Raw genomic sequence first — 72089 nt, forward strand, 5'->3', positions numbered from 1 at the left:
TACTCACCTGGCTTGCTTGGTGTGCCAGCTGGTTGTAAAGTGTAGGAGTTGTGTGGGGAGGCAGGTGTCGTTGCTCTGGATTAGAGTCCAGTATATCCATTGCCGGGATTAGAGTCCATACAGGAACGTGCTTGGACAGGGAGGTGGTAGGTGCTGCTTATGTAGAGGGCTGATTTTAGAACCAATATTATATTTAATGACCATGACCTGTGAGCATTTCCTCATGTGTGGAGACATCATGGCAGTGATAACTGCAGACAAAACCATGTGAAAAAACACAGACAAAGAAGCCCCTTTGTGTCATAGTACACAACCAGGATAAAATGTATTACACATCAGATGAGTGTTGTGAGGTTTAACTGATATTATTAAAACACTTTGAATTCCTTGAATTAAAACTATCAGGGGGTAGCCATGTTAGTCTGGATCTGTAAAAAGCGACAAAGAGTCCTGTGGCACCGTATAGACTAACAAAAGTATTGGAGCATAAGCTTTCGTGGGTGAATACCCATTTCATCAGATGCATGTCGTGGAAATTTCCAGAGGCAGGTATAAATATGCAAGCAAGAATCAGTCTAGCGATAATGAGGTTAGTTCAATCAGGGAGGATGAGGCCCTCTTCTGGCAGTTGAGGTGTGAACACCAAGGGAGGAGAAACTGCTTTTGTAGTTGGCTAGCCATTCACAGTCTTTGTTTAATCCTGAGCAGATGGTGTCAAATTTGCAGATGAACTGAAGTTCAGCAGTTTCTCTTTGGAGTCTGGTCCTGAAGTTTTTTTGCTGCAGGATGGCTACCTTTAAATCTGCTACCTTTAAATTGTGTGTCCAGGGAGGTTGAAGTGTTCTCCTACAGGTTTTTGTATATTGCCATTCCTAATATCTGACTTGTGTCCATTTATCCTTTTACGTAGGGATTGTCCTGTTTGGCCGATGTACATAGCAGAGGGGCATTGCTGGCACATGATGGCGTATATTACATTGGTGGACGTGCAAGTGAATGAACCGGTGATGTTGTGGCTGATCTGGTTAGGTCCTGTGATGGTGTCGTTGGTGTAAATATGTGGGCAGAGTTGGCATCGAGGTTTGTTGCATGGATTGAATGAAAACTGATATCAACAGCAGGGCAGATTTTGATCTCTGTTGCCTCAGTGTAAATACAGAATAACTCCACTGAAATCAATGATGCAGAAATTACTCTAGATTATGCCTGGAGTTATTGAAATCAGTATCTACACCAGTAAGTGCAAAGTACTATTATTAGAATCCCACCACATGCTACAATGTCTACATATTCTGGGCCACCCATTTCCATCCATGTAGTAATAGTATATCCTGATGCTCAAAGTCCCATTAAGTAGCACTTGACTTCATGCACAGTGCTATTGAAACAAATGTGAATAATTACAGATGAAGGTACTATCCCAAATGACTCCAGACCAGGGAGCCAGGAGAGGCCCCTGCCCACTCTCCTCCCGCCAGGGGTGAAGACATTGTAAAATGACTTTTTTTTCTTTAAGCTAGCCAATGTTCAAAGCACTTTAGCACTTGTCTTAGGGCTCATCCTCAACATCCCATCTGCCTGGGAATGTGCCAGGTAGGGAGCAAGGGGTTGGGAAATGTTGGGAGGTAGGGAATTGGTTGTTTGTAGATGTGTTAGTACTGATTAGTATCAGAGGGGTAGCCGTGTTAGTCTGGATTAGTTAATCCTAACCCTTTCCTTCCCCAGATCCTGTTTTTTCTGCTCAAAAAAGGTCCCCCTTTGTTTTATTGTTATTTTGGGGTGTGTCATTTCTTTGTTGAGGTTTGTGTTGATGTACTTTATTTGTTTCTTGTGTACTGGAATTTATACTTCCTGCCTGCAGTGGTAGCATTACTCAGTTTCCCAAGGGATAGCATCCCTAGTGGTTAGTAGCGATTGAAGGTCTAACAGTGAATGCCAGGGAAAACAAGGTAGGATCAGAAGAGGCTAGAATAGGGAAAGAACAAGTTAAAATTACTTAGACAAGTTAGATGTCTTCAAGTCACCCGGCCTGTTGAAATGCATCCTAGAATACTCAAGCAGCGGACTGAGGAGATATCTGAGCCATTAGCGATTATCTTTGAAAAGTCATGGATGATGTGAGAGATTCCAGAGGACTGGAAAAGGGCAAATATAGTGTCAATCTATAAAAAGGGAAATAAGGACAACCTGGGGAATTACAGACCAGTCAGCTTAACTTTTGTACTCAGAAAGATAATGGAGCAAATAATTAAGCAATCAATTTGCAAACACCTAGAAGATAATAAGGTGATAAGTAACAGTCAGCATGGATTTATCAAGAACAAGTTGTGTCAAACCATCCTAATAGCTTTCTTTGACAAGGTAACAAGCCTTGTGGATAGGGGGAAGTGGTATGTGGTATATCTTGACTTTAGCAAGGCTTTTGATACTGTCTCACATGACCTTCTCATAAACAAACTGGAGAAATACAAGCTAGACGGAGATACTATAAGATGAGCGCATGACTGGTTGGAAAACCATTCCCAGAGAACAGTTTTCAGTGGTTCATAGTCATGATTGAAGGCAGATCAAGTAGGGTGTCCAAGGGATCAGTTCTAGGTCCGGTTCTATTCAATATCTTCCTCAATTATTTAGATAATGGCATAGAGAGTACAGTTATAAAGTTTGCGGATGATACCAAACTGGGAGGATTGTAAGTGCTTTGGAGAATTCGATTAAAATTCCAAATGATCTGGACAAACTGGAGAAATGATCTGAAGTCAACAGGATGAAATTTAATTAGGACAAAAGCAGGCAATATCTCCACATAAGAAGGAACAATCAGTTGCACACATACAAAATGGGAAATTACTGCCTAGGAAGGAGCACTGCGGAAAGGGATCTGGGGGTCAGAGTGTATCACAAGCTAAATATGAGTCAACAGTGTAACAACTATTGCAAAAAAGTCAACCAGTATTCTGAGATATATTAACAGGATTGTTGTAAACAAGATACGAGAAGTAATTCTTTTCTGCTCTACTCCGTGTTCATTAGGCCTCAACTGGAGTATCATGTCGAGTTCTCAGCACCACATTTCAGGAAAGGTGTGGATGTATTAGAGAAAGTCCAGAGAAGAGCAACAAAAGTTATTAAAGTCTAGAAAACATGACCTATGAGGGCAGATTGAAAAAATTGGGTTTGTTTAATCTGGAGAAGAGAAGACTGAGAAGGGACATAATTACAGTTGTCAAGTACATAAAAGGTTGTTAGAAGGAGGTGGGAGAAGAATTGTTCTTCCTAACCTCAGAAGATAGGACAAGAAGCAATGGGCTTAAATGGTAGCAAGGGCAGTTTAAGTTGGACATTAGGGAAAATTTCGTAACTGTCAGAGTGGTTTAGGACTGGAGTATATTGCCTAGGAAGGTTGTGGAATCACACAAACACCTGTCAGCGATGGTCTAGATCTCGAAGTCTCTTCCAATTCTATGTCTCTTGCACAGTGAAGAGTCTCCTTGGGTGGAGCGACTAGGCATCATAAAAAAAAACGCAGCAACAATTCATGTGTGGAGAGGGGAGAATCCACTTCAAATAGCGAGCACCAGAGGGTAAACTTGAGGTGCGCATCAGGGAATGGGGTACAGTTCTTACAAAATATTGACCCTCTCTGAGTATTTCTGCTCTTTAAGGAATGTGTTTCCTTTGGAAATAAAAATAAGAATTCTCAAAATCAGGTAAGTATATCAATTCATTCTGGAACCAGAAATAGAAAAAACAGACAGTTTTTGTGCAATAACTGTACTTTGCACTTCTGTAGCTCCTTCCACTCACGAATCTTAAAGTGGTTTAACCAACCTGAATGAATTAAGGCTAAATTATAGTCAGATTTAATTTAGTCAGACTTAATTTACTGTTTATTAACAATTAATTATTTGGAGATGGAGTCACATTGAGGTTAGACTGCTGAAGTGGTTAGGAACAGATACAATTGTCCAGATCTTCTTTGTACAAGTATCTACTTAATCCAAAGAAAGTTTAATGAAAGGTTTTGTAGATGTAAGTCATCTCATGCATTGGAGAGTAGAAATTAACTCTAAGCTTTAAAGGTCTCAAGTGGTGCCCTCTAATGGACATGGATTAAAATTTGGTTTTGTGAAAAATGTTCATTTTCAAAATCTAAACAAACATGAGGTATTATCTGAATATAAATTAATGGCTGCATCCAAAACCCACTGAAGTTAATGGAAAGATTCCCGCTGACTTCAGTTGGATTTGGTTCAGATCCTAATTTCTGATGGGATGAATTGTCCTAGGGATGGTGGTTCCACGACCACCACTCCCAAAAGGAGGAGACGGGTTGGTGGTGGTCGGGGACTCCCTCCTAAGGGGGACGGAGTCATTCATCTGCTGTCCAGACTGGGAAACTCGAGATTTGTGCTGCTTTCCTGGAGCTAGAATTCAAGATGTGATGGAATGTCTGCCGAGACTGATTAAGCACTCGGACTGCTACCCCTTCCTACTTCTCCACGTGGGCACCAATGATAATACCAAGAATGATAGAGCGGTGGCCAGGCCAAACTGAAGCATCCCTGTGACCCTGTGTGCAGGATCACAACGACATTCACTCAAATTCAGCCCAGTCACCCCACCTCAGCATGACAAGCAGAAAAATCACAGTATCCATGAGATTTGCCACTACGACAAACCTGCTGACCTTCATGTAATGAATGAGCAACGTGTAAGCTCATCCTTTTTTAACCTTTCTTCTGCCTTTCTCAAGCCATTCTTTTGCAGTTTGACCGAACCCATTTTAAAAACGGTGTTTTTCCTCGCATGCCAGGTTTACTGATTTGATTGTGATGTGGTTGCTAAGGAAATGACAGTTGCTACAGTACCAATGTTATGGTTTTGAGAAACTTGCTCATTAGTTATAGCTGGTTCAATTTCTATCTTAAGAAACTTCATATGAGTGCATTTAATATTCAGCCTTTCGATTTTCTTTTTTCAGTTCATTAATTTGAACAGTAATCTCATCCATTTCAGCATCGAGCTGCTATCATGCACAGTCTGGGTAAAATATTCTACTGATAAATCCAATAAAGTCATTTTCCTTACTCTAGCTATTTCAGTTATGAAGTACACATTACCTTAACCTTCAGTGTGCTAAGATGTGGCTGCTGTGAGAGAAGCCAACAATTGACATGAATATGGACTTTCATTTTTGGACTTTCCCATGAAAATATTCAGTTCTGACCCTGAATTAATAATAAATGGACATATCCTATCTCCTAGAACGGACCTTGAAAGGTCATGGAGTCCAGCCCCCTGCCTTCACTATCAAGACCAAACACTGATTTTTGCCCCAGCTCCCTAAGTAGCCCCCTTGAGAATTGAACTCACAATCTCAGGTTTAGCAGGCTAATGCTGAAACCACTGAGCTATCCCTCCCCCATCATTACTGCTCATGCCAAACTCCCAGGAATAAGGACCTCAGATCTCAGGCTTTTATTTTAAAGAAGACTGATTGTCTTGTTTATTTATATGTTACATTGCTGAGCTTTCCTAGGGTTTTCAAAAGGAGATTTTCTCCCCTTGCCCCATCTTGGCTTCTTTTTTCTATTACATTTTTGGAAACATCTCCATTATTATGATTTGCCCAGAGAGTTTAAGGGAATTCAGTCCTATATATTAACATACACTGATAGCTAGAAAAAGAGATGGTGCTGTAGCTAAAACATGTAACTGGAGGATCTGGGGTTTATATCTTAGCTCTACCAAAAACTTCCTGTATAATCTAGGGCAAGTAGCTTAGAGTGAAAATCTTGACCCTACTGAAGTCAATGACAAAGCTCTCACTGACTGCTGGACACCAGGATTTCAGCCTTGATTTCTCTCTGTGCCATCCAATCCCACCCCCCATCTGTAAAATGGGTATAATAAAATTCCCATTCTTCACAGGAATCTTGTGAGGATACTTTTTCCCAGCACTGAAGGATTTGACCTTTCTAATGATATTACAGCATTATTGCATCTTCACTAGACAACACATGGACCATACTTTTCACTGACCCTAAATACGAACAGGGCGTTTTGTGTTTCAGTTGCTGAGTTTGTATTATCCCAATGATTCCCTTGTTTGGTGAGTCAAACTTGGTCTAGCAAAATAATAATTATAATTTTTAGCAATCAAAAAGGCCATAGGATTTGCGTAGTGCTTTAAGTGTTGAAATGTCTGTACAGCCAGTGACTCCTCACAGCACTCTTGTGAGAGAGAAACGTGTAAGAATGGTATCCTTTTTGGAGCTTCTCCAACCTTCCAGGGTTCGGCTCACAAAGGGTTTGGAAGAACTTTGGTTTGTGGGACTGGAACTGAACCAGCTTCTGCCGATTAGTTTGAGGGGGCTGAGTTAAAAAAATGAACATCAAGTGGAATCCCTCGTATCCTGCCTCAGCATATCTTCTCACACACCGCCTTCCCCCTACCCAAAGAAGACCATTTTTATGGCCTACTGAGCCCTGCAACCCAAGAAGCTCAAGGCTTTTGGGGGAACATCTAAGGGAGCCAAAAAGTCCAGTGAGATGTCAGATTCACTTCTCACATAGATCGGACAAGCCATCATTCCTGCTGTTCCCCACTGGAACATGTAGATCAGCTGATTTTCTCTAGCCCAGAAAAGGGCTTTACTCTCTCCTCAGCAGGAGGATGAACTCCTGCAGCTTTGGGACTGACCAGAAACTGATAAGTCCCTTCCCCTCAGTTACTCAAATCACACTGAGGATGGCGTTAGCGATGAGAGCCCTCTTGTGAAGCAGGAGAGGGACGCGGGTGGCTCTCTGGACCTGGAGGGAGAAGGAGAAGCTCTCAGAACATGGCCTAAATACACAGCCTCTCACTTGGAGAGGGGGAGCTCTGAGCAGGGAAGGGGCTGAGGAGAGAGGCCTCAGCCTAAGAGACTGAAGAATCCCTGATGGGTAGGACTTTGCTTTCAGTGTGTTTGTCTCAGAGGTGCATGGGCAACCACCGGGTGTCTGACCTAGAGCACCAGGGTCTGTTGTAAGTGACTGGCTATTATTGGAGCTGTTGTTATTTGTGTCTATATCCACCCATTACTTAGCTCTGTTTATTGCAAATTGGTTGAACTCACCCTCGTTATCTAAACCAGACCTGGAGCAAAGGCCCTTGTTTACTATGCGACCCCCGCATGTGAGTGCCATGAACCCACCGAAAGTCAGATCGACGTCCTTCTGGCTGTTAAGATTTGGAGTGCCTAGAGTGCTCTCCCTTCTGTGCTGTGGGTGTCACAGGCCTTGTCTACACTAACATTGTAAGTCAATCTAGTTTATGCTAGTTAAGTTATGTAACTTAAGTCAAAGTAACTAACATCGACTTAAAGCGTTGTCTACACTGTGCTATGTCAACGGGAGATGCTTTCCCATCGACACAGCTTCCGCCTCTCCTTGAGGTCGAGTACTGAAGTTGACAGGAGAGCGCTCTCCCACTGACTTAGCGGGGGCTGATGAAGACGCGCTAAATTGACGGCAACGGCACTGATTTAGTGTGATAGTGAAGACAAGCCCACAGCTTATGACCTTAGCTAGTTTGCATGTTCCACTGCTCACATGGGATCAGGATGAGGCCACTTGAGGACAAGAGGGTGTTAGTTACAATACCATCATGGTTTGGGATATCTGGGGGCTGGATGCTTTCAGCGGATAGAGTAGATGAACTGATAGGTCTTCCCTTCTAGGTCCTTCTCCAGATGACTTCTCGAGGTCCCTTCCAGTCCCACAATTCTATGATTCCCTATGCATAATTCCTAAAATGAAAGCTAACAGATGAATGCTTTTCACGTGTATGGCTGGGGCTCCCCTTCCTCAAAGAGCAGGATCTCACAAAGAGGGAGAAGCAGGCTCAGCAGCTAAATTTGCTGCTGCACTCTAGCTCCACATAACAGTCTCTATGTCAAACATGCTTTTCTTTGTCACGGGGAACAGAGCTGTGATTTGATACCCCTGCTTGGCATAGAGAGTGTGTGTTTCTCTCGAGTGGGTATACGGATGTAAGATGATGATGTAAATTGCTGCATGGTTTTACTCTGCCATTCCTGCTTTTTTGTGGTTTGCAGGGGGTTATTACTAGCCTTTAGCAACCTTCACTGTTTTTAACTGCTTTTTTTGTATACGTTGACCACACTTCATTATTTTTTTGTAAAGCTGGAGCCTCACAAAATGAAAGAAAGAAGACTGCAAAATGTTACATGCAGACATTCTTCTTTGCTACAGCGACTTCCATTTATGCACAAAACATCAGCTCTGAAAGTTTGTAAGTGCACTGCAGGCTATGTTACAAGCTGGCAGTAAGCCACTTACAACAACTTGTTCTGTGTCTCAAATGGGCATGCCCGCTAATATTTTAAAAGCTTTTGTTCTTCATTTTATGCAGAAAATATTGCCACGCATTTTTCAGATGTTTAGCAAATAACATACACATAAGAAGTGAGTATTTTACAAAACATCTGTTTGCATATCTGTACATTTTGTCCTGTAAGGGTTAAAAAATGTGTTTTCTGTTCTAGACATTGAGGAAAAAACATTAATATTGTATTAGCCATTGGAAAAAAAGATTGTTGTTGTTTTTAAAGAGTTATATAGTATTTATAATTTGCTACACCCAAGATGTTGTGTATAGTATAGCTGCTATAAAATGCTAGTATGCTACAATAAATGTGATATCTTACTATTTTAAGGGTCAATCATATGAGGACATGGAATGCCTCCTGTGAGGATTGGGCCCACTTAATATGTTTTGTACAGCATTTCCGATGTTAGTGAACTACAATGATGATGATATTTTATAGCTTAATGTTTTGATTCCACAAGGTGCTGAATACCCCTAGGACTAGACCAGTGAATATATATAATTCCTAAAGGTCCCAAAGTCATTTGAAAACTATATACAGCAGAAAACATTTGAAATAGAAATATAGCTGCGTCTTCAGAGTAAAGCAGAAGCTTTTTAACAGGACCAACCATTATGTTCCATAATTTATGTCTGGGAGTAAAAAAGAATGCAATATCCAATTGAAAATGCAAAGGTATTTAGGTAATCAGTATGTAGTTAATAGGGTTGTTGGGAAATTTTCCCCCAAGAGAATTTTTTGTGGAAAATTTTGTTTCCAATAAAATGATTTTTTTCCCCACAGAAAGAGTTTGCTTTCCTCAAAAAAAACCAAAACAAACAAAAAAAAACAAAACAAAAAAGATTTGTCATTAGAAAAACTGAAAAACAAATTATTTTTGGCAGAAAAGTGAAACATTTTCAGCCCCCAAGCCCGCAAAACATGACGTTTGGCAGGTTCTTTGTGTTTTGAAAAAATAATTGAAATTTTCAGCTGAAGTATCAGAACCAGAGTTTTGCGTCTCCAAGGGATACTACCTCCCTCAGCACAGTGCCCCCGACTTGATTAGCTTAATACTTGCCAGTACTGAGGAACACCACCTGCTGATTCACTACCACCACAACCTGTGCACAGTAACTATATTGGGTGAGGGCTATATTAGGCGCCATCAGCAGACTTTGTTAGGCTTTTTGTTAAACTACAAATTAAGCCCCCTGCAGAGGATCTTTTCAAGACTGCCAGATAATTTTCCTGTTGCACATGAAGGGAATTATTGATGGGAGTTAAATAGCCAGCCTTGAAAAGCACACATTTAAGGGTGAGATGGATGAGAGACAATAAAAAGACAGTCTAAATTTTAGTCTACCTAATTTACTCAGCTTTAATTCAGCCACACGACTATTTCATCTTAATGGCAAGATCTAGTGTATCATTGTAGTTCTCTTGCCAAAGATTGATTAGATGAGCTCTGAGTTAAAATTATGATGAGTAGGGAAATATGGAAGTGTTTAATTTAATCAGTTCAGAAATATGCTCTTTCTCTAATAGAGTGTTACATGAAAGAGGAAACAGTGGGCTAAATTAGTTGCAGCAATTAGAGTTCAGGCCAAGAAATCAGAGTTATAGTTCTTCAAGATAGATTTCCAAAAGAAGAACTGATAGAATGAAAAGCGGACACTATTGAGCAGATATTGCAGAGACAGAGCTGATTAAAGAAGTGGCGATAAAGCAGGTAAGGACTCTTTTACTGTGGCCTTGAGTTATCATTTATTCAAAGGGCAGCTGAAAGTTGCAAGGAAAATCAATTTGTCACATTCTGCTCTGCATAAGAGTTTTTGCTGTCAATGAACTTAGAGTGAAAATGCCCCACAGACAGACCCTGACAACCAGACAATTGCAGACATTCACCTTTGACTGTGCTACCTTGCTGAAATCTTGGCTTCCCACCCCATTCCATTTAATTCTGCCTTTGTGATATCTGCCAGGTAGTTTGTGGGAATAAAAAACTGGAATCTTATTTTTGAGGCCAAAAAGAAGGGAATAAGTGAAAGATAAAATCTGATTCATACTGTACAGTATCTACAAATCGAGACAACTGAGTGAATCAGCGCTCTGCTGGCCTCTGATTATAGTGGTTTCTGCGGGTACTACTTTAAGGAGCAGAGGTAGGTGAATACTGCAAAATATTTTTCACTTATATTTCTTTGAATTTATAAATAAATCCACTGCATTTGTGTCCCTTTTCAGTTCTCTTTCTGTGAATGCCCTAGCAAAATGAATATGTTGGCAAGAAAGTTCACTGAAACAATGTATTTTAAAAGGCCTTTGCCCCTTTTTGCCTCCTTATGATGGGAAACGAAAGCCTGAAAGGTTTTTTAAACTTCTTGGTTTTCTTTTAACACTAGAAATTCAGATCCTGTCTAGGCTGGAAGACTCTGATGCCTGGATAATGAGTGTTATGTTGACAACACAAGTGCCAAGAAAGTAAAAGTTGATCTAACAAAAAGGGAAGGAATTTTTTTAGGCAGACTCAATAAAACTTTGTTTTCTGGGTTTTTTTTAATTAACTCCTATTAAACTTCAATGTCTAATTCACATTTTGGAAAAATGAAACCTTTGTTAAAGATCCAAGACACTTATTTATTCAGTTAAGGTGCTACAGCTCATTATTAGCATCTATGAGCCCCCCCTGCAAAGTCAGGGAAGACTAGATTTGAGTTTTGAGTTATTTCTAAGGTAAAAAAAAACATTTTTTAAATAAAACCTACGGTATTAAATTAAACCTTCTGTAAAGAAGATTGTGTAGAGAGCGGCAAAGGCAGGAGCAAGGCCTTGCCTTGTCCCTCAGACTATTTGGAGACCTTTTATTGTTAAACACCAACATGTAATTTATTTACATGGCTCTTCCTACCACGTTTACTGACTCATGCACCACATCATTAGTGTCTCCTCAGCCCTCTTCCAAGCAGGGAAGAGGTCTTTACACTCAGAGCCTGTTTGGGTCTCGCTCTCTGGTCCTGCCTCTCGGCCAGCATTTCCTTCCTGTGACTTCTTCTAGCCTCTCTTTTTTTAATGGGCTAATTAGCAACCCCTCTACCCCTCTCAGGAGCCAAAAAATCTTACCGCGTTATAGGTGAAACCACGTTATATCAAACTTGCTTTGATCCGCCAGAGTGCACAGCCCCGCCCCTCCCCCCCCCGGAGCGCTGCTTTACCGCGTTATAGCCGAATTTGTGTTATATCGGGTTGCATTATATTGGGGTAGAAGTGTGTTTAGTCCTCCCCAGCTCATTCTAATCTGCTCGCTAGGAACAGTCAGGTCCACCTTGTGGGGATTAATTGGTGTTTAAGTGACCAGAGTGTTGGCTCCGCTATTGGGTCCCAGCATGCTGTCAGAAAGAGAAAAAGGGCATAAATCCATTTTTAAAAAAAAAAATCCTTTGCAAGTCATAAACAACGTGGAATATTTGAGAAAGGTCTCAGCACTGAACTCACCTTACACAATTAGGAAATTAAACAAAATTCTAACCAAATGCATTTCGTCTCCACTCCCCCACCTGGATGTTTTGGAGAAAATACTATCTTCCTGTTGATACAAGAACGTTTTATTCCGAAATGGGACAAAATGAATGCTTGGTGATGGTAGTATATAGTTGAAAGACACAGGGAATAACCACCCCTTCATTTTTACAAGAGGCGACCCTGAGCTTAATTCTCACATCCAGACTATCCTGAATTTGGAGAAAGTTTAATTGAGATGTAATTTAGCCGAATTTGTGTTATATCGGGTTGCATTATATTGGGGTAGAAGTGCGTTTAGTCCTCCCCAGCTCATTCTAATCTGCTCGCTAGGAACAGTCAGGTCCACCTCGTGGGAAATTTAGCCTCTATAGTTTGGGTCCTGGGTTTGAGAGAGATCAACCTGCATTATACCTTAACAGCTGACTGTAACAGGGCAGTTTGCTTTGGGCCAGTCAGGCCTGCTCAATTGACCTTATCCTGCCAAACCTGTGCTTGGCGGTGGATTTCAGAGGAAGCAAAGAAGCAGAGCAGTTGAGAGCTGTTTGGGGAGCAGAAGACTGTGTGGAGCCATAGGAAAACGCAGGCATGTGGAAGACCTCTGTAAGAAGGCCTGCGAGTGGCTGCTTGGTATAGAGCAAGGAGCAACCCAATGGAGCCCTGATGGGGCCGAGAGGGGGATGGAAAGCAGCCTCGGAAGGGTGAAAGCTAAGCTCAGAGGATGTGCTTGAATTAGACAAGACAAGTCCCTGGGGCCATAAGGGGTGAGCCCAGTTGGAGTCCAGGGCAAAGATTTTGGGTTTTGTTTGTTTTGCTAGTGCATGATGTGGATTTTGGTCAATGGCTTAGCTGGAGGCTGACTCACTACAAGTCACCTGGCAGGAGATTGTTGTGGGGATACGGAGGCAGAACACTACAAGGCTGGTCTTGCTGTGAGGAGGTGCGCCGAGACTGTGAGTGTTGTAGCACTGTTGCTGTGTCTTCGCTACAGAGCAAAGTGTGTCTCTACAACTCGAGGTAACATGCTACTGGAAGCAAGACATTGTCATTTTACCTCGATGTAGCTACCTGAGGAAAACCTCAGGTTGGGGGCATGGGGTTGACTTCAACTAGCTACATTCAGAGTATGTCCTCTTGGAGGGAGCTGGGGCTGTGATTCCCAGCTTGCGGAGATGTAGTCCTGCTAGCTCTGATGGAGTTAGCATGCTAAAAAGAGGGTGTAGCTGCAGTAGCGTGAACTAGCCGTGCCCCCGAGTGCCTGTGGTCTTGGATGGGATCTTACTCAGGGTGGCTAGCCCCTTGAATTGTCACTCCTACACTCTGTTTTTAGTGGGCTAGTGTGTGTATGTCTCCTCTAGCTTGGAATTGACCTCCACCCAAGCTCAAAGCGTAGACATATCTTGAGATAAAAACTACCTGTGCCTTCTCTCCACTGGGATTTTTCATTGAGACAGTGATCTCAAGTTATCTATCTTGATGTAAAACCACTTATCTTTCCAGAGAAGACTGCCTAAGATCAAATGAGATGCTTAAAATGAAAATCCTGGTTGTTTACTTGTCACTAACCACTCTGTTTTCTTCTTGCATTTCTCTCAACAAAGCAAAAGAAAATTGTTTCAGACAATTTCACTTTGTAAGGGCTAGCTGGGATTGCAAACATTACAGGGAAAATTTTATTTTATATGAAAAACAACAGTTTTTAGAAGATTCCCTTTTAATTGTAGAGTTGTTTTGATGGGACTAAAGTTTTATGAAGGCCTATTAAAAATGTTTGGGTCACACCGAAGCTGACAGAGTCCTGTAAAACAGAATGTTAAGTATACATACATCTAGAGAACACTGTTGGTTGCACAGGATAAACAAAAACAAACAAATACATTAATAAATACAGGAACTCCTCACTTAAAGTCATCCCGGTTAACGTTGTTTCAATATTAAGTTGCTGATCAATTAGGGAACATGCTCGTTTAAAGTTGCGCAATGCTCCCTTCTAAGTTGTTTGGCAGCCGCCTGTTTTGTCCGCTGCTTGCAAGAAGAGCAGTCCATTGCAGCTAGCTGGTGGGGGCTTGGAACCAGGGTGGACCAGCAGCCCCCCATCAGCTCCCCACTCCTCGAAGTTCCCTGTGCAGCGGCTGTCCCTACCCCCACTGCCATGTGCTGCTCCTGCCCTCGGCGTTGGAGCTGCTCCCAGAGACTCCTGCTTGCTGTGTGGGGGAAAAATGGGGGGTGGGAGGGGCTAATGTCAGGGTGTATCCTCCTCCCTCTGCTCCTGCACCCCACTTACCCCATTTCCATAGAGCAGGGGGGACACACGATGGAGGGAGGGAGCTTCTAGGCAGTAGCTGCGGATCTCAGGTCTCAGCAAGCTGATTTAATTAACAAGGTGGTGTACTTAAGCCTGGGGTCAGCTACTTAAAGGGGAAATGTGCATTTTTTCTCTCACACACAGGGTGTGTGTCTCTGTCTGCCCTCCCTCCTTTCCAGTGGGCTTGTAGAGTGTTGTGAGAGTTAACCCTTGAGGGCTCGGTCAATTGATAGTTCATTTAGCAGTAAGGCATTTCCTGGGAAATATCCCACCCTCTGACTCCTCCACCTCAACCAAGCTTCACAATCATCATCACTGTGTACCAGTATTAAATTGTTTGTTTAAAACTTATACTGTGTGTGTTTGTGTGTGTGTGTGTGTGTATATATATAATATAGTCTTTTGTCTGGTGAAAAAAATTTCCCTGGAACCTAATGCCCTCATTTACAGTAATTCTTATGGGGAAATTGGATTCGCTTAACATTGTTTAGCTTAAAGTTGCATTTTTCAGGAACACAACTACAACGTTAAGTGACAAGTTCCTGGAATGTGATGATTAAAAATTTCTTTTAGCCTTCCCAAAGATTCTGTCAGAATCGCTATTGGGAACCGACAAGCAATGTCATCGAGAGGCATCACCGCCGAAATGCCGCAGAAATTCGGCGGCATTTCGGCGGATGCTCGACCGCCACCACGGTCCTTCGTCTGGCACCAGACAAAAAGGTTGGGGACCACTGATCTAGTCTGAGCCCTAGTATAACACATACCATAGAACTTCCCCAAAATAATTCCTACAGCAGATCTTTTAGAAAAATATCCCATCTTGATCTAAAAATTGTCAGTGATGGAGCATCCACCACGATCCTTGATAAATTGTTCCAATGGTTAATTACTCTCTCTGTTAAAAATGCATACCTTATTTCCTCTCTGAATTCGTCTAGCTTCATCTTCCAGCTATTAGATAGCATTACACCTTCCTCTGCTGGACTGAAGAGCCCATTACCAAATATTTGATCCCCATGTAGGTATTTATAGACTGCAATCATCCCTTACCTTTCTCTTTATTAAGATAATGTAACTTTAGTGCCCTCGTGGCCAAGATGGAGTCTGCTCTGCAGGCAGCCCTGGCCAAGAGAAGGTGTGCACAGGAACACAGCAGGGAAAGTCCCTTCCACCCAGGGACACCTGTTCCAACCCTCCCAGAGTGAACACACACACACTGGAAAATTACAATGAGTATAGGAAAGGGAAATGTTTATTTACAGATGGATGAAAGGAGAAAAACAACAGGGGGAAATATAAGGGGAGGGGTAAAACAGGGTTGCATTTAACGCAAAGCCCCACAGGCCCAGTGGTAGCACCGTCTGGAAGGGCAGACACCGAGCAATGCGTCTGCACACAGAGTTCAGGAAGCCTGAGCAAAGTTCCAGTCCAGTGGTGAGTCTTAGGTGTGCCTGGTCGTCTTCGGCGCCAGTGAACTTTCACCAACAAACCTCTCCAGTGCCCTCTTCTGCCGCTCTCTGCAAAGCCCCACAGAGCGACCACCTCCCCACTCAGCTAGCTACAGCCTCCCTCCTTGTTCCCAGTGCAGAGTCACCAGCCCCAGTACTCACAGCCCCATGCAGCTCTGGGCAGCAGTGATACTGAGTCCAGCTCTGGCCTGTCCTTCTCGGGCAATTCCCGCCTGGCACAGTGCTCCTCCTGGCTCCTGTCCTGGGGCATCCCCGATCGGCCGCCCTGCCCTTCCCAGGCTTCAGGCAGGTTCTTGGCTGCTTCACTCTGTGAGGGTCGGCTTGCTGCAGCCCATCTGTCTAGAGCTCCACACACACACACACCCTTGTTGCTATTTCTCCCCTCTCTCTCCTCCCCCTCCCACCAATAACATTTCCTCCTTCTGGAACAATCAGCACTTACCCCCTCAGGAAAAATATTTAAAGGGGCCATGCTCTCTGAACCCCAAAGTGGTTACTAAATAGACTGAACACTTTGAGTCTGTCACTATAAGGCATATTTTCTAATCCTTTGATCATTCTCATGGCTCTTCTCTGAGCCCGCTCCAATTTATCAACATCCTTCTTGAATAGTGGGCCCCAAAGCTGGACACGGTATTCCAGCACCGGCTGCACATGTGCCAAACACAGAGTTACAATATGTAGCACAATTGGAACATGATCCTGATTGGAACCTCTGGCTCCTTCTGTAATATGAATAATAATTAATAACTGACTGCTGAAAATGCAGTGGCTGAAGAGCCATTGGGCATCCAGTCATATCCCATAGATCTAATGGCATCTGTGTGCTACCTCACTGCTTTGGCAGACTTTTTATCCCTTCCAGGGCCAGCCTTCGACCAAGTGGGGCCCAGATGAGGAGTATCTTCGGCACCCCCCCCCCACTTTATTAAACTTTTGAATATCTTTTTTTTTTTTTTTGCATTTGTAGCCCATTTCATGGCTTTGATGCATGATTCATCCCTGTCTCATAAGATGATAGATTTGCACACTAGGATATGTAAATCTGTATTTATTCATGCCATATATAAGCAAATAAAATCATTCATTTCCTCTAAGCTTATAGAAACTTTTTAAATGTTAGGAGTAACTGAAACATAATAACATCAATAAAACAAGGTTCATAATATTGCAGCAGTGCTCTCACATGAATTTGTTCTCTTAACTCACTGACTGACTGGTGATGCCTGCCCCTTATATACCTGCTAGGGCATGGCTGACAACAGTCTAGGAGGTTCAAGGAAAATGTAGTTCTCAGAAAGTCTGGAAGGTTTCATGAGATTCTACAAAGCTCCAGAATATTCTAGAGGGTTAGTGAAAAATGAATCCACATACGGAATACCTGAAACATTTTACTTCAGTCATTCTATTTTCCCTTTTGTCGCTAACAACAAATACAGCACCCTGAGCCTGGTGTGTCGTCCCCCCCCCCTCGAAGCCCGGCACCCCAGGCAGTCGCCTGCCCCCTAAATCCAGCCTTGACCCCCCTATGTCACTCTAGCAGTATGGTTGTCAGTTTCTTTGATATCACTGGTTGTCCCACTGCTGGCATTTCTATGTGATTGCCCGCTCCAGTGGGGACTCCCTGAGGACCTTATTCAGTCAATACCCAGTGAAATCAGTGGGAATCAGTCTATCGATGCCATCGGGCACTGGCCTGAGCCCTGAATGCCTTGTGTCAGTTATAGCTGCTCGGGATTGTTTTAACTTCAGGACCTGTGATTTTCTGTTGGGAACATCTCACACACAGCACCGTATTCCATGACACCACCCCATCTGATCACTGCCCCTCTTTATTCAGGCATTGCCATGGGGCTGGCAGGTGGCTCTACAGTGTAGGGTTTAAACACAAGGTAAAGGACTCTTGCCTCAGCATGTGCATCCAACTGAGTTGGTGCATATTTGCCCCAATATTGTTCCTCTCTGTGGCATGTGGTGACGGGAGACACATGTGGCCCTTGGTTCATAATAATTAAACATGGATGAAGTGTTTTTTTTAAATGTCCATATTTGTTAGTCTCAAAGCAGCTTACCCAAACCTCCCAGTTGGTGTGCGAATGTATTTTGGGCAAACTTGGATTTGTATGGCATGTCTGGACTGCTAGAATGCTGTTCCGATTGTACGTCAAAAGGAAATCTGTGCATTAGGGAGAACAGAGTGTCAGTAATCAAGCTCTGTCATGCAGATTTGCTTTGAGAATTTTGCCTTTATTATCATCCTCCTGACGAGCCAATACCTAGCTCATATGTGGTATAATGAGAGCTACACTTGTGCATATCCCCTGCTAATGGAAAACTAGGTCAGAAGACCTTCCAGAGGATCATGCATGATGTACCAAATTAAAAAAAAAAAGCCTCTTTTCAGATTCTGCAGCTAAACTAAGGGTTTTATTAGGGAGAACATTATGAAAAATTGGGGAGAATGTTACTCCTCCTTTGGGATTTCCTATCAAATGGACAATCCAGCCTGATCCTAATATGCACACACAGTGTGGAAAGGAATTTCTTACCCAAGGCCCTTCACGGAGCATTTACCTTCTTAGGGAAAGCAAGAAATTTATGGTCCTAGAGATAAATATCAAGGAGGGAGAGGAGTTATTTAAGTTAAGCACCAAAGTGGACACAAGAACAAATGGCTATAAACTGGTCATCAACTTGTCAGAATATAGTCCCTTTATGATCATTGGAGCACATCCTTGATGGCTTAATAATAACCAGCCTGCATGGGGCAGGGTAAAGGAATAAAAGAGCTAAATAAAGATCTTTTAGGGCTGATAATTTCCTGTTTCTGGGCAATGGAAATGTAATTTAGCCTTAGGAATGGAGGAAAAAAATAAAACCTCCCAAACCACTCACACTCTGTGTACATTGGCAATCACTTGTTTGATCAAGTTGCATTACACAGAGCCATGTCTATATTTAGGAAAACTCACTCTTTATACTTCCCACATGAATAATTTGCCCTCTCCTGCAACGCTTCCCTACAGGGGGGACTTGCTAGGGATGATCTCATTCTGTCAATATCAAGGCATCAGTATCTCAGTGGAGAACGGAGGCCTTTATAAATTGTTGTGTTGCAGTGTATTTGCAGTGCGCGCCAAGAATATCATGCAGAACTGTAAGAGGGTTGCGCTCCGAATCTAGCTACTGAGGCCTCCAGTGTATTGTATGCTTTGACATAAATGGTTTTATCGCTCCTGATTTGAATGACACGTAGCACGCATTAAACTGAGCTGAGTTTGCACATTGTCTAATAGAAGTAGTGATGCATCCACGGGCATGCAGCCAGTGCAGTGATCCTGGCAGATCTCATAAGCTGCTTTGGGTTAGGCCAGCTCAGGGCTTAAAGGGTCAGACCTGCAAGGAACACCGCTGGGAAATGCTGCACAAGTGGGAGTTGGTGGTTCAGCAGGGGCTACTCTTCTCTCTGTCACGGCTGAAGCAGTGTCTCAGCTGGGTGATGCTTCTTTCACAGGCGATACAGAACCTCACCGCTTGTCATCTCTTGGCTTAATTTCAGTTTGGGTAATGCCACTCTACCACCAAACACCCCTGCAACTAGATCTTCGACACTTCCAGTCCAGTCCTGTCCTGCTGCTGTGCACTGTGGCACCGTGCACTCCACAGGTAGCTGTGCTGCAGGGGTGGGTGGAGTGATTGGTATATAGAAGTGTCTTATGTTAGCCATTGTCATGCACTGGGGGCAGACCCACACCAGCCATGGGGAGCTAAGATCCAGTCTATTCCTATGGCTTCCCAGCCAGCTCCCTAGGCTAGTGTGCAGGAAATGGGGGGGGGGGGGCATGGCTCCACCCGTCTCAATCTGTTGTGGGATGGTTTCCACCTCTGGGGACCCTCAGAGTGAGAAGTCCTTGTGATCCCCCGAGGAACGTTATCTCTAGCCCTTGTGCAGCATACACACAGTAGAAGGACTTTTCTTTCACCTTCTCCTACCCAATCTGTGTGCCCATACAAAGGCCAAGGCCAGTCTAGCTCATGGTTAGCATGTAGCTTTGGGATACTTCTGTAGCTAACATCCGTGCCTTCATCTGCACTATCTATATGGATTCATCCCCCAATCCTTTTACATCTTAGGTGCTTATAAGGCCTCCATTACTATAGTGTCAGCACACACCAGTCTTTAGTGTATTCTTTCTCACAACGCCCCTGTGAGGTAGGGAAATGCTATTATCCCCATTTTAAAGATGAGGAAATGAGCCAGAAAGAGGGTAAGGCCTGGCTCAACAAAGGGATTTAGGTGCCTAGAGAATCACTGTACCAACACAGCAATCCACAAAGCTTGGGCTAGGTGCCCTGTCTCCCTCTACAGTGAAAGAGGAGAGATAGGTGCCTTGTGAGATCCACAAAAGCGCCCATGGAGAGTCGCCTAACTTAGCCAATGGGAGAGAGGTCCGGCTTTAGGCCAATTCGCCCAATTCCCCGGAATCGGGTCCCGTGCCGGCGCCTTTTTAATTTTTATTCACCTGGCGGCACTCTGGGGGGTCATCAGAGTACTCCGTAGCTCTGTGGCTAGAGTGCTTTCTTAAGAGGTGGCAGAGCCTTGTTCAAGTCCTCTCTCCTCAGACGGGAAATCTGAACCTGTGTTCTCTCATATCCCAGGGGGGTGCTCTTCACCAGTGCTTCTCAAAGCCGTTCTGCTGCTTGTTCAGGGAAAGCCCCTGGCAGGCTGGGCTGGTTTGTTTACCTGCCGCATCCGCAGGTTCGGCTGATCACGGCTCCCACTGGCTGCGGTTCGCCGCTCCAGGCCAATGGGTGCCGTGGGAAGTGGCGCGGGCCGAGGAATGTGCTGGCCACCCTTCCTGCAGTCCTCTTTGGCCTGGAGCAGCGAACCGCGGCCAGTGGGAGCCACAATCAGCCGAACCTGCGGATGCGGCAGGTAAACAAACCAGCCCGGCCCGCCAGGGGCTTTCCCTGAACAAGAGGCGGCCCGACTTTGAGAAGCACTGCTCTAAACACTGAGTGAGAGGTTATAAGGGGAGTTCCTCCTTGGCTATTTTGTGTGGAGTTAGGCAGCCTCTGAGCACATTGTGACATACTATACCCCAAGGTACCCCCTGTGCCCACATATTCACCACTGTTGTATGATTATGATATGTTTTGTGCAAAATATGCCTTGTGAGGTATCATTTGAAAAGTCATAGTTTGAGCCTTGTTATTCTGTTTAAATGTGTGTATCATCCATGTGTATGAACTTACGACATTTTGTTTGTGTTTGTTACTGAAACATGTTGTGATTCTGGGGAACGCCCACAGACTAGAAATATCAAAGGGAATATACACAAAAGACCTGCATATCATCCCTGAAGATGGCTCCAGCCTCATGTAGACCAAAGGTATGAGGAAGGACTTTGCAATTAACCTGAGAGACACTACATATCTCGCATACACCACAGACTGAGTGGCTGCACCCCAGGGGGTGGGATGGGGGAGATTCCTGAAAGCAAGGAGTATAAATAGGGGATCGTGATATCATGATTTGGCCTGCCTCTTCCCCCATCTCTATACAAGGAAGCGAGGTCATCTGGAAAACAAAGAGATCTCCATTGAGACTTTGGGAGGCGCCGCACCTAACAGGAAAGCATTCCAGTTATCCTGAACTAGTGTGAAGTCTTGGGTGAGAGAAATCCTCTTGCATTTTGAATTATTAGCCTGGTAAAGTTTAGGATTAAGATTGCAGATTTGCTATTTTATTTCCTGTTGTAACCAATTCTAATATTCCATGCCAAGGCCACTTCATCTCTTAAAATCTATCTTTCTCTAGTTATTACACTGCTTTCATCTAAACCAGTAGGTTAGTCAAAAGTGCCTGGGGGATCTGCTCAGATTACAGAGACGGGTGCATGCCCACTACCCTTTGAAGGAGTGGCAAACTAATTAATGAGCTTGCATTGATCAAGAAGATCTTGAGCAGAGTAAGACACACATTTCTAGGGTGCAAGGCTGGGGCTGGAGGAATTGGCTGGGGTCTCCCCATATGTAGTTCATGAGTGGCTTGGGAGAGCTTTCACATAACTTTGCTGGGTGTGTCTGCACCCTGGTGGCTGAGTGAACAGAGACTGGAGGGGTTTGCTCTTCACTGGCATAGCAATGTAGGATACAGCCTGGGCAGGAGATTTAAAGGGGGAACAGGGGCTCCACAGCCCAGATTGCACCCAGGACATGTCATGCACACCTACCAGATCAGGCCCCGTACATGACTAAGGCAGAGGAGAGCCTATCCTCCTCCAGTCAGTGGATGGTTGTGGGGCTTAGGCAGGAGTTAGGCACCTGCAGTGAGCATAGCCAGAGGCAGAGGAGAAACTTAGGTGCCTAAAGAACTCGGACTGCAAAAATTTGGCACCAAGTGAGTTTAGGCGATAGCTGAGTGGGAGTTTGGTGGTACCTAATTATCTGTGAGGATCTGGACCTAAGTGACTTGCCCAGGGTCACACATGAAATCTGTGGCAGAGCAGGGGAATGAACATAGCACCCTAATCACTTCGTCTCCATGAATGCTGGGAAATCAGAGAGATGTTATGGTGTTGGCCACAAAGCTTTCTGTTTAGACTGTAACCTCTTTGGGACAGGGCCTGCCTTTTCCATATGTGTTGATGCCATATTTAGGATAAAGACACCAGCCATTAGGCACAACCACCATAATAATGATTAATAATGAATAGGAAAACATGGACCCAAACTCCTCCTTCAGCTCACTCTGTCTGTATGCTGTCTCCCCATCACAAAGCAGGCAGTAGTACCATTGGCTGGCTGTTAGGATCAGCACATAAATACATCTTGAGATGTGCCCTATGATATGGGGAGATAATCTGCACTGACTAATTAAAGCTTGCCTGGATTTCAACTATATCAATGTTGGAAATATTTCCATTCAATACAATACAAGGGATATTACTTTAAAATGGCATGTGGGACTCGGGCAGGGAGAGAAGAGTGATTTCTGCAAGCTTATTAATAGTATCTAGCCATTAAATATAATTCATTTGAATTATTATTTCATACCTGCCAGTATCCACTCTGCAAAACCCAGTCAAATGTAAAGTTGCATACCTCTGCAATACATTTGCAAAACATAGCATGAATGCACATTAATTTGTGCTTATTTGCACAGGTTTGTGTGTCTTTGCAAATAAGGTCTCAGGCAGTGTGGGGGAGGGGAGGCAGAGAGAGAGAGACCCTAGCTTATCTTTCTCTTCCCCATTGCAACATTGGATTTTTCCTCCCATCTCCTCTCACAGCATTTTGTCATCTAAGCCTCTGAGAATCCGGAGAAAGAGCAGCAGGATGGGGTTGTTCGCCCCCCCTCACAGGGCGGAGATGGGGCATCTTCACCCAGGCCTGGGTAGGAGGGAAGCTGTGCATGGAGCTCCTAGCAGGAGCTGCTCCCCAGTGGCTCTTTGCAGAGTGGTCCATGCCCATCAGTGTGAAGCAGGGAAAGCAGGAACTACGACTGCTTCCCTGCAGTAAAGACCTAAGATTTCCATAAGAACATGGAGGCGCTCGGATTGGCTGCTCTTCTGTAGGAATCACAGAACCGTAGGGTTAGAAGAGACCACAAGGGTCATCTCGTCTATGCCCCTGCCAAGAAGCAGGAAGCAGTAACATGGGGAAGAGCAACCAATCATACATTTTTTTAGTCCAAAATAGTTTGGGGTTTAATGAATTAATGTCTGTAATGAAGTGGGAGATCATTAAAGGAGAAGCCGCATTGAAGTACAAAATATTACTTTTTTCTTTTGTTCTTCTCCTTCTCTCTATTTTTCTTTCTCCTTCTCTCCACTCCCATCCTCCCATAAATTCACAGTAGAAAGCGAAAACTGTAGGACTGGTAGATCTGTTCCTTGTCTCAAGGCTCTTTCTGTAGAAAGTGGAACAATCTCTGCCTTGTGGAGCTCAGAATGAGGGGAAGGGACATAAGCAGGTTACTTACCTCTCTGAGGTTAGGTATGGCCCCTGCCCCCATTGACCTCTTCTGTGCCTCAGTTTCCCTTGAGTGGTTGCATACACCTCATTAGGGGGTAAGCAAAGTCCAGCATAAACCAGCCTTTCACCCTTTTGGTGCAGGTGTCAACAAGTAGCCCTTCACCCTTTCCAGGTCAGTTACCTCGTTAGGTCTGGGTATTCTTCACCTCTTGGTTAGATGGGTATTACCTCACACCGCAAGGTGGCACAGCTGAGCTGTAGGGATTACTGTGCTTTGCCTTCACCCTGCGCTTCAGCCCTGAACAGTGAAGAAGCTGTTCTCTCCTTTCTCAACTATTCGTTTTCATTCTTCCCCTCACCTGAGAGCTACTTCACAGCAGGGCTTGCCAGTCAGCTCGACTTTCAGGCCTCATTTGCCATCCCTTCCTCAGGATGAGGTGGTGCCTGCTCTCCAGGTTTCTCCCAGCTCTGAGGAAACAGAGTTTATGCATTGCCCTCTCTTCCCCATCATTCCTTGTCACATAGCCCCTGGGACTGCAAGTCCCAGAATTCCTTTGAACAGGTAGTTAACAAGGAAACAGGTCAAAACTGCAGCTCAACACCTTCATCATAGGCCCAGCTCAACCTGTGACAGAGTTCAACATGTTAATCACGGTACAGCCAACCCCAAACAAGGAATAATCATGAGTCAGGCCTCCAGAAATCTTGAGATTGGCTTTAAAAATTGTGTGACTGAAAAGAAATAAATACTACATTTTAGGTTCTCTATATTTGACTGCTGGGTTTTGAGCTGGAGGGTACACTGAGATCACATTTTCTAGCTTTTATCCACAACCATGAAGGCTAGAAACTTACTTTTATAAAATAAAAACTGAGATTCTCAGAAATTCACATGACTCTAGAAGTTGCAAGTTTAAGAGGAACTCCCAATTATGAGACACATGATCAAATCAAAAGCATTGGCAACATTGTGTTAGAGAGATCACAATTGAGCTTTGCCACATGAAACAACCAGTAAAGGTTAGGTTATCATAGGTGTACACATATTATTTGGTAGGCAGTAGTGTGGCTCTGAAGAAAAGATGTAAATATGGAGAAGGTTGTTCAAAGAGGGCTGAATGTTACAAGAACTGAATTTTAAAATGCTAGCCTTAGAAGTACTGTATCATGGAAGTCTATAGATTAATAGATTTTAAAGGTCAGAAGGGACATTATGATTATCTAGTCTGCTACTCCGAGCAATTCCTGTATCAAGTCTACAACTGGTGGGTGAGTCATGGCATATTTCTTAAAAAGCTATCCAAGCTAGTTTTAAAGACTTGTGGTGGATTCTCCATCACTTCATCACAAGGTAATTTGTTTCCATGCTTAATTCCTTCAGTGTTAAATTCAAGTTTATTATCAGCATAAAGTTGTCTAGCTTCAGCTTCCAGTCACTGGATCTTATTATATCTTTATTATCAGAAAATTTCTCCCCATGTATGGACTTATTGACAGTAATTAAGTGACCTCTTAACTTTCTTTTTAGTAAAGCTAAATAGGTTGAGTTTCTGAAATCTTTCATTGTAAGGCAGATTTTCCAGGTCTCAAGTCAATTTTGTAGCTGTTTTCTAACCCCGTTTGAATTGTTCACCATCATTTTTGAAGTGTTGACACAAGAACTAGAACCAATATATCAGCAGTGGTTTCACTGATGCTGAATATGAATTGGTTACCATTCCTTTAGCAGTATTAAGCTGAATGTAAATTGGAAATACTGATATTTTGCAAAGTTACTTGTTTCACTTTTATGCAATGGTGTTGCAAACTCTGGAGTAGCTATCATCAGTCAAGTATCCATGGGTATGTTCAAGAGGTCGAGGGCCCGTGAATATGTAATATGTCTAGTAATTACACAGATACAGTGTCAACAGTAGCCTTTCAAAAATGTCTGCATATCTGTGGCTGATTACAAAGTTCTGTGCAATAGAATGTGTTATATGGATTTATGGCTGAGAATTTATGCTCTAGTTCTTCTATGAGGTTTACAATCCATTAAACTCAAGTTAAATAATAACTGGTAAGACGTTGTAATGAACTATTGCAATGGTTAATGTGTATGTGTCACTCCTGCCTTCTACTGCATGGAATCAAAAATGCCAAGCTTGTGTTATAGGCCCTGTATGGCTACTATACTGTTAATTGCCAGAGATAGTCCCTTAGAAGTCTCCACTGGTACGTATTTTTTAATCATAGCCTTTTAACTGATCCAGAAACTTCAAGTTATGTCCCTTGTTACATTTCACAGCACCTCTGTGAGGCAAGTAGTAAATGCTGGTGGCCAGGGAAAGCCAACATTGTAACTGAGCATGCACAATAGAGAAGACCTGCTGAAATTGTTTTACAGAACAGCCTAAAGTTTGCCGTGTTGCAAAGCTCTGAGAATGGGAGATTGAGTCATTAGTAAAATTGCCAGCTGCCTGAGGTGAGGAATACTATTTTGATAGCAGCTGACAAGTACAGGAGGAGAGGGAAACTGTTGTGTAATTCTGATGCAGCTAGTTGGGGTGAACATGGTAGAAGCTTTGAGCAGCAGACAACCAAGAATAAGGATTAGTATCTCAGCTAAAGCATTAGTAAATCTGAGGAGACATAAGAAGCTAGTCACGTGCTAATCTGGGAATCGGGAGATTCCTTGCTTTGCCACAGACTTCTTTATTAGGCTGATCTTTAGTTCTGTGACTGGGTAGCTTTCTTAACCTACATGTATGGCTGTGTCTAAGGGCTAGTCTACACTTGAGCGGTGCAGCAGGATTCTTCTGATGACCTACCACTCTCTAGACTGGGGGTTCGTTTGCTTAACTATGTAGCTTAGGTTGTTATCTTCTGTGTGGACCAGCTCTCACTGGGAATTGGACACTTTGCCAGAGGGTCTCACAAATGTTTGCTGCCACAGAAGATAAGTGAGATCCAGAAATCTTGGGGTCCATTCCAGACTCTAGATGGGAGTGTGCTTCAAGGCATTGATCCAAAGCCAGTTGAAATCAATAGGAGACTTTCAGTTAATTTCAGTGAGCTCTGGGATTGGGCTTTTAGTGCAGAATGCCCTGGGTTCAAACACCACTGATGACCCATGATGAACTGTCCTGTACATGTACAGCTTCAGAAGTTGTGTATGGGGAAGAACCCCTTCTTGACATACCTTCAAACCACCCTCAGGGGGAACCCTACTTCTAGATGGTCAAGTTTGCCACTGGGGTAAGTGGTGCAACTCTGCTGAATGTATTGTAAAGCCGGTGGAACTTAATCTCTAACTTTATGGGTTCGCCCATCACTAGATATCTTGTACTAAATCTTTACTCTGTGCACCCCTGATAGCTTTTAGCTGCACTTCACTTATGCCTGCAATAACATTAAACTGTCAGAGAATATAGCTGGAAAGAGAGGGAAGTAAGCACCAAAATCAGGTTTTTTTTCCTTTTTATCTGTGCTATCTCCTCCTCGGCATTATTTACCAGCTGCATCGCACTGAGCTGGGCATTTAACTGCCCACACACCTCCTGTGAGTGCTTCATTTTTTGTAACTAAAACAAGAAGAAATGATTCTTTGCTATTGAACATTTGAGACAGAGACATGTTTTAGTTGCCGAGAGGCCCAGTGTCGACTGTGAACAGAGTTAGGTAAAGAGAAAAGGCACTTTTTTTTTCTTTCTGGAGACGACCCGTCTGCAGCTAAACAGTTTCAGAAACAAGTCTATTCTTTAAGCACATCCCTTGGGACTGAACATGGAGTTAGTTGGGCCCTGGTGATTCCCCCCAGATATTCACAGCTCTAGAACTAGTGATTAAAAAACACCACCACCACCACCTCCCATAAAAAACCACCTTTCCAACTTGAACACAGACAGCATTATCTAAAGAGCACTCTGTGGTCTCCGGGCACCATATCCCCTATGGCTGTGGTCCCATCAGTTAAGCAAGGTTGAGACCAGTCATTACTTGATAGGGAGCCTCCTCCCTGAGATGCTGCAGAAGTTGTGCTGCTGAATTACTGGCATTCTGCATCAGAAGGGTTGGTTATGCCATTTAGGCACTGTGGTGCAATGGGGCAGTGCATGGCTGAACCACCCCGACGGGAACGCTATGGGATAGAATGCCTCTGGGAACTTCCTAGTACGCAAAGGGAGTGCAAACACTGCTGCTAATCCCTCCAATAGGCGGACAGTACAGCTAGCCACAGGGATAGGGAGGAGAGTCACCATTCTCCTACTCTCTGCTTGTGCGGCCCAAGGGGAATAATCTCTTCACTGCCTTAAATCCAGGGTCTGCATTTCTGCCCAGCCCAGGCTGCATACATGTGAAGGAGGCTCCTTCAGCCCTGTTCTCTGGCACAGCCATGCAAGGGGCAGGCAGGATCTGGTTCCAAGTCAGCATAAACGTGGTGCCAGCGATGGGGTGTAGAAATTTGAAGACATGGGCTTGCTATAGTCTCCTGGCATTTTCTGCAAGAGCAGGAGTGTTCACATTGGGGGCCCTGGCCAAATTCCTGTGTGGGTACATCCTGCTAATATGCAATTGTTCCTGCAGCTTTGATAGGGAATGGTATTCTTATTCCAGTTGTCTTGGGTACTTGCATGGCCCCTGATGCTATCTGGGCGCTTCAACACTATTTAGTGTATTTATCCTCACAACACCCCTGTGAGGTAGGGAAGTGCTATTATCCTCCTGGGACAGATGGGTACCCAGGAACAGAAAGATTAAGGGCCAGATTTTTAAAGGTATGTAGGTGCCTAAAAACCTGGCCCTAAGTGACTTGCTCAAGATCACACAGGGAGCCTGTGAGAGAGAGTTGAATCCAGGTTCGCTGAGTCCCTGGGCATGGTATTGGGGACTGTGCCCAGAAGGGCTGAGCTTCCCAGACAGTCTGAGTGGGGCGTTGGTCACTGAATGCCACTCAGGTGCTGCCCTAGCGTCTGGGTCATCTTTCCTTCCTGATGCTCTTCCTAAACTGTTGCATTGGGTTGCTCTGCACGGTAAAACAGCTGCTGCATTTTGCCTCTGAGAAGGCTATATATCAGTGGAGTCTGAGTGTGTGAGGCACTCATTAAGGCAACTACCAAAGTACCTTGCAGAATGGATACCCGGAAGACTAAACCTTGTATAAACAGAACAATAGCTTTGGGTGTTTTTTGAGGGCTTGATTAAGTCACTTCTGGTGCGAATCTTTATGCAAACATATTTGCATGATTTGCTACCTGCAGACATCCTTGCAAACAAAAAATTGCTCCTTGGAACATTGGAAAATGGATATAAAGGGAGACTGATGCAACTGAAGTGAATTCTCAGGATTATCTGGAAGAGGAACTGCTGTTTGTTTGTTTTTGTCACCTTTGAAATCAAGATTTGAAAATATAAAACAAACCAAAGACAATATAAATTTTGGGCTTTATGCAAAATTCACTGCAGTCAGTGGAAAGTTTCCCACTGAATTCAGTGGATTTGGGATGGGGCCCTTTCTGCTTCATTACAGGGAAAGCTTAAACAAACATTACGTTTGCTCTTCATGCTTAGTAATACTCACACTTTGTGGTTTTGCTTTGTTTCCTTTTTTATCTACCGTATTTTATTATTTAAAATAAATTCCCACTTCGTTGAACTTAACGCACCCTCGTATTTTTCTTCATTGACAAAAAAAAAAAAAAAGACAAGCCTGAGTACCGAACAAGATCAGTTCCTTCCAAGCGATGCTGTGGCAGACACCCAGGGAATAGATAACGATTAGCATGTTGTACAAGCATGACTCTTTTTTGACCGTCACTAAGGGACGTACAGATACAGTACAATGTCAGGTTTTATTGTTGGTTATTTAGACGGTACTCAACAGTACTTTGTGCTATAGGAAATGGAATTTCAGGAGAATGAAGGATGCGAAGTCTGGACACATATACTAGCTGCACTAGAAAGGAGTATCAACAAGATACTTGTCTTTATTCTGCGGATCTTTAGTTCTGTGGCTGGGTAGTTTTCTTACTCTACATGTATGACTGTGTCTAAAGACTAGTCTACACTTGAAACACAACAGTGACGCAGCAGAATACTTCTCTTGACCTAGTGCTGTCTAGACTGGGGGTTAGGTTGCTTAACTACAAGAACATAAGAATGGCCATACTGACCAAAGGTCCATCTAGCCCAGTATCCTGTCTACCGACAGTGGGCAATGCCAGGTGTACCAGAAGGAGTGAACCTAACAGGTAATGATCAAGTGATCTCTCTCCTGTCATCCATCTCCACCCTCTGACAAACAGAGGCTAGGGACACCATTCCTTACCCATCCTGGCTAATGGCCATTAACAGATTTAACCTCCATGAATTTATCCAGTTCTCTTTTAAACCCTGTTATAGTCCTAGCCTTCACAACCTCCTCAGGCAAGGAGTTCCACCAGTTGGCTGTGCACTGTGTGAAGAAGAACTTCTTTTTATTTGTTTTAAACCTGCTGCCCATTAATTTCATTTGGTGGCCCCTAGTTCTTGTATTACGGGAACAAGTAAATAACTTTTCCTTATTCACTTTCTCCACATCACACATGATTTTATAATGTTTACTATGTTGCTTAAGGGGGTGGATTTTTCACACCCCTAAGCAAAATGGCTGGGTTGATTTAACTTTTTAGTGTAGACCTGTCCTAAGAGGAGGGGTAAAAGGTTAGGTAGGGGTTAAAAATCTAATTTTCCAATAAATTCTATAATGAAAACTTTTAACGGTCAGAGTAAATGGAATCCACAATTATTTCCAGTGGGTTTTTGGTGATCATTTGTTTTAAGACTCTGATTACCATTAAGATAAACTTGTCAGCTAGCTACACTAGTGGTTTTATAATCTACATCTGGAGTTTATTAACAGCTATGCCCAATGCCATTTGATCAGAATGATTGTATACATTTGAGACAAGAAGCCACTCTGACTTTGAGCATAAATACAAGAGCAAGCTTAATAAAACAGATGAATTACACTGCAGTGCAAATTAGATGAGCATTAGTTAATTAGATGCATTAGCTATAATGCAATCCAGCACTGAATGTAGTGAAACAGTAGCCAGTGTGATTAGGTTTACCATTTGGAAAATAATAGGTGTTAATCACACTGAACTATCCGTCCATGTTTCTGAACCAGTATTTGCTGTCCCTTTTTTCTCACCTCTAATGGGACAATTGATTTGCTCACTGATGAGTTCTTGTTTGGGCATAGCCATGGGTAAGGGTCTGGGAGTGTATAGGAGCATAATGCCATATATGTAAGGATGGAAAGCTCTGACTTGAGGATGGGTGGGGGAGCGTGGATTGGTTCAAAATGCAGCTCACCTTGGGCCTCACCCAACTCCCATTAAAACCTGTAGAATGGCTCTTGTTGACTTCAATAGATCTTAGGTTGGGCTCCTACTGAGCAGCAAAGCCTTCACAGACCCCACTATCCCAAGGGATGCCTCACCCTCTTCAGTCATGAATGTCCAGTGCAGTTTCCTTCCCCTGGAATAACGGAGTTGGCAAGCAACAAGCCCCATTATACTGGGTGCTGGAAAGAGGTTTCTTGCCACTTGGCCTATGATTGTAGAAGTCAATCCTGGAATCTTCAAATTGGGGACAAGAAAGAGGGGAAAGTTAAATCTGTGTTTCTTGCAGAATTTATAAAGAGCTCAGATATTATATTAATGAGAACACAACAAATGCAGTGACAGATGAGATTAGACAGAATTTGGAGGAATAACATATATTTTGTTTTGGTTTTCATCAAAATGATTAGTAGCGAGTGGATGTCTAACATAGTGAATGCCAGTGAAAATGAGGTAGGATCACAGGCTAAAATAGAGAAAGAACAAGTTAAAAATTTCTTAGACAAGTTAGATGTCTTCAAGTAACCTATAATACACCCTAGAATGCTCAAGGAGCTGACTGAGGAGATATCTGACCCAGTAGTGATTATCTTTGAAAAGTTATAGGAGACGGGAGAGATTCCAGAGGACTGGAAAAGGGAAAATATAATGCCCATCTATAAAAAGGGAAATAAGGACAACCCAGGGAATTACAGACCAGTCAGTTTAACTTCAGTTCCCGAAAACAGAAAGGAGCAAATAATTAAGCAATCAATTTGCAAACACCTGGAAGATAATAATGTGATAAGTAACAGTTAGCATGGATTTGACAAGAACAAATCATGTCAAACCAAACTAATAACTTTATTTCACAGGGTAGCAAGTCTTGTGGATTGGGGGGAGAGGTAGACGTGGTATATTTTAACTTTAGTAAGGCTTTTGATACTGTGTCCCATGATCTTCTCATAAACAAAATAGGGAAATGCAACCTAGATGGAACTACTATATGGTAGGTAAATAATTGGTTGAAAACCTTTGCTAGAGAGTAGTTGTCCATGGTTCACAGTCAAACTGGAAGGCCACATCGAGTGGGGACCCTTTGAGTTCAGTTCTGGGTCTGGTTCTGTTCAATATCTTTTTCAATTATTTAGGTAATGGCATAGAGAGTACACTTATAAAGTTTGCGGATGATACCAAGCTGGGAGGGATTGCAAGTGCTTTGGAGGATAGGATTAAAATTCAAAATGATCTGGACAAACTGGAGAAATGGTCTGAAGTCAATAGTATGAAATTCAAAAAGGACAAATGCAAAGTACTCCCCTTAGGAAGGAACAATCAGTTGCACATGTACAAAATGGGAAATGACTGCCTAGGAAGGAGCACTGCAGAAAGAGATCCGGGGGTCATAGTGGATCACAAGCTAAATATGAGTGAACACTGTAACGCTGTTGCAAAAAAAGCAAACATCATTCTGGGATGTGTTAGCAGGAGTGTTGTAAGCAAGACACAAGAAGTATTTCTTTCCTGCTTTACTCCACAGTGATTAGGCCTCAACTGGAGTATTGTGTCCAGTTCTGGAAAGACTGAGAGGGGACATGATAACAGTTTTCAAGTACGTAAAAGGTTGTTACAAGGAGGAGGGAGATAAATTGTTCTCCTTAACCTCTGAGGATAGGACAAGAAGCAATGGGCTTATATTGCAGCAAGGGTGGTTTAGGCTGGACATTGGGAAAAACTTCCTAACTGTCAGGATGGTTAAGCACTGGAATAAATTGCCTAGGGAGGCTGTGGAATCTCCATCACTGGACATTTTTAAGAGCAGGTTAGACAAACACCTGTCAGGGATGGTCTAGATAATTTTCAGTCCTGCCATGAGTGCAGGAGACTGCAGTAGATCATCTCTCAAGGTTCCTTCCAGTCCTATGATTCTATAAGGTCCTGTTGAAATATATTTGACAATTAACTCTCTCCATCCCATGTGTCTCTCTCTCTCTCTCTCTCTCTCTCTCTCTCTCTCTCTCTCTCTCTCTCTCTCACACACACACACACACACACACACACACACACACACACACACACACACACACACACACACACACACACACACACACACACACACACACACACACACACACACACACACACACACACACACACACACGAATTATACAGGAAAACCAAATGAATCTTGAGTTTGAATTATCCTCTCACTGTAGCCAGGTCACATTCCTTGGTGGGGAGGGATAGCTTAGTGGTTTGAGTATTAGCCTGTTAAACCCAGGATTATGAGTTCAATCCTTGAGGGGGGCTATTTAGGGAACTAGGGTAAAAAACTGTAGGGGGGTTGGACTAGATGACCTCTTGAGGTCCCTTGTAACCCTGATATTCTATGATTAAAATAATCTGTAGGAAATGAAATCTTCTCTGGCTGTTTCCTGCTTTTTAAAATGAGCAGCCTTTAACCTATTGCAGTTCTTTGCTTTCATGTTTTCAACATGGCTTCACTATTTTGGATTTAAATAAAAATAAACAAGGAAAAACGGGGGGGGGGGGAGAGGGAAGCTGCAATTTACACGTCTGTTTATTTGACTTTGAAAATTCAATTTCTCACTAAACAGTCTGAAGTTCTAGTCAAGAGAAGAAACACAAAGTTTCCTAGCAAAGGCTTTAAAACACATGCTGTGTGCCTTGTATTGTAACTGCTTGCAGCAACTTTTATTAGTTATATCATACCAAGAAGCCTATCTGGTGCATTTCACCTTCAAGATCAAGAGACAATGCAAAGTCAGAGGAGAATTCTGGGTAAAGGACTAAGTTGCTGACAAAGGCCAAAGTTTAAATAAAACATGTTCAGTGGAGTTGAATCAATACTTTATTTGTTAAGGAGAAGTAAAAGTACAAAAAAGCTTGTACAACTAGGCATAAAAAAGTGAGAAATCAATTCTACTTAATTCAAAATGCTTGAAGAGTCACCTATGCCATTATGTATGAATAATTCAGGAACATGAATTTATTGCAGACACATATTGTTTGGTTTGGATTTAGTTTTGCCCCTCGATTGACCTGAATCCTGTAAAGAATGATATTCAACTAATTGAAATAACATTTTGCAAGTAAGAGAATGCCTTGGGGATATTTGAAGACTAATCCTGAAATAGAATTTGGAAGATGAAATGTCTGAAAGTTTATAGAAATAGAGTTATTTTACTGTTTCTTATCTATGGCACATGAGGGTCTTCACATCCAGGGTGCATTCACCTCTTGAGACTAAATGAGAATCTTTTCTCCCCTCCAGCCCCATAATAATGAGTGTTAATCATGTTTACCGAAAGTTTTGTCTCTTTTCCCCCCTGCATCTTCTATTCATAGGAGGATATTTTATAAGACCTTATTGAGATGAAGTGATTTCAACTAAGGTAATGCAAGATGCCTTCAGGTAGAACCAACAGAATCATGTTTTTTCACATTCTAAGATATTGCACAAACACAGTGTGCCACTAAAGTGGCAAATTTGACGTGTCTTCACATGTGTATTTTAGCCTTTAAATACATGTACAACCTATATAATCAAGTGCATTATGACTATTATTTATTTGTAATACAGAAGCACCTTGAGGTTCCAAAACAGATCAAGCCCTATTCTGCTAGGCAAGGTACAAGCACATAGTTAGAGACAGTCTCTGCCCCAAGGAGTTTACAATGTAAATAGACCAGAAGAGATAGGCAGGGGAACTGAGGGACAAAGATGGAGTGATTGACCCAAGGTCCCTCAGCAGGGTGATGGCTGAGCAAGGCTTCCTGACTCATTTTGGTGTCCTAGCCACTAGATCACACTGCTTCTTCGGTACATTCATATAGACACCAATGAAAGTATTCACAGACAGGAGAACCGCACTTCCACGAACTGAACAGAGGACACTGAACACATTGAATCTACTCAGATAAATAAGTTTTCAAATGGTGTCCTGAGATGGGGTAGTCTGCCCCTTCAAGGCAGTAGTACCTATTGGTCAGCCCACCCTACCACGTGGGATGGCCCTTTAAAGATTTGAAATGTTGGTTATAAGGACCTTAGGGGGTTGAGGAGAGAGGAAGTGGTTCTGGGAACGAACAAGGCTTGGGAAGAAATCCTGTTGCTGTATCTTTAAGGACCCGGGGCCAGGAATCTTGCAGAGAAGGTGGGGCAAGGCTTTCCTCTTTCTTCCTCCCTCCGCCCTCTCACGCCAACCATTTGGGAATGAGGTGGGAGAAGGGGATCCACATAAATGCTGCCTCCTCCCTCATAGCAGTGTAGATGTCTGCGGAAAGTCAGAATTTCCAGCAGGGCCCTGAGTTAGCAAGGTGAAGACAGGAGCAAGGGAAGGTCTGCCTGCTGACCCTTCCCAGCCTGAGGGTGGGAGAACTGTTTGGGACAAGGGCCAGCAGGAGGAGAAGCTGCCTGAGGCTGGTGTAAAGTACAACTCCATCTCCCAGGAGGAGGGCTGGGTGGGGGAGGGAAGGCTCCTGACTTAAGGAGAGGGACAGAGGGATTGTGTGAAGTATAACCCAGCTTTGGGCAGGGCCGCCCGGGGGGGGCAAGAGGGGCAATTTGCCCCAGGCCCCGAGCCCCACAGGTGCCCCCACCAGAGTTTTTCAGGGCCCCTGGAGTGGGGTCCTTCACTCCCTCCGGGGGCGCCGGAAAACTCTTGCGGGGCCGGGCGCAGGAGCTTCTTCGCTCCTGGTCTTCGCCGGCGGGGGGTCCTTCCGCTCCGGGGCGGAAGGACCCCCCGCTGGCGAATTACGGCGGAAGTGGGACCCGCCACCGAACTGCAGCCCGGTCTTTGGCGGCAGGGGCCCTTCCGTTCCGGGACCCGCCGCCGAAGTGCCACGAAGACCCGCGGCAGGGGCCCCCCTCTGCCGAATTACCGCCGAAGATCGGGCTGCACTTCAGCGGCGGGTCCGGCTTCCGCGGTAATTCGGTGGCGGGGGGGCCCCCCGACGCGGGTCTTCGGGGCACTTCGGCGGCGGGTCCCGGAACGGAAGGGCCCCCCACCGCCGAAAACCCCGGGCCCCCGGAATACTCTAGGCGGCCCTGGCTTTGGGGGAGCAGGACTGGGGCCTCCTGAACAGGGGGAGGAAACTGACCAGGACTTTCATGTGGAGCCAGTATGGGTGTTAACTTGAGTGGCTAAAACAAGTGAGTTCCCCTCTGTAGAATCAGTGAATAGACCCAAAGCAAGTATATGTTTTGAATTGTGAATAAAGCAGACCCAACAACATCTGATGATTGAGCGAAAGAACCCATGGGGAAGCATGGAGCGCACCGGCAGGGCCACTAGGGGGCATGGGGGCGAAACTCATCCCTTGACATATGCCCGTTGCAAGAAATTATTAACTTAATGGGTTGTTTGTGTGGTGTCTGACCCAAAACACAATGAAGGAAATGGGAGTCTGCATTGACCCCAATGGGCTTGGAATCATGCTCTCAGTCAATTCTCCTTGCTGCCGTACCTCATGGAGATTTCAGCCCTCTGTGCAGTGGCAACCACAGCAACTCCTTTGAGAAAAACTGGGCAGAGGGGAATGTGGAGCAAAATGTTTCAAATGTTCTTGTGAACTGACAGTGGAAAATGACGTGTCCAAAATTATTCATTTGCAAAATGGGAAAATGAACCATTTTGACATTTTTGAAATTATTTTCCCCATTTTTATTTTGCCAGAACTATTCAACAAATTTGGCCCAGTTTCTCCTCTCTTGGTTTTCACATCTCAGCTGCTAGAAGAGGGCCTCATCCTCCTTAATTGAACTAACCTCATTATCTCCAGCCTGCTTCTTGCTTGCTCATATATATACCTGCCCCTGGAAATTTCCACTACATGCATCCGATGAAGTGGGTATTCACCCACGAAAGCTCATGCTCCCAAACGTCTGTTAGTCTATAAGGTGCCACAAGACTCTTTGCTGCTTTTACAGATCCAGACTAACACGGCTACCCCTCTGATACTAGATTCCTTGTACTGCCCTGTCTGTATCCACTGGTTGTCTCTTTTCTCATACTGAGACTGTAGGCTCTCTGGGACAGGGACTGTCTTTTTGTTCTGTGTTTGCACAGCGCCTGATGCAATGGGCTCCTGGGGCTAGGTTCACAGAGGAATTTAGGCATGGCGAAGCTGAGCATCACCATGCCTACCCTTTTTAGCCACCTAGAAAATCACTGAGATTCACAGAGACTGAATTCAGCACCCCGGCTCCCTCTCTACAATGAAGGCGGGGGAGGTAGAGAGAGAGACAGGCACCTTAGAACTGGATTCACGAAAGCCAGATTGCTAGGTGGCTGTCAGACTAAACTAGGCCCAGGGCAGCCCAGAGGATTCCGGGGGCCCGGGGTCTTCGGTGGCGGGGGGCCCTTCCGTTCTGGGACCCGCCGCCGAAGTGCCCCGAAGACCCGCGGCGGGGACCCCCCCGCCGACGAATTACCGCCAAAGCGGGACCCGCCGCCGAAGTGCAGCCCGGTCTTTGGCGGTAATTCTGTGGTGGGGGGACCCCCACCGCGGGTCTTCAGGGCACTTCGGCGGCGGGTCCCGGAACGGAAGTGCCCCCCGCTGCCGAATTACCGCCAAAGACTGAGCTGAACTTCGGCGGCGGGTCCCGCTCCGTCTTCGGCGGTAATTCGCCAGCGGGGGGTTCTTCCGCCCCGGAGCGGGGGGCCCTTCCGCCCCGGAGCGGAAGGCCCCCCGCCGGCGAAGACCGGGAGCGGAAGAAGCTCCTGCGCCCGGCCCCGCAAGAGTTTTCCGGGCCCCCCGGAGCGAGTGAAGGACCCCGCTCCAGGGGCCCCGAAAAACTATGGTGGGGGCCCCTGTGGGGCTTGGGCCTGGGGCAAATTGCCCCTCTTGCCCCCCCCCCGGGCGGCCCTGACTAGGCCATGGAAGATACTAGGGAGAGGGGCGTGTCCTAAGCCCCGCCTCTCTCTGCTTGGGATTCTCAGCTACAAACCCTCTCTTGAGGTTAGGTGCCTAGGCCATTTTTGCAAGAAGCCAGGAAAAGAGGACCTCCCTACGTTGTTTTTGAGCCCAGTGGCTAGGTTACTCATCTGGGATGTGAGAGACCCCTGGTTCCAAGTGCCCCCTCTGCCTGAGGCGGGAGAAGGGAGCTGAACTGGGATCTACCACCTCTGAGGTACAAACCCTAACCACTAGAACCTAGGCTATTGGGGGTGCGCTCTGTTTCCCCTCTTGAAGTTGTTCCACTGTGAATAAATACTTTAAAAAAGGCACTGCAGCGGGATCCTGGGTCTTCCAACACCCAGGTGAGGGCTTGAACCACCAGGCTACAGACTCATTCTTATGCCTGTGCACTCTCTCTTTCTAGCCTAATTATTCCTTGGTTATTTATTCACAGTAGAACAGCTTCAACAGACCAGAGCCCGCTTACCAGAGCAGGCCCCAGGGGTAATTTAGGCAGAGGAACGCTTATCTTTTTCTGGCTCATGCATTCAAGTGAGGTTAGGTATCCTGACACCTGGCCTGAGGCTGCTTTGTGCATGCTCAGAAGCAGGAGCATAGGCATCTAGGGAACTTTTACTGCAAAAATGTAGGGATCAAATGAGTTTAGGCACTTACAGGTTCAGAGGCAGGGACTTTGTGACTCCCAGTGGGGCCTATTTCTGAGATTTAGACACCTAATTAAGCAGTTAGGTGCCTAAATCCCTTTATGCATCGAGTCCCTGTTCATGTCTGGGGAAGAAAGAGGCTGTTGTACTGTTCCTCCACGTGCAGCTTTTCCACTGGTTCCGCGGAGAGCTCTGCCTGGGTAGAGAAAGCGCAACACAGAACTATTGAGCTTTTAGATCTGCTGCGCGGCCGTATTCATCCCTAGTCATTATTATGCCATAGAGAGCTCAAGCAAGAGCAGAACTAGAGTTTTCACATGAACTTTGCAGCAGTGATTGCAGACAGGAAAGTTCACAATTGATGTAGTAGGAAAAGTCAGCAACAACTTAAAATAAAAAAAATATAAGCTTCAGTGAACATGAGATAAGTGACCTGTAAATAAAATTATAATTATACCAAACACTTTTTATAGAGGCATACATCATTATCCTCTGGTTAAATTATTCAGTGATTCATAGTCCAAAGTAATGTGTGTAGCTTATAATTTATGAGGCAATTCCTGAAAAGCATTGTCTTCCTTTTATACATGGTGGGAAGCCCTGGCTGAATGAAATGTCCGGTTTGGGACATGGTGGCAATGAACATCTGAGTTTTGTTAATCAAATGTAATGCAGGGTAACAGGCCCATGAGAACCTTGGGAAGACTAGGTGTCACTGCTAGTGTGCATCGGAGTCATTACAGTCACCTTGTCCTGGGTGAATTCCAAAAAATTGGCAGAACACCCAGTGATTGAACTGCTGAACAGAATCAGTTTAAGCACAAACAGTTCAGTACCAGTTCATCTTGACAACCATTGCAGGTTTACCCCACATCCACACTACGGCCACTCTACACTGTTTCAGTCGCAGTACCCATATATACCCAATACCTAATTCCTCGAAGCATTGTATTCTGGGAAATTCTGCAATAGGAGAACTATCCGGATCACTTCACTCTGAACCGTATTACTGCTGTTCATACAGACACAAAACCAGTTCAGGGTGAAATGGGTCAGACTGAACTGGTTCTTAGACCTGCTGAAAACAAATCTAATCAGAACAAGTCTTGGAACATCTGTGAACCAGCGGGGACATTTTTGCATGTGGATGTGCCAGCAGTACGGACAACACTTTGTGCCTGAAACCTGCAAGTTTTTGCACAATGACCGGCCGGCTGCCTAAGGGTCTGATCCACATTCCATTCAATTAAAGGGAAAGACTGCCATTGCCATTAGTGGGCTTTCTTTTCAGCTTCAGGCCACATCCTCCCTAATGAGCAGAAGTACAGTTTCACACCTTGTGTGTACTCGGTCCTCTGTGTCCAGAGTGGCAAGGGAAAATGGTGGGGGGTGACTGGAGGATGAGTCAGTCTGAGGAGCTAGGATTAAGCACAGTCCTGGGCAAAGGAGGTGCTTAGCTATACATTTTTCTCTTTGTCTCATGTTCTGTCTGGTGCCTGGGTATCAGCACTCTCCTGAATGCATGAACGGGGGATTTCCCTGTGCTGCAGCTCATTGGTTTTACTTTGCACTTTCACAAGCAACACCCTGTACCTCCGTTGTGCAGGATCAAGCCTGAGAAAGGTAGCTAGTGTACTTTATTGCCAAGGCTCAAAACCAGAGGCCCCTGACGTCAGCCGATGAACTGTTGGTTTTGTATGTTGTTGGGTTTTTCATGTGACATTCAATGGATCCGTTTTTGTTTCTTGCTTTAAGAAAACAATATAAATGAAGTCATAACCGTATCAGTGGGGGAAAGTTACTAGAAATGTAAATAAAACTAAAGCTTTAATCGGGTTTGAAATCCAGTAACTGTGATGTGAAGCAGACATTTTGGGCTTGTCTACTCAGGGACATCCAGGAAAGTTAATCCAAACGAAGTAAAGATGTAGATTAGCTGTATGAACGCTCTCATTCAGAATTTAAATGGCCTTCATTTGGTTTTGCTTAATTCACTTGCAAAGCCCACATTGGGATTTAATGTGGTTTAACTAATCCACTCCAAATTCACACCTTTAGTTAATTTGGATAAATTTTACTGGATGCCCCCATATAGACAAGCCCTTTATTCACTCAGCTCCACAACCATGAGACGTTAGAGATCTTACCTTAGCCACCAGAGGGCCCTGATACTCATACAATAAAGCATGTGGGTTTTGTGCACACTGCTAGCTAAAGAAAAAAGAATGAATCAATAATGACTGTCAACTTGTAGCGAGAGGATCAGCCTAGTTCCCCTGCTGGGCCCAGTTTCCTCTGTGGAGGAGACAGTTATGGCTCCCTGGTTCTTCTTTAGAGACGCTCCAAGGCTTAGCTAAAGTACTGGCTATGCCCCCCAAAGGGTTGTTGCCAGAGAACATTATTGCTATGACGCACCGAATCCCACGTGTTTCCTGTGCCAGCGGCTGTGGAGCATGAAGTGCAGTTTGGAGCTAGCTACACCAGCTCTGTGCCTGTTGGGGGCTCCAATGTGCCGTCCCCACCTGTGAATATGTGGTGATTTTCAAAGCACATTGCACCATTGTAACACTGTCAGACCCCAGTCATCTGCGGACAGGATCAAATCTGGGACCACTGTAGCTTAGTGTATGAGCCTCTACTAGATGAGCTAAAAGCCACCTGGCTTGCTCCCTCACAGGGCACCGCTTGGCCCTACAGATTTATAGTGTGGGCACAAGTAACCAGTGATAAACAGTCCCACTTCCCAGAACCCCCTGCAGTATTGTCCCTGTAATTATTGTCATTCTACAATATCTATCAGGGACTGACAGAATGCAAGATGTGCTGTCTCCCAAAGACAAGCACTAAAGGTGCCTCAGCTGCTGGGCCCTCTTCGTGCTAGTGGACTTACTAGGGCTTGTAGGAAAGACACTCAAAATCAATACTGGGCCTTATTTGGGCTCCTGGGGGGCAGTGTAGAGGGTCAGGGTTTGCCATGCCTAGCTCCTGAGGTGCTCTCTCCAGTCCAGTCTCTACTCACAGCAAATAGAAGTGTGCAAGTTTCCAGGCCAGGTTCAGTTAGTGGTGTGTGTCTCATTGAGGCATCTCTGCACTTGCTCTCTACCCAGTCTCTGCTGCTCCCCCACAAGTCCCACGCTCCCCGCAGCCGTCACATCCTGTTCCACCTGCAGATCCTGCTGCAGCCAGATCTGTGCACAGTTCCTGGGTTTTTCTCCCGGCCTCGAGAGCGTCCAGCTGCTGGCTTGCCAGGCCGTCACTGCCTCCCAAAAGTGTCAGGTCACTTCCTGCGGCAGGGTCTTCCCATAGAGTTACTGCCCCTGCTCCTACCCGGGGAAGGGGATGTGCAGTGAGGAGGAGGTTAATGGCAGGGAAGTTCCTTACTTAGCTGTTTCCTCTCCCCACCATCAGCACACTCCCTGGTAGTGCTGGGCAGCTTCTGAAATATGCTTCCATTGGACCAGAAACACAAAAAGACACACAGCTCCACAGGGTCTCAGCATACAGATAATCAATATGACACTAGCAGCATGTTGGAGAGGTCAGTCCGTGAATATCAGCTTTCCAGCACACCAAGGGAAAAGTCACATGGGCACTAATGCTTCCAGGCTCTAAAGAACTATTTTATTTTGTGTTCACTTTAGCTTTTTTCTGTACAAAACTGAGGGGCAAAACAAAACACCAACATAAACATTTAATACAAGCATAAATTGCATGGTATGTAATGGGGATTGTCATGCTGTCCTGCAGTGGCTCAAGAGCGACATGGAATCACAGACAGTCCCTTTGGATATTCGGATCTGTCTTGCCAGCCAGGTCAGTGTTCGTTTTTGATAAATGGTCCTTTACATCAGGAATCAGTAATAGTCAGGATACTCTGAGTCCCAAAACCCAGTCACTTACCCCAGATCAGTTGCAATATAAATCTCACACCAAAGACAACACTTGTAGCCAATCCTATTATAAACCATCTAAAGTTCCTCAGATCGGAAAAGGAAATAAGAGATATTTGCAAGGTTAAAGCAGGTGAACATACACACACAAATGAGTTACAATCTTAAGTTTCAAAAGGTAATAGAAGCTTCTATAATAAGCAAACTGTATGTGCCCTATAAGAACATAAGAACATAAGAAAGGCCGTACCGGGTCAGACCAAAGGTCCATCTAGCCCGGTATCTGTCTACCGACAGTGGCCAATGCCAGGTGCCCCTGAGGGAGTGAACCTAACAGGCAATGATCAAGTGATCTCTCTCCTGCCATCCATCTCCATCCTCTGACGAACAGAGGCTAGGGACACCATTCTTACCCATCCTGGCTAATAGCCATTTATGGACTTAGCCATCATGAATTTATCCAGTCCCCTTTTAAACATTGTTATAGTCCTAGCCTTCACAACCTCCTCAGGTAAGGAGTTCCACAAGTTGACTGTGCGCTGCGTGAAGAAGAACTTCCTTTTATTTGTTTTAAACCTGCTGCCTATTAATTTCATTTGTTGACCCCTAGTTCTTGTATTATGGGAATAAGTAAATAACTTTTCCTTATCCACTTTCTCAACATCACTCATGATTTTATATACCTCTATCATGTCCCCCCTTAGTCTTCTCTTTTCCAAACTGAAGAGTCCTAGCCTCTTTAATCTTTCCTCATATGGGACCCTCTCTAAACCCCTAATCATTTTAGTTGCTCTTTTCTGAACCTTTTCTAGTGCTAGAATATCTTTTTTGAGGTGAGGAGACCACATCTGTACACAGTATTCGAGATGTGGGCGTACCATGGATTTATATAAGGGCAATAATATATTCTCAGTCTTATTCTCTATCCCCTTTTTAATGATTCCTAACATCCTGTTTGCTTTTTTGACCGCCTCTGCACACTGCGTGGACATCTTTAGAGAACTATCCACGATAACTCCAAGATCTTTTTCCTGACTCGTTGTAGCTAAATTAGCCCCCATCATGTTGTATGTATAGTTGGGGTTATTTTTTCCAATGTGCATTACTTTACATTTATCCACATTAAATTTCATTTGCCATTTTGTTGCCCACTCACTTAGTTTTGTGAGATCTTTTTGAAGTTCTTCACAATCTGCTTTGGTCTTAACTATCTTGAGTAGTTTAGTATCATCTGCAAACTTTGCCACCTCACTGTTTACCCCTTTCTCCAGATCATTTATGAATAAATTGAATAGGATTGGTCCTAGGACTGACCCTTGGGGAACACCACTAGTTACCCCTCTCCATTCTGAGAATTTACCATTAATTCCTACCCTTTGTTCCCTGTCCTTTAACCAGTTCTCAATCCATGAAAGGACCTTTCCTTTTATCCCATGACAGCTTAATTTACATAAGAGCCTTTGGTGAGGGACCTTGTCAAAGGCTTTCTGGAAATCTAAGTACACTATGTCCACCGGATCCCCCTTGTCCACATGTTTGTTGACCCCTTCAAAGAACTCTAATAGATTAGTAAGACACGATTTCCCTTTACAGAAACCATGTTGACTATTGCTCAAGAGTTTTGCTCAAGAGGTTTTGCTATAGAGCTAACCCAGGGTAAGCCCTGGGGTTCTCTTGTGTATGTCTTGAAAACCTTGCCCCTCGAAGACCAAACAGCAGAGAGAAAGAGTTTCTGCTTGTTAGGGGTTTGTGTTCCCTTCCGCCCTTTCCCTCTGAGCTTCAAACTCAGCTGATGGGGGGAATTCACTTGCATGACTCCTCTTCACGGGGGGCGGAGAGAGTAATCAACAAAATCTTTTGTCCCCTTTAATGTTCCACAAGAGATCCAGTGTTGAGGAGTCTTCTCTGTTGGGCAGGACATAACACCTTGTTGAAGACCAGCATCTCCCAGGAGTGAGTCTCTCTCTCCTGTCTGTTGATTTGCACAGTTTACAATACAGATGCTCCGTTATTATCTTACAATCTGGGATACAGCTGTTGTAAGTGAGATTAATGCACACAGCAACACACAAGCATTGCATAAGGTCTAAACACATTCCTATAATCCTAATACCCATTTTAACAGCACACAGGTGAGCCAGACTGATCCCAGCTATGTATTTGTCAGGGTTCCACTGAGGCCTGGGGAGCTTGGCATGAGCAGTCACCGGGTCTGCCAGCATCACAGGGATAGCTTACCTTTGCTTTTTGAAATGTGGAGTCTGCATGGACCCTGAATGGCCACATTGAATATACAGGGTGCATGAAGAAGGCTCCACTTGTGGGGAGTGGCTTGGAGCCTTGCAGTGACAGCAAAGAGCATGGCCTCACCACAGTGAATCCATCCCATCCACTGGGACCCTGGGTGTGTCCTCACCAGTGTAAGCAAGGGTTGTACCTACTCTGGCGGGCACGGGGCAGTGGACATCAGAGCCAGGGGCTCTCCCATCTGTACTCCTCCATTTGCTCACAGGAGAGGTACCAGGCAAGTAGTTCCTGCTCCCATCACTGCCAGCAGAGGCACAATGGGAGCAGAGCCAAAGAAGGCAGCTTAGGCCTTGCCTACTTTAGAGAGCTGCGCGGACTTAACTAGACTGGTATAATTAAAGCGGTACACCTCCCCCCACACCCAATGGGAGTGCAGTTCTAACAATGTCAAGGTGCTTTATATTTAGGGTGACCAGATGTCCCTATTTTATAGGGACAGCCCCAATATTCAGGGCTTTGTCTTATATAGGCACCTATTACCTCCATCCCCTGTCCCGATTTTTCACACTCGCTAGCTGCTCACCCTATTTATACTGGTATGGTTGTTTCCTTATGGGAAGGGGAATAAGCTATACCTAAAGGAGAGCTCTGTGTAAGCTTGACAGATGTTGGTCCAATAAAAGATATTATCTCACCCACCTTGTCTCTCTAACACCCATGGATAACACCATTATACCAGTCTAAAACTGCTGCACTGGTATAACTAGGGCATAGACCAGGCCCAATTGCACAGCTGAATACAGACTGTGACAACCTAGCCCTAAATGATTTTACCAGAGTAACACAGAGTCAGTGGCAGAGGTATGAAGAGAAGCCAGGTCTCCTGAATCTTCCCAATCCCGGTGCTAAATACCACTTCACACGTGGATTTTCCTGTGCATAGGTTGAAGAGCAGCAGACATCTGACTGCTTGTCCCATGTCGATGCCATTAATCAGTTAGTGAGAGAAGGAGCGGTTACTTCTCTATCAAGGGGTTTGTTTATTTTCTGGTTGCCACATGATGCCATATTCCCCTGGGAAATCAGAGAATATTGGTGGAGCTATTTTTTTTTAATTAAAAAGTGACCTAAAGTTCTTGGCAAAGTGGAGGCTGCACCTTCCAGCCATCTCTCACAGATCCGCCCCGTGTGTGTAAAATGAAAGGTCTGAAGCACGTTAGCTGCCTGTTGGATCAGTCAGCCATTTCAGCTTTGAGGAGCAGAAATGAATTATGGCTAACATAAGTGAAGGAGATATGTGCAAATCTGTAAGAGACGTTACAGTTCTTATGATGAGCACAAGAAGTTTGAGTCTTGATCCAAACTTGACTCTTCCCCCATATCTGATGCAGCCCACTCATTCCCCAGCTCACACAGTGCGACAAGGTGGTGGCGACCAGCCGGAGTGAGCCAAATGGTTGATACTACATTGACCACACTGGCAGGAGGTCATCAGAAGTGACCTGACCCAAACCCAAGAGAGTACGGAGTTTTCAAGTCTGACCCAACACAAAGCAGACACTTATAGTCAAGTCCTGTTGGGTTTGGGTTGGGTTGCAGGGCTCTAGAACAGGATAATTGGTGCTTAATTGCTAAAGGCTGAAACTCACCCTTAAGTAGATAGTCTGCAGAAGAAATATGCACCACACAAGTCTCATGTAAACCATATGTTGATGACTTAAATGGTACATGTCCTGTGTGAGCACTCTGCATAGGAGTGAATTTCACCCTAAAGCAAACAGTCTTCAGTGTAAGGAAGTCCTCAATGGAAGGAAACAAATTATAAAGGACACACTCGATTTGATAAAAATTGCTCAAGTTCTCTGTTTGCAGATCAACAAGTGTTGCTGCATAAATCCACTCAAGAGAGTTGTCAGAATAGTTGCTCCTAGCAGGTACCTAGTGATAGCCAACACCTCACCTGTGAACAAAGAATTCAATAACTCTTCAGTCTAAGTAGCAGATCTAACACTCCTGAAATCATTTGTGTCTGATGTTGTGTCATCGGAATTGAGCAGGGTCAACTAATTGGAGGATAATGGGGATGAAAAGAAGAGTATGAATAAAAAGAGAACAAGAAGCAGTAGAAAATATGTTTCCAAGGCTTTGTTTCTTTCTGATGGTTCTCCTCCTAGCTTACCTAAGGCAAAAAAGGGGAAGCATGTGCTGCAGATGCATCATAAAAGGCACACAAAGAACTGGGATTGTTTGGAGCATATTTGTCCACTTTTATGTCTGCCAGCTGGCCAGTCACTAATGCTTCTTTTGTGGGGAGCTCTGTGAAGAAAGAAAATAACACTGCTCCTCTGGTAACGTCATTCTCCTTGTTGCAACCTTTGCCCAGACTCAGCTTTTTAAGGGCAAAGTGGGAAAGGCAGATATATAATTCAAGAAGCTTGCAAGTTTGGGAAGCTTTGCAAGTCACTGTTTAAAGGAATTGTGACCTTCATTCTCTAACAAGCCAGGTTCTTTGTTCCAGAAAATCGACTGTGCTTCTTCATAGCACAGTTGGGCCACAATGGAGAGGCACCAGCTGACAATGTGGCCAATTGTGTTTGTCTTCTCTTTCTTAGTCTTGTGGTTTAATGGCTAATTAGTACAGCCTGTTCTACTGTTCGCTTTTACCATTCAAGCTATTGAAGCGGCTGTATTTTTTGTATTCACATGGAAAAGATTTAATAAGCAAGGTCAAAGCGGTAAAGTAATGTAATTGATAAGGATGGTCCAGTAGCTTGAGTGCTTGCCTTTGATTTGGGAGACCCAGTTAAATCTTGTGCTGCCATAGGCTTCCTACGAGACTTTAGGCAGGTTACTTAATCTCTCTATGCCTCAGCTCCCCATCTGTAAATTGGGGATTATATCACTGCCCTACCTGACAAAGGTGTTGGGAGGATAAATACATTTCACAATTGTGAGGCACTTAGAGTATGTCTACACTACATTGGAAACTGAGTTCTGTGGTGAGTCCAAGCCCACACTTCCATTGCACACTGCGCTGTCAACTGGGTTTACGGTTGCTGGACTCAGGTCTCAGAGATGTGCTAGCATGTCCATACTCCACTACACAAACCTTCTGACTCATGCCCACACTGCAAAATGACAGGGCTTGGATCTGAATCCAAGCAGGACTTGGGCTCTGACCCACCTCCCCTAGCAAGGCCCTAGGACCAGAGTCCTGAGTGCATGCTGCCCCCAGTCAGACTGATTTGTGTGTGGATGGAAGAGATGGTTGGGCTCAAACCTGAGTGAGAGCCAGGCTTAGTGTGCAGTGTAGACATACCCTTAGATTAGTGGTGTGCAAACATTTCCAGTTGTGCCTTCCTTACCACTAATGGAATCTGTCCATCCCCCTCTCCAAGGCACAGCCAAGGCTTCCTCAGCAGTGGAGCTAGGTTTGAAGGTAGAGCTGGGGGAAAACCTGGGGATGTGGGAGGAGCTGGGGCTAGAGGTGGCGCAGGATTGGGGGTGGACTGGGCAGATCTGGCCTGGAGGCAGAGCTGGGCCTGGAGACAGATCAATATTGGGGGATGAATGGGGTTGAGAGTGAAGCTGGGCTGTGGGTGGACCAGGACTGGAGGCGTGGTGCTCCCTGACCGTCACCCATGGGGGCTGTCCCGGACCCCACCCCGAACCTTCCTCTGTGCCCCCTAAGGGGGCATGCCACACAGTTTGGGGCCACTGCCTTCGATGTTGTAGTGATGGGGACCACAGGAACAATAAGGTAGTGGAGGTGCTGCTCTTCTCTCTGAGGTAATACTGAATCAATACCTTTGTACAGTGTCCAGGGTCACTTGTTTGGTGCCAACTTGCAGATAATACATAAAACCAAAGTCCTGACAATTGTGGTCATTGGGGAAAAAAATCACATGGCATTTTCACAAGAGTAGGTCTGTTAGCCTCGTTGTCCTATCCAACGAGCAGCTGCCAATAGAGTGGTATCATTCTTGAACACAGCACTGGCATCCATAGATTCTAGAGCTGTAATCCTAGCTCCATGTAATCCTAGCTCCATGTTGGGTGGCGTTGGCCTATTTGCTTGAGGACCAAATCAGTGGGGCACTTAAGCATGGGCCTATCTTTAAGCTCAAGAAAAGGCCCACTAAGCTCAAAGGGGACTGATCATATACTTACAGTTGTATAAGTGCTTACGCACCTTGCTGAATTAAGGCCTTTGGGGTCAACTCTGAGCATCCTCCACACCCATGGTTCAGTTCCACAAATTATTTGTTCTGCTTCAGTGACCATCCATGAGAGTTGAGGGCACTCAGCACTCTAATAGGCCAGGCCCTTACAGACAAATTTTCAGACTTGTGGGTGCCATAGTTAGGAACCTAAATAAATAGATTTCAAACCATATTTAGGGAATCTAAATTTGAAAGTTTTGGCCATATCTTCCATTTCAATTTCTCTGTTTGTTGAATGGAGATAATACTTACCTACCTCAAAGAAGCTTGCTGTAAGCCTCAGGGAAGTGCAAGGAGTTGACCTTTATGTATGTTCTGAGGAGAGACCATATTGGGCCCCAATCCTGCACCTACTTAACTTTACTCATATGAGTAGTCCCTTGATGCACATGCCTAAGTGTTTGAAAGATAGAGGTCTTAGTTATGAGATCGTGAAGTGCTTTGAAGACAAAAAGTACAAGTACTAAGTAGAGTTGTTTGTATACCAGGGGAAAATATCTGGTAAATAATTTATTCAACAAATATTAGATGCCCTTTGAATTCTTTTATAGCATTAGTGCTTAGCATTGTTTTTAAAGTCTAGGTTGGAGATCACCAAAATCAATACACCACCTAAAAAGCCCTTCTATAGGTAAAGTTTGGTGTTTTTTTTTTAAAGAAAGATGATGCTTTTGTAAGCATCTGTTCCTGTCAAGGCTCCTGTTTTAAACCACATGACCCATGGCTTTGAATTCCTCTGTACAAAAACACCGCAGTCCCCCTCAAGAGTCAATATTAATTAACAGTAAGTTATTCTCTGTATTATCTGCTTGGCAATAGGTCCCCGAGGGCTCGTAGTCTGAACGCAGTGTGGAGGTTGTTTCCCTTGGAAAGTAGCGGCACGTTAAAACCAGTTGGCAATATTTCTGCAAATTGGAATACTGTGTTCATTCCCCCAAACTACTTCCTGCTGATGGCTTTATTTTGGCAGTGAGCCATCACACATATAAAAGGTAATCAATAGACTGAATCAATATTTATAATGTAATTTCTGAGATGAATCTATACGTGATAGAGAAAAACCTTTAAGCAGAGAACATGGGAAGAAGATGTCTCCAGACTACAGGAGTCTTAAATCTGCTTTCATATATATATATGTAAATATGTATGCAACCATCAAACAACAAAGCTGGAGGCATTTTCAGTCCAACTTTGACAGAGTTGGACACTAAATATCCAGAGGAAATGAAAAGTTTTGGTTGCAGGGGAACTTTCCACCTCCTGCTGCATATGGGTGGGTGGGTGTCTGAGGTCCTGTGTGTAAGCGGTGCCATTGATAGGAACCCACACAAAATGAACAAAGCAATGTGTTCAAACACAGGTTGAAAGCCATCTTTTTTTCCGATCCAGCATTGCTCATTGTGATGTTTGAATGTTATTGCCAAGCAAAACAGCCTGTCAGACTTTCCCCCAAACTACTTCTGCATCCTCCTAGGAAATTTTGTTGCTAACCCACATCCAAGAACTTACCATCCTGTTTAGCTGTTAAGAATGTGGAGTGCCCATATTGTATGATTGCCCTGTCGTTGTAGCTGTGTTGGTCCCAGGATATTAGAGAGATAAGGTGGGTGAGGTAATATCTTTGTGTAGCTCGAAAGCTGGTCTCTCTCACCAACAGATATTGGTCCAGTGAAAGATATTTCCGCATCCACCCAGCCTCTCTCATATTACATGAAGTAGGCCTAATGGAGTGGCTGGCTGGAGATTTTGTTGACAGGTAGGGGGAAAAAATGACACAAGCTGAATGTCAAACCTCGGGTAGGATCTAAACCGAAGAGCAGCAAGAAGGGTTTGCTTTTGAAATGGGCACTTAGAAAGTTTGCCGAGCCTTGTGATGTACATTTAATAAGCTGGGCTAGGAAGACCAGATAGCAAATGTGAAATGTCGGGACAGGGGGTGGGGGGTAATAGGAGCCTATATAAGAAAAAGACCCCAAAATTGGGTCTGTCCCTATAAAATTGGGAGATCTGGTCACCCTAAGCTGGGCAGACAATGAATTAGTTGAACTACTCACATGCTGCCAGATACCCTATTTGTAGATGGCTACTAAAATGATTGCCAGGTCATTTAGCACATCTAATGTAAGTGTAGTCTTTGGCTTTCTCGTTTCAAATAAATGAGCATTTACCCATTGATGTGCGGATTGCAAGCATCTGCCAGCTCTGCGCTCACTAGCCATATGGCACCCTCCTTTGAAGTGTGCATCTAATGCTTTCTATGGACACCGCGGTTGTGAACTGTGTGAATGATGTTCCACTGCAGGGAAAGCATTCTGAATGACTTAATGGGGAAGTGATTGCAGTGTCCCTGGTCCACAGCTCGTGCATAGGTATTTCACTGTATAGTTCTATTATTCATTATTATTAAATTGATATATTGGACTCGATTATTCCCTTGACCTAGACAGCCTCAGAAGGGAGCAAGGGCCCCCACACATCCCACTGCATGGAGTCCAGGGGCGGCTCCAGGCACCAGCACACCAAGTGTGTGCCTGGGGTGGCAAGCCACTGGGAGCGCCCTGCCGGTCGCTGTGAGGGGGCAGGCAGGCTGCCTTCGGTGGCTTGCCTGCAGGAGGTCCATCAGTCCTGTGGTTTCGGCGGCAATTCGACAGCGGGTATGCCAAAGCCACGGAACCGGAGGACCTCCCACAGGCATGCCCCCAAAGGCAGCCTGCCTGCCGTGCTTGGGGCGGCAAAATACCTAGAGCCGCCCCTGATGGAGTCCAGGTGTGGAGGAGAACAAAGGTCTGCAGGTTCAATGTTCTCTCTTGCAAGCTAGAGGAGGGAGAAGGGCAGAGAGTAGATGGCCCCAGCCTTCCCTTCACATCAGTGTGTGAAATAGCACGTGCCCTGCTCCGGAAATGAGGCGCTCCAGAGAAATGGTGCTATAGTGGGATCTCTCTGAGCAGTAATCCCTTCTGCTGCTCTTCCTGAGGTGGCAAAGGAGAAAGAGGGACACATTTGTTAACTACATTCTCCATTCTGAATTATTTGCTTGCTTCTGTTGTGATCTGAACATGGGAACTGCCATGAGCTGACACACCAGGAACAAAACCAGGGAATCTACAGACAGCAGGTGGTTACAGCTTGAGCTAAAGAGCCAGCACTTCACAGTAAGGTCTCTAAGAACCCATGTCCTCTGTAGTCAGGCACAGAGTGGGCCCTGCAGCACACACTTACCAGAGGGTTATGTTTGCAGATGCAAGGACTCAAGTCAGGAGGAGCTTGTTTGTGTGAGTGTGAATCTCTTACTAGAGTTCAAGGCCCTGGTCACAGACTTAGAGTATCTTTACACAGGAAAAGAAAAGATGTCTTTGTGCCATTGCATTCCATATGCTTTGTGAACGTGAATATGATGCAACTGCAATACGCTTTATGCAAAAAGTCTCTTGTAAGGTATCATTACAAAGTTTATAACCTACTGAATATATTCATCCTATTTGTATGAATGTATCATTCTTGTATCTGAAACTAGAAATGTGAACTATATCTCTGAGGTCCTATTGTCATTATGCAAATTGTGGGCCATTAATGGTGGTTTAGAATCTTGATGGCTCCCACTGACTAGGACAATTGACTGTAAATGGCTTATTGGAACATCTCTGAGGGTGAGATTTACCTGTAATCAGTTTCTTAATGTTCTGGCTTAGACTTGCGTGTTTTGTTTAATTTTGCTTGGTAACGTACTTTGTTCTGTCTGTTATTACCTGGAACCACTTAAATCCTACTTTTTATACTTAATAAAATCACTTTTGTTTATTGATAAATGCAGAGTAAGTGATTAATACCTGGGGGATTAAACAGCTGTGCACATCTCTGTATCAGTGTTACAGAGGGTGGACAATTTATGAGTTTGCCCTGTATAAGCTTTATACAGAGTCAAACAGATTTATTTGGAGTTTGGATCCAGGGCCCTCTCTAGCCATTTTGGTGCCCTACACAGCCCTCCTGCAGGGGGGTGGGAGCTGGCCCCAGGCCTCTGTAGGGGAGCAGGAGCAGGCTTGGAGATAAGGGGGGAAACCGCCCCTCCCAGCACAAGCTGGTGGAGCAGAATGGTTTGGGGCTGGGTCGCTGCATTTCCTGCCACCCAATGATTGCAGGGCAGGCCCGACCCTGCACTCACGGGGCGGCAGAAAGTGAAGTGACCCATCCCCAGCCCACTCCACTCTGCTCCCCTGACTCCCAGTCTTGGGACAGGGGGAAACTGCCCCCCAGCACTCACCAGTGGCTCCGCTGGGAGCCAGCACCGCGGAGAGGGCTGGGGCTGGGTCGCTCCACTTCCTGCCACCCTGTGAGTGCAGGGCAGGCCAGACCCCTGCTGCAGTCCTCAGGGGAAGGGGTGGAGTGGGGGTGGGGCTGGGGTGGAGCAGGGGCGGGGGCCATGGGGAAGAGGTGGGGCAGGGGCTGGAGCAGCACACCACTGTGTAGGGCACCAGGAAAGTTGGTGCCCCACATTTCCTGGTGCCCTACGCAGCTGCATATTTTGTGTATGGGTAAGAACGGCCCTGTTTGGATCCCACTGGGAGCTCGGTGTCTGAGTGCTGGAGGCAAGTAACCTGCTGAGCAATTTTTGGTTAAAGTCTGCAACTTTGGGGGCATGTTTCAGACCCTGGGGCTTTGTTGCAGCAGGCTAGCGTGTCTGGCTCAATAAGACAGGGTTCTGGAGTCCCAAGCTGGCAGGGAAAATGTGCTCAGAGGTAATCTTAGCACATCAAGTGACAATTCCAAGGGGGTCTTTGTGACCAAACCCATCATAGTCTTCTTAACTTGGGTTAGTTCGCCCATGTTGGCTAACTCAGGCTAAAATAGCAGTGAAGACACTGCAACTTGACTTTTAACTCAGGTTAGCATCTTGAGTTCAAACTCATAGGCAGCCTGAAGTTGCTATTTTAAACCTTGTGGGTTAGGTAACCTGAGTTAAGACCATATGTTTTGCAGTGTAGACATGCCCTTAGCTAATTATTCTGAAAAAGTCTTTAGACTCTGATTCTAAATGGGGAAGGGGAAATAGCTGTATGATCATATCCATCTCTACTCTTCCCTTTGCAGTAATCATTTCACATGCAGTGTTGCAGAAATACTGGATAGTATTATGTTAAGATTGATTTTCTCAAGGAATGCGGCCTATTTAGATGAGATAATAAGAATGTGTTTTACTTCTGAGTAGCAATAGATAGAATTCAGCAAGTCAGGTTCATCATTAAATTAAGGAGATGTCATCTTTTCAATAAAAAGTAAACCTTGTAGAATGTCTAGACAGACAGGGGTGACATAAAAAACAGATCCTGCAGAAGACCTAGGTCCAATATTGGAAAGGATTCACTTATTTCAGTGGGCATTGGATCAGGTCCACAGAGAACACGAGACTTTCGATAACCTCTGTAGTGCCAGAGTAGTTGCAGTAGCAGAGACCATAAAAACATAAAAATGGACATGCGAGGACAGACCAATGGTCCATATAGTCCAGTATCCTGTCTTCTGATAGTGGCCAGTGTCAGATGCTTCAGAGGGAATGAATAGAACAGGCAATCATTGAGTGATCCATTCCCTCCCAGCTTCTGATAATCAGACTGGCTTCTCAAATCAGATTATAAACTCTGAAGTAGCTGTTTATTTAACTCCTGTGGTACACTTTAGGAAAATTACTGTAATGCAAATTTTGGATGACTGGAGTCAGGTCTTGACTTTTGATACAATGTACTAATGTAAAATGGATTTGTGCTAGTGACCAAATGCTATGGTGATGGTCACAGTAGACAAGCTTTGGACAGTCAAGCAGATGGATGCAGGAGTTTTCAGTCTGCCTGGGTCTGAGGAGTGGAACAAAATATTCTAGCAACTTTCCACTTGGGACAAGTAACTTCTCATACATAGTCTTATTATTGCAAAGCTCATGTCATTTCCATTTGCCCTTTCCTTCTGCCCCCAGGCATTTGAAAATGGGAGAGATTTGTAAAGGTGGGAAATTGCTTGAAGGGGAAGAATTTGAGCTTTTAAGTTGCCTGGCTCACTAGTGCTGGGTTGTTATTATATTGACTGCTGGGCTTATGGTAGGGTACTCTATTGTATTTTTAAATTAGTCCAGGGCACTCAGAGTATATGGATAGATGTACATTTTTAGTATTTGCATCAATCTAAATAAGTAATAAATTGGGCAATAGAGTGACAGGAACTGTAGAATATATGAAATAGTGTAGATACTATTAGATGAGATGAGAACAGAGCTGATCTATTTAGAGTAGATAAAATTAGATTAGACAGACACGAAGGTGTATTTTGACTTCAGTGTAGCTGAGGTTTCACCCCAGCTGAGGATCTGCCCCACAGATTCAAGAATGAACCTTCCACCCCCATCAGAGAGGTAACACAATAACTACTGAGCTCTTAGATTGTGGGTGGCCCTTCCCAAAGCACTGCGAACTGGCCTATTGCATTGATTTCAGTGGGTGCAGGGCTAGGTCAATGCTGAGTGCTTTCCATCATTCACACTCGATTTCCGTTCCATTTCTGTGTGATCTATTTTAGAGTGACGTGCTATAGGTGTGGGGAAGTATGTGTGTGTATGTGTGTGAGGGGAGACTGATACACTTCACAGGAATTATGTCATAACTACTGGTAAATTTAAGGTGAATTTAGAGGCTATAAGTACCTCTGCGGGTAACATTTTGTATTAGAGGATTGCTCATGAGCTGAGTGATGCCTCGATAATACATTTTAGTGACTCTAGAAATGCTTAGATAGACAGAAGGCTGCTTTTCCAGTGTCAGGACTGTAAATACAAATCGCTCCCCATTCTAACAGAAGTATTTAATTCCCCACAATTTATATGGGAAAGTTTCAGACAAGCTTCTGTAGTTTCTCTGCTCATGTCAGACCGAGAGGCCCATGCCCTGTGCAGCACAGTCTGCTGACTGTAAAATAGCCTGGCCATGATTTTCAAAAGTAACTGGTTGTGATGCATGACCAGAAAGGGTTAAGTGTCCTGCAGGATGAATGACTCAAATTCAACCCTTAAAGATGTATGGGGAGATAATGTTTGTGTTTTTGAGTATTTACATATATATTGTAGTGGTCAACAATGTAATCAACAGTCCCTGTCTAGGCTGTATTCTGTTCATTCAGAAATCAAAAGAACATTGTAACATTTAAATGAACTGTAAACATAGGATGTTGCTTTATTCATCTCTCTTTGAAATGTATAGCTAATCATCTGCAAATGGTGAAAAGACGGGCAATTGCCTTATCTTAATTCGTGTAGCTAAGTACCGGTGATGGACCTACTTCAAAGTCGCCCTGATTGCCTATTGTAAGCCAAGGGACTTGCAGCTCCCATTGACTGCGGTTTCTGGCCAATGGGAGCTGCAGAGGCGGCGCTTGGGGCAGGGGTAGCGTGCAGACCGGAGACCTCTGTCTGCCCCCTACACGTAGGATCTGGAGGGGAGGCCATGCCAAACCTATCAAAGAAGGCCTGAAATTGTATAAAAGATACTTGGGTCCTGATCCTTTCATCTCAGATCTGCTTAAGCTTCATCGGAGGAAGTTTAAATTGCAAAATTGAGATCCCAGTTAAGCTGGAACACCCTGAATAGGATATTGGACATTAGACTATAATCTATGGACTAAATTCTAAAAGAACTCTTTGCAACTACAAAGCTCACCATCTCTGCTATGAATCTGAACCTCAAGAATTAAACTCATTTCTGTATGTATATTGATGTTTTAACCATACTCTCTCTCCCTTTTCTTTTTAAATACATTTTAGTTTAGTTAATAAGAATTGGCTGTAAGCATGTATTTGGGTAAGATCTGGAGTATTCATTAACCTGGGAAGTAACGTGTCCAATCCTTTGGGATTGGTAGAACATTTTTGTATGATGAAAATGATTTTTATTATTCCTCATCATGTCTGAGTTGGGTGTTTAGGTGGAGGCCTGAGGCTGGGTTACTTTAAGGGAACTGTGTGGCTGACTCCTAAGTAACCAGTGAGGTATAATAGAAGCTAATTTGTGCTGCCTTGGTAAATCTAAGTATTGGAATATTCACTAGCTTTGAAACGTCTGCCCCATTCTTTGCCATTCACCCCTAATTGTGTGACCTCATCCGGCTCCCCTGGGATCCCACTCACACTAGTGATTTTGGAGGACTCACTGTTTGGGTGCCCAACTTGAGACACCTTAAGGGGCCTGACTTTCAGTAACTGCTGAGCACCCACCCTTTGCAAATTAGGCCCCTTTAAGGTGTCTCAAGTTGGGCGCCAAGGATGGAGGCATTCAGAGTAACTAGCCACTGCTGAAAATCCTGGCCAGTCTGACACTACCTGTGTGATTGCCATGCTTTGTATCTCCTCCAGTGCAATAAACTAACGAACCAATACCAAGGCTAATACCAAACACATATTTGTCACTTAGCCAGTACCATTCACCTAATAGAAAACACTTTAGAAATGAATGAATTCATTTACAAACCCATGTGTTAGGCATTTTAAGTATAGTACTCCTTATAAAGATGGGCAAACAGAGTTACAGAAGATTTGATTAATTAGTATTAATAATAACAAGCCCATCTGTAACATTATCCATCTGACTATTCCAAAGGGTTTCACAAATAGGGAGAATAAAATTCACCCGGCTGTAAAGGGCCATAAGACAATCTGCAGCACCTAGATCAGGCGTGGGCAAACTATGGCCTGCGGACTAGATCCGGCCTGCCAGTCGTTTTAATCCGGGCTTCGAGCTCCCGCTGGGGAGTGGGGTCTGGCGCTTGCCCCGCTCCCGCGCTCCAGCCAGGGAGCAGGGTCAGAGGCCACTTCACGCGGCTCCTGGAAGCAGCGGCATGGCCTCCCCTACGTGTAGGGGGCAGACAGGGGCCTCCGGTCTGCACTCTGCCCCTGCCCCACGCGCCGCCTCTTCAGCTCCCATTGGCCAGGAACCACAGCCAAAGGGAGCTGCAAGGGCAGTGCCTGCGGACAGGGCAGCCTGCAGAGCCACCTGTCCATGCCTCCATGAAGGACCTGGAGAAGGGACATGCCAACCCCAATTTTGTGAGCATTCATGGCCCGCCATAAAACTTCTATCCCCAGATGTGGCCCTCGGGCCAAAAACTTTGCCCAGCCCTGGCCTAGATCCTGCAGGGAAGGCTGGAGGGGGCTGAAGTGGAGCCAACATGTATGGGAGTTGCCTCTGCAGTCCCTGCATGATGTAGAGACAGACGCCTGATTTTCAAAAGTGCTGGACAGTCACTCAATGGTGGCCTCTGGGTGCTCAGCCCTTTTGAAAATCAGGTCACTGATATAGGGGGCTAAGTATAAGTTAATGTTAAGCACCCAGTTTTGAAATTCTTGTCCTGGGTCTCTGTGCCAGCCCTGTATGATGCAGGCCTGGGGAGGGACCATGGGATCTGTGTTTGCACACACCTAGCGGCCCTGCCACAATAAGGCCAGCCTGTTGGTTGGAGTAGCAAGTACAGGGATGCTGTTGTGCACTCCCCAATCCTGGCCCCAGATCTTGCCTATTTTGCCTGCATAGAGGCTGACTTCACCCTCAATGATTAAGCATCACACACCCCAAGTTCAGCTGTAGAGATTCACAGGGTATGTCTTCACTGCAGCATTAACCCGGGCTCTTACTCGAGTTTTAGCCCTAACTTCCTCTACCATCCACATGTGTATCTTTAACCATGTGTTCCGCTGACTGGGGGTATAGAGTAGAGACTGGGTTTTGCTTTTCCTCTGGCTCAGATTTGCCTGCTGTGTAGTGTGGAAGCAGGCTGAAATCTGGTAACAGAATTCAAGTGCTGATAATCTTCCAATGCCTTCCTACAATTCCCTGGGAACCATATTTTCCTGACTTTCTCCTTACTCTCTTCTCCTGCACTGGGAGTCACTTACCACTTTAGGCACCTGGTCAGCATTTAAACCCATGTTCCATGTGGCCTGCTCCATTTCTACACAGCACTCAAACAGCACCTGATTAAACAGAGATGCTGTCCAGGAGATCCTCATCACGGTGCTAGCTAGCCAGAGGTTCACACCAATGTACTGAGGGCAGTAAGGAGCATGATTAGGGGAGATGTAGCCGAAATCATCACCTGTATGTCCAAGGGCCTGGCAGAGAAGGGGATTCACCAGAGGGGAATTCGGTGCAGGGAAGGAATCAAAAGCCTGAAAATTGTGTAGCACAAGGCAAAAGATGCCAATGGAAGTCTGGAAACTCACTGTCAACCTGCCCCTACTACAAGGAGTTTGGCCATGTGCTCAGCCCTGCCCTAAGCATGGAGCCCAGTGGGCTCCACTGTCATGTTGGACTGTCATGTGCTTTTGAGGCCAAACAGGCTTATTTTTTAACTGGAGCCACAGAGAGCAGAGAAGCTGGAACAGACCTCATGGGCAGAAGGACCGGAGGATGTCTCAGTCCTGAGTCCATGGATCTGTTATGGGGAGGCCCTGGGAAACAGACCAGGATGGAAGCATCAAGGCCACCGCCATACCTGTTAAGATGCCACCACCATCTTTGTTATTCTTGGGGGAGGGGATTACAACATAAGTGGGAGGTTTTTACCAGTTTAGGACCAATGCAATTATTAGTATGGAAGATATCGTGTGCTGTGGGGCAGCCTTTGCTTCAGTTGAGGGCAGAAGCATCATCATTTCCCTGGCTCCTGTTCCTCTGTGCCTCCCCTCTCTCCTCCCCGCAACATTTCAATCCAAGATGAAGTCCAAGCAGGATGAAATGTAAACAAGCAAATGCTGATTTATTCTAGCACACACTGTTATATGCATGCAAAACTGGGGTTACAAGGTGAGCCATGCCTGCAGACCCAGGGCCGTGCACGGCATAAGTATACATGCTTGTCCAGCTATATACTGCAATGTGTTTTTTCATGCACTGGCACAAGCATTCAAGCCTTGTCTTTGATTGTAAGTCCCATTGTATGACTTGTGGCTGTACTGAGTGCAGGCTACTTTAAAAAGTCTTTTGGTACTTCCAGTATTTGGTCTCTTGGTACTTCCAGTCCACGGGGGGTGGAGTTGAGAAGGCAAGGTAATGCATCCTAATTCTGCACCCTATTTATATTCACCTGAATCTTAATCTACTTTGGCTGATGATGCTTGAGAACTTTTCATAGAAGAGAAACCCAAGCAGCTAATTGAGATTCATGGGCATTCTACACGTATGCCATCCATGACCCAGGCACAGTTCTCATAGACTTTAAGGTCAGAAGGGGCCAGTTTGACCTGCACATTGCATGCCACAGAACCTCACCCACGCACTCCTGGAATAGACCCCTAACCTCTGTCTGAGTTACTGAAGTCCTCATATCTTGATGTAAAAAGTTCAGGTTACAGATAATTCACCATTTACACTAGCTTAAACCTGCAAGTGACTCATGCAGAGGAAGGCAAAAAAATAGCAACCCAAGGTCTCTGCCAATCTGACGCTGGGGAAAATTCCTTCCCAACCCCAAATATACTGATCAGCTAGACCCTGAGCATGTGGACAAGACCCACCACTCAGACATGTGGGAAAGAATTATCTTTAATAACGCAGAACCCTCCCTATTTAGTGTCCCACCACCAGCCATTGGAGATATTTACTGCTAGCAGTCACAGACTGGCACCTTCTCTCAAAGCCAGGTATTATTTTGGGAACATTAGCAATTGTGAAGATAAACCAGAGCAATAAGTTCCCCACCAACCTTCATCACCACAGCACCATGAGTTGATTTGCAAATGCCAAACTGATTAGCAACTGGGCCGTAGCTGTGTGGGGTGACCTGCTTCCAGAGGGCAATAGCAACATGCTTGTGTACTGGTATGGCCATCTTCTTCTGCATGTCCTGGCACTGGAACGTTGGGACAAGCTTCTCACACAGCTCCAGGAATGTGGCTTTCCACATGAAGAAATTCTGGTTTGCATGATGATGTGATCCCACCACCATGCTTGTGGTCTTCTGGCAAAACCACCGGCCACTGCAGGGAGATTCCACAGCTATTAAAACCTGCATCAGCTACCTCCACTAGTCCATGTCTGCATGCAGGCTACATACTCTCCTCAGCAAGGCATGCCACTGCCCGTCTTCTCATGGTGATAAGACACTGCCAAATGACCTCTACCACATCTCAGGCCCTGTATTTGCTTCCAGTTGTGGAAATCAGAATTGAATGAACAGTGCCAACAGCTGGAACAGGTAATGGTCCTGAGGTGAATCCATGCCTTGCCGCTGGCGGGCACGGAGGCTGCAGACAGAAGAGAGGAGTAGGACAACCTGGCAATGTCTTAATTTACTGAGCTGGCAGGCTCAGAGCCCTTCTGCAGAGGGGCCCAGGAAAGACAGACAAGTTCTCCCACAATAGACTGACAAATAATTCATAGAGTGGCACAGCTTAGTATAGTGCAAAGAACCTTGGAATATACGCCCAGAAATCCTTGTGCCTCTCCCAGCCTAGTGCAGAGTCAGTGTAGCCATGGCTACATGAGTATGACACGGTCACATACCAGTGTGGATGCTCACACCCATACCCAGGTACCCAGACCCAGGTTATCTCTGCAGTGAAGACATTCTCACAGAAAAGTGTAAGGGCTCTTCTACACAAACAATTAGTTTGTGGCATGACTTTACCCCGCACTGCCAACCAGGGCCGGCTCCAGGCACCAGCTTATCAAGCAGGTGCTTGGGGCGGCCACTCCGGAGCGGGGCGAAGGACCTCCCGCTGAATTGCTGCAGATCGCGATTGCAGCTTTTTTTTTTTTTTTTTGGCTGCTTGGGGCAGCAAAACCCCTGCATCCGGCCCTGCTGCCAACCACAGACTGACCATCCGTGTTGACTCCACTGGCATGCTTCACAGTTCTAGTCCTTTTGGAAATGCAACAAAATGAAAGTGTGTTAACTAAATAACACGTCAGTCGGGTCCACCTGGACAGTTAGTCTGTGGCAAGCTAGTTCTGGGTAGAGTCACACCCCAGTTTGCTGCAAACTAAATGTCTGTGCAGAGAAGCCCTAAGTGGGTCTCATAGCCAGTCTAGTGCCTGGCATACGACTAACTAAAACTCAAGTGACATTCATCCTTTCACTGTATGTCACCCAAGCCACCATCCTCTACCCTTTTATCAGGCTCAACTCTTGGCATCAGTGTGATATTAGCACTGTACTACTTCCTCTCCCACCCACATTCTACAATACTCAAGTAATCACATGGCACCTGTGAAATTAGGCATCAAAAGCAAGTCCAGTCAGAGTCATGCATTCACTTCAGACCATTCTGGTTTTCTACCTTCAGCCCACATGAAAGCTTCTCATCCTTTGTTCCTCTCCTCTAAAAGCTCAGTGACCTTTCAAGCTGCACTTCAATAAGTTTCAAGAACTCTTAGGGAGACACCACTGAGTCTGAGCTGCTCCAGTTCCACAAAAATCACACAAAGAACTGGTCTTTTATTTCCTTTGGTGTTGCAAAGATCAGGCGAGCACACCCATACATCCTTCTGAAATCACGCTGACTCCCCCACAGCTTTCCTTTTATGGAGAAATGAGGCTGTTGTGTGCTGCAGCAGAGTATCTGCTCATGCTCTTACATCTAGATGTCTTGGGTTCAGTCCCAGCAGGCCACCTATTCAGCGGTGTCACCATGAGTGGGAAGCATAAACTCCATTGTTAGTGTGGCACATGTACAATCTCTACTTTCAGATGGATGATGTCTAGGTAAATATAATGGCCCCCATCACTGCAGTGGCTGATCATCTTCCCTGCTATTCCTATTCCCACTCAAGTGATAGTCACAATGCATCCCTTAATCATTGATTTCACTTGTGAGATAAATTCTATAACCACAGTATTAGTAGAACTACAAAAGACTAGAGTGGATATTGGAATGACCTTTTGGAGATTGCTTCAGGACATCTTGTAAAATCCTACTTCATTGGCTAAAGCCATGTCTGCTGCATCGCTAATATTTTTTTTCATTCCCTTATGTACAGTTAAAAACAATAATTTGGACTGACACCAGTCATAACTTTTTATGTTTCATGGCAGCCCCCACCTAAGCTATTAATTTGGCAGCTGCTCCAAGTCCTGAAGAAGTGAGCTGTCAAGAATGTTTATAAGCTCTAACCGAGAGTGCTTTCAAATAAAAAGTTTTTAGGATGATGAAATTTGTACAACACCACACCAAGTTTACTTAATTATTCCTCACAGTTCAGATGCAATGAGCAATGCAGGCCCTGAGTGTGTTTAGCAAACTTACTGCTCTAATCTTTGTTCATTCTTCCATTGCCAATATTTGTCTTTGTGGGTATGAAACAAAGAGTTGGTATTATTCATTAGCTGGGACAAATCTCGTCTCAGAATGGAGTTACTGTGAAAGGACTCACATAGGTGAGATCAAGACTTGACTCACTAAATCTTTACACTGTATCTGAAGAAAGTATTGAGGCCAAATTGTCATGCTTGAGTGCCTAAAGATAGACATCTAAATCATTACCTGTGCCTAAATATGCCTGAAAATATCATCCGAAGGGGAACACTTTTGGGACAGAAAGATAGCATAGGAATTGTTAACTCTCCAGCCTTCTTCGGGGCAAGAAAGTGTATGATTACATTTGTCAATGGAGAAAGACCCCAGATTTTAAAAGAGTCGGGTCCCTTCCTGCACGAGAAAGATTAAGACAGATTTGCCGACCTTTACCTCCAGTGTTCTCTTCACACCAAGTAATTGCATGTGTCTGCCCACGTGCAGTCCCATGGCTTGATTCTGTAATGAGCTCTGCGGTTGGGCCCCCTGTGCCCACATGTAGCCCCATTGAAGTCATTGTAGGATCAGGGCCCTGGTTGAGAAGGTTGCAGCCAGATCCGTTTCTGACTCACTGAATTTTCTCTGTTCTTGGTCTTTTGCAAGGCTGTATATCTCCCTACCTCAAGTAAAACAACACACTCTTCCATATATCGAAGTGCATGGATTAAATCCAGCTGCCTCCATAGTATGTCACACACAAGTGATATCAGTCATATATTCCATGCGCACAGCTGTCTGATGAGGTTACCAGGCAAGGGGCCCATCTTCTACCTGTGCCGGTGATAGTGGTGCAGGCAGTGGAATACTGCTGCTCATTGCTGCTGCTTCTCTTCCTTTTTACATTTCTTTTTTCTCCTCCATTAAATCCTCCCTCCTTCCCCTTCCAGTGTGCAACGTACTAAGAGCTCTCAGAATGACTGGGAGAGCATTTCCATGTGTGAAGACACTTGCAAATGCCTAGCCACACTTGTATTCATCAAACAGATAAAATGCCACTCACCAGATATTACAAGCAAATGAAAAGGGTGTCTCCTAAATCGGCCAACAAGATGACTGGGCTTGATTTGCAGGCAGAAAGGAGAATAATGTTCTCTTCAGAGATGTGTAGACCATAAAGCCAGAAGGGACCACTGTGATCATTTAGCATAACCTCCTGCCAAGCACAGGCCATAGGATTTCCTTGGATTAATTCCTATTTGAACCAGAGCTTGGCTTTTAGAAAAAAAAATGCTGGATTTTTTAAAAAATTGCCAGTGATGGACCATCCACCACAACCATGGACAGCGGGTGACCCGGCCGCTGTGGGAGGCTAGCCCCCGATCCCTCCCCTTCTGCCTGAGGACCTGCCCATTCCCCCTTTCCTTCCATCTCCTCTTCCCCTGCCAGAGCTCAGAGCACCCCCATCGCAGCCACTGCCCTCCCTGCCCCAGCCCCGGGCCGCCCGAGTGCCCCCAGCCCGCAGTGCCAGGTGGGCGGTGCAGCCACAGTGCCGCTGTCCCCAGCCCGGAGTGCCGGGCAGGTGGTGTGGCCCCAAAGTCCCTGACCTCAGCTCCAGAATGACGGGCAGGTGGCTCAGTCCCAGACCACCAAGCGGGCACTAGGTCCAGCCTCCCTGAGTTCTGGCAGTAGGTCGTCCTGTACCTAGCCCCAGCCTGAGCCATGGAAGAATGGGAACTCTGGAAGCAGGCACTCCTGGGGACAGAGAGTGGGCGGGGCCACACCAGGCTGTTTGCGGAGGCTCAACCTCCATCAGCCTATGATACCCTCTGTTCATGACCATAACCCATGTTGAATTGTTCCAGTGGTTAATTACCCTCGCTGTTAAAAATGTATGTCTTATTTCTAGTCTGAATTTGTCTCACTTCAACTTCCACCTCTACTCACTGTACAGCAGGGGGAAACTTACGATAGAGGTTAGTGGCTCGATCCTAGAGGGGTTGAGCACCTGCACGTGCTATGGAGACACCGAATCCAAAATACTCTGAAGTCAAAAGAACTTACAGGTGCTCATCTTCTCTCAGGATCGCCATCTTAGGACTCGAGCCTGTAAGGTGCTGAGCAACCTCAGCTCCCAGAGAAGTCAGTGGGAACTGAATGTGTTCAACTTTTCCCAGGAGAACTGAGCCTCTTAAAGGGCTGAGTTTAATCTGTCAGGAAAGCAGCTCATCCTTAAGTCTCACTGGCTTCAGTGGAATGCAAGCATGTGCTTAAAGTTAAGCATGTGCTTAAAGTTAAGCATATGTTTATGCTAAACAGGCAGAGTTGAAGCATGTGCTTACATGCTTTGCTGAACTGGGACCTGATTCCTCACTGATTTGCCCAAGATTGTACTATTCATTTTATATGGTATTTGTTACCTTTTGGAAATAATCCTCTGAAGACAGCGACAAATATCATTCATTAGCTTTGTGGGTTGTTGAATAGTTTTTATAGACTAAGGGTATATATGTTTTTGTAGAAAAATGATAATGTGGAAACAAATAACTTTTATAGTTTTCTGGTTCTTCTTGGGTCCCATGGCTGCAGTAACTTTCAGCATCCCTATTACTAAAGGGTTTCTTTCTTTTTTTAATTGTTTTATGTTTCCCCCTTTCTTTTTTTGTGGCAAGGATATTTTGCATCTCCTAGTTCTTGACCAGTTTTTTAGTTGCAATCTAAACAGACAAGACAGACTGACAAAATATCAGCACCCCCATTGCAGAGATGGGCAACTCTAGCAGAGAGGGGTTAAAAGACTTCAGTCCTGCAAAGGTTTATGCAGATGCTTAATGTGATTACTACCATTATGTAAAGATAAGTACACACACAAATTTTCAAAAGAACCATTACAAATAAAGGGCAAGCAGGATTTCAGGGTATCTACAGGTACTTAGCCTGACATCGATCCCCAGCAAAACAATGGAAAAACAGACAGAGACTTCCATTAATAAAGAATTAAAGGATAGGATGCCAGCCAATATGGTTTTATGGAAAATAGGTCTTGTCAAAGAAATCTTCGATGACATGAAAAGTTTGGTTGATACAGATACTGTATCGATGTAATATACATTGACATTTGTTCGGTATTTGACTTTCTACCACATGACATTCTGATTAAAAGTTAATCACCATACAGTACCAAAAAAGCACAGGTTGAATGGAATAAGAACTGGCTAACTGACCATATCTCAAAAAGTAGTTGCCAGTGGGCAATCATTTTGTTGCTCTATGGAGATGTTTCTACTGGGGTTCTGCAGGGATGGGTACTGGACCCAATGGTTTTAAACATTTTTGCTTGATGATCTGGAAGTAAACATAAAATCCCCAATAAGAAAATTTGCGGATAATACAAAGATTGGTGTAATGATAAATAATGAGGAGGTCAGGGCACAGAGAATCTGGGACACTTGTAATTGCTGGGCCCATTCTAACAAAATATGATTTGAATACAGCCAAATGCAAATTTATCCATCTAGGAACAAGGAATGCAGGCCATACCTACAGAATGAGGGACTGTATCCTGGACAGCTGTGACTCTGAGGAGGATTTAGGGGTCACAGTGAACAAACAACTCAAAGTGAGCTCCTGGTGCAGTGCTTTGACAAGAAACGCTAATGCAATCTTTGGATGTAAAAACAAGGGAGAAGGGAGGTGATTTGATCTCTGTATACTGTGTTGGTAAGCCTGATACTGCAATACTGCGTACAGTTTGAGTGTCTACATTGTAAAAAAAAAAAAAAGTCAGAAAATTGGAGATGGTGCAGAAAAGACCCAAAAAATAGATTTGAGGGGCTAGAGAAAATGACTTACAATGAGTGACATAGAGAGTGCAATGTGTTTAGTTTATGAAAAAGAAGATTGAGAAGTGACTTGTTGAAAGAGATGTCCAGTTCTGTTCAATATCTTGATCAGTGATTTAAATAATGGCATAGAGAGAACACTTAAAAGTTTGTGGATGATACCAAGCTGGGAAGGGTTGCAAGTGCTTTGGAGATAGGATTAAAATTCAAAATGATCTGGACAAACTTGAGAAATGGTTTGCAGTAAATAGGATGAAATTCAATAAGGACAAATGCAATGTACTCTGCTTAAGAAGGAACAATCAGTTGCATGCATACAAAATGGGAAATGACTGCCTAGGAAGGAGTGACCAGTGAAACACTGCTGGAAAAAAAATGAACATCATTCTGGGATGTATTAGCAGGAGTGTTGTAAGCAAGACATGAGAAGAAATTCTGCTGTACTCTGCGCAGATTAGACCTCAACTGGAGTATTGTATCCAGTTCTGGGTGCTACATTTCAGGAAAGATGTGGACAAACTGGAGATAGTCCAGAGAAGAGCAACAAAATGATTAAAGGTCTAGAAAACATGACCTGTAAAGGAAGATTGAAAAAAATGGGCTTGCTTAGTCTGGAGAAGAGAAAACTGAAAGGGGACATGATAACAATTTTCAAGTACATAAAAGGTAGTTATAAGGACAATGGCAAAAAAGTGTTCTCTTTAACCTCTGAGTATAGGACAAGAAGCAATGGGCTTAAATTGCAGCAAGGGTGGTTTAGGTTAGACATTAGGAGAGACTTCCTAACGATCAGGGGAGTTAAGCACTGGAATAAATTGCCTAGAGAGGTTGTGGAATCTCCATCATTGGAGATTTTTATGAGCAGGTTAGACAAACACCTGTGAAGAATGGTCTAGATAATATTTATTCCTGCCTTGAGTGTAGGAGATAGGATTAGATGATCTCTTGAGGTCCCTTCCAGTCCTATGATTCTAATATTCTATGATTACCTTCATGGGGAGAAAATATACTGGGTACTAAAGGGGAGAGAAGCAAAACAAGAACTGTTGGCTGGAAGTTTGAATCAGAAAAAATCAGATTAGAAATTGGGCAACTTTTCAACAGTAACATTCACTAGCATCGGAACAAACTACCAAGGGACACGATGGATTCTCCGTATCTTGATGTCTTCAAATCAAATGACTTTCTGGAAGATAAGCTTTAGTCTGATAAGTTATTGGTCTCAATACAAGGGGAACTCGATGAAATTTAATTGCCTGTGGTATACAGGAGGTCCAACTAGAGTCTCTTCTAGTGTCTAGGTATGTCAGCACTGCAATGAAAAACCTGTGCCACCAAGTCTCAGAACCTGAGTTGGCTGACGGGCTGTGGGGCTAAAAATAGCAGTGTAAACATTCAGTCTTAGGCTGGAGCCCAGGCTCTGAGAACTATCCTCCACAAGGGGTCTCAGAGCCCAGGCTCCTGCCCGAGCCCAAAACATCTGCACTGTAATTTTATACCCCTGCAAGCCTGAGTAAGCTCTCCTGGGCCAGTCCTGGCTGAACCCCGGGTCTTTTAATGAAGCATAGACATACCCTTAAACTCTATGAATCTATGAGCAGGGCCCTAATCCCTGATTCACAGTCTCCTCCAAGACTACTAATAATCACAAGAACATTAATTGGATAAATGATTGGAAAAATAGATCACCCAGCTATAATCAATAGGACCTAGTCATTTCTAATTCTTAAAAAAAAAAAAGAATGATTTTAGGTAGTCCAAGCAAATGTCAGTACATAGAAAAGGGTCTGGTGTTTTCTGAGCCTGCAACCAAACAGCAATAATACTGCATGCTCCTCCATTAATTTCATCTTACTGCTGAAGCCAATTTAATTTTCACTTTGCCTTTAAATCTGATGCAAATGTAATGTGTTTTTTTTCCCCTTCAGTCCTCTACGCTGCTACTCAGCCATAGTATTCCTGTGATGGAAACAATTTAAAACATTTAGAGAGAAATGCTAAGGTTAACCTTTCAATTTAGACTCCAGAAAAATAATTATTCAGCCATTACCAATAGCAAAATGTTAATATAACTGCCAGAAACTGTTAAAAGAAGAACATGAGCCACTATTTTTAAAAAAATCTATTTTAGAGTAAATGAAAACATATTGACCTAATTTCCTAAGGACTCTAAGGGGTGCATGAAGGAGACTTGCTGCTATCAATTATGTATTTCCCATGTCAGTAATGAAGGTAGGAATGAGGGTCTGGTAACCAACTTTCCCCCTGTTACTAATTTTTTTTTCCAGTGGCCCGTCAGTGAACTGGAAAAAATTAACCATGCCACATTATGAGCATGGAATTTAAAAGCTGCATTTCTAATGAAGCAGGTGACTTCAGGGATTAAAGTAAGAGGTGAAACTGAAAACAAGGAAATAAGGGATTGTGAAAGAAAGGTAGAGAAGGCTGGTGTGTGACATAGGTGTTGGACCTAGAGGTGCTGCCGCAGCCCCTGGCTTGAAGTGGTTTCTGTTATATGCAGGGTTTATAGCTTTGTTCAATGGTTCTCAACACCCCCACTGAAAAAATTGTTCCAGCACCCCTGGTGGGTGATTGGTGTTGTGGAAGCAGGAACCTACAGTATGCTCAGGTACTGAGTACCCTCCAATCGCACTGGAAAGTGAAGGTGCTTAGCGCCTCTCAAGCTTGATCCCTAAAGCCATTGTTTTGCAAGATACTTAGGCAGGTGCCTGACTTCAAGTACATGAATAGTCACAATGTCTTAAATGGGCTTGAATCATAAAATCATGGAATATCAGGGTTGGAAGGGACCTCAGGAGGTCATCTAGTCCAACCCCCTGCTCAAAGCAGGATCCGTCCCCAACTAAATAATCCCAGCCAGGACTTTGTCAAGCCTGACCTTAAAAACTTCTAAGGAAGGCGATTCCACCACCTCCCTAGGTAACCCATTCCAGTTCTTTACCACCTTTCTAGTGAATTTTTTTTCCTAATATCCAACCTAAACTTCCCCCACTGCAACCTGAGACCATTACTCCTCGTTCTGTCATCTGCTACCACTGAGAACAGTCTAGATCCTTCCTCTTTGGAACCCCATTTCAGGTAGTTGAAAGCAGCTAGCAAAGTAGGAGCCAGGACTCTGGGTTCTGTTTCCAATCCTTCCACTAGTCTGCTGTGTGAACATGGCAAGTGTGTTCTATACCCGTACATATGTACATAGCTAGTTCATTGGAAAGGCGGCTGTAGATGGTGCTCAACAGTATGCAATATTGGCCCAGGGGTTCATAGGATCAATACAACTTGTTACTGGCAATCCAAATGGAATCGTCTGGCAGCTCCTTACAACAGGGGAGTCACGTAACCACTCTATGCCTTGGTTTACCCACCTGTAAATTGAGATTAATAAATCCTTGCCACATAGAAGTGATGCAAGGCTTAATTACTTATGTAGTAAGTGCAGGCCCTGATAAAGGCCCAGTATGAGGCCTGAACTAAAGTAATGGTCAAGACTTTGCTAACATAAAGCAAAGTGAAGCTGTGAGCCAGAGGCAGGCCCTGCTCACAGAAGCTGGCAAGGAAAGAGCTGATGCTGCAAGAAGATACGTACCTAAAAGGTACTGAACACTAGATATCAGAACATTCACATACTTGCACATTCCACACAGATAACAAGGAACAGGCTGGCCCATCCCAATGACAGGGGCAAAAGGGTAATATGATGGATAGAGTTGTTTTGATCGAACCAACATGTACAAGGTTGCACCTCAATACGTCAGGTGTGATGTGTAACTTGTTTGTATCTGTGTATAAGAATGCATCCTTGGGGCGGTGTCTTTGTCCAGCCTAGGGGGCAGTGGAAATCCCGCCACTGACTGAGCTGAGTCCATTGTCAGGGAGTACATATGTACTGACTAACTGTATCACAGCAACACCTTGGACTACGTTTGCCAGGGAGCCGGAGGCTGTGCTTTTTTCGACAATAAACCTGGCCGACGTGCCTTCGTACCTTACTAGACTCTGTGGTTATTGGGGGTTCTCATCGGGTCTGCTGGGTCAGCTATCTTCGAAGAGCTGGGGCAGCACACAGAGGGAACACATGCACGCAGCTGAGTGATATCAACATTGGAGAGGGCAGAGCACCACACCGGTAACACTCTGACAACAACTTAGAGAGAGAATGTGCCTGCTGTTAGTATGGATTCAAAGTGGAGGGAGGAGTATGAAAGGAACATCTGCTGCCTGTATCCCCTGCATCAATACCTGTTCCAGTAGAAGTCCCTGTACATGGATTACAGTGACTTCTCCTTCCTAGCATATTTGGTGGCCAAAATTGTCCCAAAAGGCAAAATGTGGAGAAGTTCTCATGTGTGGTGAGGAGGCAGACTTATGAGAGTCCCCACCCCTCTGTACCATTCAAAGATGCCAGGTAGCTGAGGATCCTACACAGAACATAAGGTGGTGCATAAATTACAAAGTATTTTAGGTGAAAGCTACTAAACGTCACCCACATCCAGCCACAGTGTGACTCTCTCCACCACATTTACAAGCATGCAGAAGCCTTTGAACTAACAGAACTAGGTGTTTTAGCTCAGGCAGTTGAGGTTCATGGTTTTAGACTGAGGAGGTCCCAGGTCTGAATCCTACTGCCAATGACCCAAACAGAGCATTGAATTATATTTGCAAAAATGGTTGTTAAATCAGGAGAGTTGTGTAAATTTGTACTGCCTTCTGCTCTCCCAGCTCAGGCTTGAAGAGCCTGAGACTCTAACCTAAAAATACAAGCATTCCAAGCTGAATCTGTAATGTTAAGTTTTGGATCACTTCAATTCACCAAGTTCAAGTGGGTGCAGATTTCAATACAGACCGTTTCCCAAGCCTTATAATAAACACCTGCATAAATGAGATGTCTAATTTAATTATCCCTTAGCAATTATAAATCTGCTTAGCCCAGAAATGATAAACTGATTTGTTTCATGTTCATATTTTAAAGTAATCTCAGGAGATGAAAGTCAGGACGTTTAGATTTATACACTATGCTCCCAAT

The sequence above is a fragment of the Mauremys mutica genome, chromosome 2 (genome assembly GCF_020497125.1).
Source record: "Mauremys mutica isolate MM-2020 ecotype Southern chromosome 2, ASM2049712v1, whole genome shotgun sequence".
In the NCBI taxonomy this organism is placed as follows: domain Eukaryota; kingdom Metazoa; phylum Chordata; order Testudines; family Geoemydidae; genus Mauremys; species Mauremys mutica.